This window comes from Silene latifolia, chromosome 9 (genome assembly GCF_048544455.1).
Source record: "Silene latifolia isolate original U9 population chromosome 9, ASM4854445v1, whole genome shotgun sequence".
Classification (NCBI taxonomy): Eukaryota; Viridiplantae; Streptophyta; class Magnoliopsida; order Caryophyllales; family Caryophyllaceae; genus Silene; species Silene latifolia.
This window is the reverse complement of record NC_133534.1, coordinates 30,312,761-30,384,849: the sequence shown is the minus strand read 5'-3', so window position 1 is coordinate 30,384,849 and position 72,089 is coordinate 30,312,761. Positions and strand designations below refer to the sequence as shown.

The 72,089-nt window shown below is 36.7% G+C and overlaps 1 protein-coding gene and 2 non-coding genes across 3 annotated transcripts; 1 reads left to right on the top strand and 2 right to left on the bottom strand.

Moving 5' to 3' along the window:
- Window positions 1-9,046: 9,046 nt before the first annotated feature.
- On the bottom strand, window positions 9,047-21,603 carry LOC141600802 (protein FAR1-RELATED SEQUENCE 7-like). The gene is made up of 6 exons (XM_074421052.1): window positions 21,579-21,603; window positions 20,417-20,480; window positions 20,181-20,319; window positions 19,499-19,918; window positions 18,812-19,337; window positions 9,047-9,519 (listed from the first exon to the last, which is right to left on the bottom strand). Exons 1-6 carry the CDS (start codon window positions 21,601-21,603, stop codon window positions 9,047-9,049), a joined length of 1,647 nt encoding a protein of 548 aa, XP_074277153.1.
- A 24,586-nt stretch (window positions 21,604-46,189) lies between these two features.
- LOC141603241 (small nucleolar RNA R71) lies at window positions 46,190-46,296 on the top strand. The gene has a single exon (XR_012525132.1). It is a non-coding gene; the product is annotated as a small nucleolar RNA R71 (small nucleolar RNA).
- A 4,686-nt stretch (window positions 46,297-50,982) lies between these two features.
- LOC141603991 (small nucleolar RNA R71) lies at window positions 50,983-51,089 on the bottom strand. The gene has a single exon (XR_012525821.1). It is a non-coding gene; the product is annotated as a small nucleolar RNA R71 (small nucleolar RNA).
- Between the last annotated feature and the right edge of the window lie 21,000 nt (window positions 51,090-72,089).

Here is a 72,089-nt window from a genome sequence, read left to right as displayed (position 1 = left end):
AGTAAATGACCTAATTATGCACTAAAAAGCATAGGAACGAGGCTAATTCAGGGACAAAATATGCTCAAATATGAGTCACATCAGAGTCAACAATTATTTCGACCGCAGAACAAATAGATGCAGGTTCAAAAGGGTCAGAGATCGGTTGTGGCATGGTCAACGAGCAATAACAAGGTCCTCCTACACAACCAGCTTGTCCCGGCTTGTTTCAGAATGAGGTTGTGGCTATGGATGTTGTAGAGGGAGCAGATAAGGTGCTTGTTGAAGCTCCCTCTTCTGAAATTAAGTTGCCTGAATCAGTTGACCTTTTATTCTACTGCAGAGCTAAATGAGGCATTTGGCGGCGGGGGGGGGAGTTCGAGGTGAGGATTTTGGAATGGGTGATACGGGAGGCCCTTCTGAACCAGCCGTTCCTACGGGTGGTCGTGAAATATATGTCCCCTGGGGTAACCTGGACCACCACTCCTTATTTCATTCAAGTGAGCACCTGCAGTGCATGGATGTGGTCCCTGAGAATCTTGGTTGTACCATTAATTGTGGAGTACCCATGCCCGAGCTGGACTTTATTACGGCAGATCTGCAGCGCAATAAGAATTAATTAACACTGTTTTTAGTGTGAGGAAAGACGTCCTGGACTACGTCATTAACATATCAGAATATTTTTTAAAAGGGTGAGTCCATTAACTTTGATGTTAAACATAGTAATACTGGGACCGTTCTGAACTAGTCTATAAGTCGTTGTATACATTTTTGCCTAATAAAGGGTTTTTTTGTAGGGAACAATTAGCAATATTTATCGAATTTTTTTCGTGTCCTGGGAAGACTAGTTAATCCTCGAACCTGGACAGGAAGTTATGTCTTTTGTTATTTATTGTTGGTGCTTACTAATCAATAAAATGATGTATGACCAAACTGCACCAGTTACATCCTCGCGTTGTTTCTTCGGGCTTAGTCACACCATACGTGTCGTATCCCCAATCAATTCCATTTTTATAGTTTTCACATTTATTGCAACATAAGTGTGTAACTTTAATAGCGCTTCCCTTTCTTTGAACAGAGTGCTGCCCTGGATATTTTGAACGCCAAGAAGAAGGGAATAGTTCTTGACAAAACAGATGACATCTTGTCTAGGTGGAATGCTTGGATTCAACCCTGTGTGTCTCCATTTCAACTTGATTCTGATATGGTAAGTGTAAATGTAAAAGTGTCATTCAATTGGAAGTGTCATTGAAATTGTAGATATGGTCAAATTGGAAAGTGTAAATGTGATTAAATAAAAAGTGTAAATGTTAACATATGGAAAGTGTAAATGTGATTAAATAGAAAGTGTAAATGTTATCATATAGAAAGTGTAAATGTGATTAAATAGAAAGTGTAAATGTGATTAAATAGAAGGTGTTATGTGATCATATGGAAAGTATAAATGTGATTAAATAGAAAGTGTAAATGTGATTAAATAGAAAGTGTTATGTGATCATATGGAAAGTATAAATGTGATTAAATAGAAAGTGTAAATGTGATTATATGGAAAGTGTAAATGTGATGATATGGATAGTGTAAATGTTATAATATGGTAAGTGTAAATGTGATTATATTCAAAGTGTAAATGTGATTAAATAGAGAGTGTCAATGTGATTATATGGAAAGTGTAAATGTGATTAAATAGAAAGTGTAAATGTGATGATATGGATAGTGTAAATGTGATTAAACAGAAAGTGTAAATGTGATGATATAGATAGTGTAAATGTGATATTATGGAAAGTGTAAATGTGATCATATGCAATGTGTAAATGTGAAATATTGTGAAATGTAAATGTTATAGCTTTGTTCTCACATGCTCTAGGTCTTCATCCCGGTTTTATCTGGCAATAATGATCGTTACAGCAGTGCTTGCATAAAATTTGCATCTGAGCAGATAGAGTATCTGGACAACCGTTCTTACGATGATGATTTTGAAAAGCTTCCATATTTTGGAATTGCGCGTATTGCGGTAATAACTATAAACAGTATTCATAAATTACCTTTAGTGTATATGTATTCTGGAAATGTAAATGTTGTATTTAAATTGACTATTATTTTTATACCTTTATAGTGTGATTTAATGGGCAAGTTTCTGGAGTCTAAAGGGATTGACAAAGGTTCAAAGGTCGGCGGGTTTAATTTTGTCAATGTAGAATTTAAATGGCAAGGTACGGGTTATTCGAGGTTTGACTGCGGGATTTACATGATGATACACATGTTTCTTTTCTGTGGGAAACCTTTTGACTGCGCCCTAGGGGAGAGGGACGTTATTAACCTCATCCAGGATGAAGTTGTCTCGATCCTGGTCCTGAGTGACCTTAACAAAGTGAGAGAAGACGTGCTGCAAAGGATATCCCAATTCAAGGAAACGTATGCTCATGTTTTGAATTCAGGCTCGAATGCTGCATAGAATTGGAATATGGATAATGAGGAAGATTATTTACAGTAAGCGGCCCCGTACCTCAAACCCACCCTCTAACCGTGAAGAAGCAAGCCCTGTGGTCATACCTGTAGTCTTACTTGCGGAAGGGAGCCCTGCAGTCATACCTGCAGCCGTGGAGTCTTCAGGAAGCCAACCCATATCAGCCGTAAGGAGCCGCCCACGAGGCGGAGGGGATGGTTTGGGATGCTCACTCGGTTGTGGGGCTGCTGGTACTCAGACTCCTATTGTCTCCACTTTCTTACGGAAGAATCAAACTTTGAAAATACGGAAGAATCAAACTCTTGTTGTCAGGGGTGTTAGATCGTATCGAAAGCATGCGGTGGACTATTGCTTCTTAGATGGCCACAACTTTGAAAATACGTTAGTATCTCTCAATTTGTTAAAATGTGCTCAATTAATTACGATATTGAATTTTTAATCAATTTTTATTTTTAATGGATTAATATACGTGGGTTTCACTACAGCGAATTAATATCTTGGTTCAGCAGGCATGCTGCACTACGCCGGTCAGACATCATGTCCATGCTTCCTAAGGTTGTAATGTCGCCAGTTGTGATTGAGTCCTGGGCTGTGTTGCTCAACCACGTGGATCGGCTGAATACTTACTTCCAAGGATGGCCTTCTTTGGGTTATGTCATATGGTACGCCCCCCAAAGCCTAAAAGTCATACATTAATTTCCTGGTTATTATGTAGTCTCAATCACTTCTTTGAACAGGAGTGTATCATGCAGCTGTTGGATATACCTGAACCAGGTTCACACTCTAATGCCATCAATGATCGGTTGTACCTAATTTGGGATACCTTCATCCAGGACTGTGATAAAACTTTCAACCTGAATGCTGATTTTTTTTCATACCCGTCCATATTGGTGGGCAGTTTGCATGCATATGTATAAATTTCAAAGCACAGACGGTCGATCTCCTTGACTACCAACCTCATCCCAATTGGGACCAGTCTGAAATGTGCAAAGTTACTCATCTAGTTGTAAGTCTGATAACAATAAATCACATTCGAATAGGATGAACAATATATTGTTTATTTAATTTTACGTGCTTTCATTGCAGGCATCAGTTATGAGCGATTATTTGGATTTCAGAACCATCGACAGGGGATACCACATTACTAGCCTTAAGCATCGACAAATCACTTTCAGGCGACAAATACCCCTTCCTAATATAACAGAATCTAGGATATTCTGTATGATGTATATGCTGATGTACGAGGGTGAACCTTTTGAGCATCTACACTTGGAGAAGAAGAGGAATCAACGATACTTGGTAGTCGAGTTGGTGGTGACCCTTGTACTAGCTGACATAAAAAAAACAGAGACGTTTTCATTGCGAAGGTGAGTGAGTTTATAGATGGAAAAGATGAATTATGGGGGAAGTTACAAAAGAAACGCAAAGTGAAGAATGTTTTAGAGAAAAAGTAAACCATTTGTGGACATGTTATCGTTTTTTTGGTTGTAACAAACTATTCGTATTTTGGTTGGCAATGTTGAAACTAATGTCTGTAATGTTATCGGTCTTTTATGGACATGTGAGTCAGTTGTTATGATAATTGACAATTAATTGAAATTGATTTTTAGTTTCATTCAAATGAAAGTGTTATTGAAAGCGTGAATGTGGTCAGATGGGAAGTGTAAATGTGATTAACTGGGAAGTGTGAATGTGTCATACAGATGAAAGTGTTATTGAATGTGTGAGGAAAGGTTAGATGTGATTACATCTCAAGTGTAAATGTGACGATATTCAAAGTGTAAATGTGTCATTCACATAAAAGTTCCATTGAAAGTTAAATGTGGTCAGATGGGAAAGTGTAAATGTGATTAAATGGGAACTGTAAATGTTATCACACTGAAAGTGTAAATGTGTCATACAAATGAAAGTTTCATTGAAAGTTAAATGTGGTCAGATGGGAAAGTGTAAATGTGATGAGATGGGAAGTGTAAATGAGATCATACTGAAAGGGTAAATGTGTCATACACATGAAAGTTTCATTGAAAGTTAAATGTGGTCAGATGGGAAAGTGTAAATGTAATGAGATAGGAAGTGTAAATGTTATCACACTGAATGTGTAAATGTGTCATAACACATGAAAGTTTCATTGAATGTGTAAGGAAGAGTTAGATTTTATTTAATCATAAGTGTAAATGTTACTTGAAATAACATTGTCAATTCAAATAAGTTCATGTAACACAATGTTTGGAAATTCAATAAAACAAAGACATTTTGGTCGTATGAGAGTGTAACTCTGATGCTTTGACTGGGTAACTTTATTACTCAAAATTACACCAAAAATAGTTGAAAGTAACGCTGCCATGAGACCAATTCCTAAACCCTCGTTCCAGTGATAACACATCAAAGTTTAAAGTTACACATTCAAAATACAAAAGCTACATTATCACTGTTGTGACGTCTATTATTCTTCTAATTCCAGTTCTTCCTCCTCCTCTCCTTCATCTTCTTCTTGGTCATACGACCCCTCGCACAATGGTGTGTGTGCTAAAAAGGGGTTAGGGCAGTTCTTCTTCTCGTGATTTATCATTCTCTTGCAATTCTTACACTTGCGTTTTGGTTTTCTAGCCAAGGCAAGTGCTTTTGTTTTGGTTGATAACATTCTTTTACCGCTACCCTTGTTTTTTGAATTCTTAGGTGTGAATATCGTCACTACCTCATTGGCCGTACAATGCAGAATTTTCTCCATTTGTTGATTTTTATTCAACACTTCCCCTAACGGTGATAGCATATCCTTAAATCCCCTAATTATAGCGGAGAAGCTTTCAACATCAGTCACACCTTTGCCTCGAAGGAGCCCTACAGTATGATGAACCTCCGACCACATTATTGACATTGCAATGTGTTCTCCATCGATTATTTCCATGTTGTCTGTCCCTTCACCATTACAATTGAACATCCTTAATCGGAGATACTCTTTCATCTATCTTTTTACATCATAATCGTCAGGTGTAGTCTTCATCCCATTTTCTGAAAAAATCCATATTATATGGCGACATAGGATGCCGGTTCTTTCAAACATTGTACAACTGCAGCTTGTTTTACATGTACCTGGGTCATCAGTTAAGGTTATCATGTAAGTGTGAATGTTACAAACAATGTAAGTGTAAATGTGTTTGTATTGAAGTATATGTAGAATATAAGTGTAAATGTTATTACATGTAAATGTCTAATGTAAATGTGAATTTAAATGACAACAAGTGATTATATGGAAATTTAAATGAGATTAAATAGAAAGTGTAAATGTGATTATATGGAAAGTGTAAATGCGATGATATTGATAGTGTAAATGTTATATTATGGAAAGTTTAAATGTGATCATATGCAAAGTGTAAGTTAAAAAGAAAGTGTAAATGTGATGATATGGATAGTGTAAATGTGATTAAACAGAAAGTGTAAATGTGATGATATAGATAGTGTAAATGTGATATTATGGAAAGTGTAAATGTGATCATATGCAATGTGTAAATGTGAAATATTGTGAAATGTAAATGTTATAGCTTTGTTCTCACATGCTCTAGGTCTTCATCCCGGTTTTATCTGGCAATAATGATCGTTACAGCAGTGCTTGCATAAAATTTGCATCTGAGCAGATAGAGTATCTGGACAACCGTTCTTACGATGATGATTTTGAAAAGCTTCCATATTTTGGAATTGCGCGTATTGCGGTAATAACTATAAACAGTATTCATAAATTACCTTTAGTGTATATGTATTCTGGAAATGTAAATGTTGTATTTAAATTGACTATTATTTTTATACCTTTATAGTATGATTTAATGGGCAAGTTTCTGGAGTCTAAAGGGATTGACAAAGGTTCAAAGGTCGGCGGGTTTAATTTTGTCAATGTAGAATATAAATGGCAAGGTACGGGTTATTCGAGGTTTGACTGCGGGATTTACATGATGATACACATGTTGCTTTTCTGTGGGAAACCTTTTGACTGCGCCCTAGGGGAGAGGGACGTTATTTACCTCATCCAGGATGAAGTTGTCTCGATCCTGGTCCTGAGTGACCTTAACAAAGTGAGAGAAGACGTGCTGCAAAGGATATCCCAATTCAAGGAAACGCATGCTCATGTTTTGAATTCAGGCTCGAATGCTGCATAGATTTGGAATATGGGTAATGAGGAAGATTATTTACAGTAAGCGGCCCCGTACCTCAAACCCACCCCCTAACCGTGAAGAAGCAATCCCTGTGGTCATACCTGTAGTCTTACTTGCGGAAGGGAGCCCTGCAGTCATACCTGCAGCCGTGAAGTTTTCAGGAAGCCAACCCATATCAGCCGTAAGGAGCCGCCCACGAGGCGGGGGGGATGGTCTGGGATGCTCACTCGGTTGTGGGGCTGCTGGTACTCAGACTCCTATTGTCTCCACTTTCTTACGGAAGAATCAAACTTTGAAAATACGGAAGAATCAAACTCTTGTTGTCAGGGGTGTTAGATCGTATCGAAAGCATGCGGTGGACCATTGCTTCTTAGATGGCCACAACTTTGAAAATACGTTAGTATCTCTCAATTTGTTAAAATGTGCTCAATTAATTACGATATTGAATTTTTAATCAATTTTTATTTTTAATGGATTAATATACGTGGGTTTCACTGCAGCGAATTAATATCTTGGTTCAGCAGGCATGCTGCACTACGCCGGTCAGACATCATGTCCATGCTTCCTAAGGTTGTAATGTCGCCAGTTGTGATTGAGTCCTGGGCTGTGTTGCTCAACCACGTGGATCGGCTGAATACTTACTTCCAAGGATGGCCTTCTTTGGGTTACGTCATATGGTACGCCCCCCAAAGCCTAAAACTCATACATTAATTTCCTAGTTATTATGTAGTCTCAATCACTTCTTTGAACAGGAGTGTATCATGCAGCTGTTGGATATACCTGAACCAGGTTCACACTCTAATGCCATCAATGATCGGTTGTACCTAATTTGGGATACCTTCATCCAGGACTGTGATAAAACTTTCAACCTGAATGCTGATTTTTTTTCATACCCGTCCACATTGGTGGGCAGTTTGCATGCATATGTATAAATTTCAAAGCACAGACGGTCGATCTCCTTGACTACCAACCTCATCCCAATTGGGACCAGTCTGAAATGTGCAAAGTTACTCATCTAGTTGTAAGTCTGATAACAATAAATCACATTCGAATAGGATGAACAATATATTGTTTATTTAATTTTACGTGCTTTCATTGCAGGCATCAGTTATGAGCGATTATTTGGATTCCAGAACCATCGACATGGGATACCACATTACTAGCCTTAAGCATCGACAAATTACTTTCAGGCGACAAATACCCCTTCCTAACATAACAGAATCTAGGATATTCTGTATGATGTATATGCTGATGTACGAGGGTGAACCTTTTGAGCATCTACACTTGGAGAAGAAGAGGAATCAACGATACTTGGTAGTCGAGTTGGTGGTGACCCTTGTACTAGCTGACATAAAAAAAACAGAGACGTTTTCATTGCGAAGGTGAGTGAGTTTATAGATGGAAAAGATAAATTATGGGGGAAGTTACAAAAGAAACGCAAAGTGAAGAATGTTTTAGAGAAAAAGTAAACCATTTGTGGACATGTTATCGTTTTTTTGGTTGTAACAAACTATTCGTATTTTGGTTGGCAATGTTGAAACTAATGTCTGTAATGTTATCGATCTTTTATGGACATGTGAGTCAGTTGTTATGATAATTGACAATCAATTGAAATTGATTTTTAGTTTCATTCAAATGAAAGTGTTATTGAAAGCGTGAATGTGGTCAGATGGGAAATGTAAATGTGATTAACTGGGAAGTGTGAATGTGTCATACAGATGAAAGTGTTATTGAATGTGTGAGGAAAGGTTAGATGTGATTACATCTCAAGTGTAAATGTGACGATATTCAAAGTGTAAATGTGTCATTCACATGAAAGTTCCATTGAAAGTTAAATGTGGTCAGATGGGAAAGTGTAAATGTGATTAAATGGGAACTGTAAATGTTATCACACTGAAAGTGTAAATGTGTCATACAAATGAAAGTTTCATTGAAAGTTAAATGTGGTCAGATGGGAAAGTGTAAATGTGATGAGATGGGAAGTGTAAATGGGATCATACTGAAAGGGTAAATGTGTCATACACATGAAAGTTTCATTGAAAGTTAAATGTGGTCAGATGGGAAAGTGTAAATGTAATGAGATAGGAAGTGTAAATGTTATCACACTGAATGTGTAAATGTGTCATAACACATGAAAGTTTCATTGAATGTGTAAGGAAGAGTTAGATTTTATTTAATCATAAGTGTAAATGTTACTTGAAATAACATTGTCAATTCAAATAAGTTCATGTAACACAATGTTTGGAAATTCAATAAAACAAAGACATTTTGGTCGTATGAGAGTGTAACTCTGATGCTTTGACTGGGTAACTTTATTACTCAAAATTACACCAAAAATAGTTGAAAGTAACGCTGCCATGAGACCAATTCCTAATCCCTCGTTCCAGTGATAACACATCAAAGTTTAAAGTTACACATTCAAAATACAAAAGTTACATTATCACTGTTGTGACGTCTATTATTCTTCTAATTCCAGTTCTTCCTCCTCCTCTCCTTCATCTTCTTCTTGGTCATACGACCCCTCGCACAATGGTGTGTGTGCTAAAAAGGGGTTAGGGCAGTTCTTCTTCCCGTGATTTATCATTCTCTTGCAATTCTTACACTTGCGTTTTGGTTTTCTAGCCAAGGCAAGTGCTTTTGTTTTGGTTAATAACATTCTTTTACCGCTACCCTTGTTTTTTGAATTCTTAGGTGTGAATATCGTCACTACCTCATTGGCCGTACAATGCAGAATTTTCTCCATTTGTTGATTTTTATTCAACACTTCCCCTAACGGTGATAGCATATCCTTAAATCCCCTAATTATAGCGGAGAAGCTTTCAACATCAGTCACACCTTTGCCTCGAAGGAGCCCTACAGTATGATGAACCTCCGACCACATTATTGACATTGCAATGTGTTCTCCATCGATTATTTCCATGTTGTCTGTCCCTTCACCATTACAATTGAAAATCCTTAATCGTAGATACTCTTTCATCTATCTTTTTACATCATAATCGTCAGGTGTAGTCTTCATCCCATTTTCTGAAAAAATCCATATTATATGGCGACATAGGATGCCGGTTCTTTCAAACATTGTACAACTGCAGCTTGTTTTACATGTACCTGGGTCATCAGTTAAGGTTATCATGTAAGTGTGAATGTTACAAACAATGTAAGTGTAAATGTGTTTGTATTAAAGTATATGTAGAATGTAAGTGTAAATGTTATTACATGTAAATGTCTAATGTAAATGTGAATTTAAATGACAACAAGTGATTATATGGAAATTTAAATGAGATTAAATAGAAAGTGTAAATGTGATTATATGGAAAGTGTAAATGTGATGATATTGATAGTGTAAATGTTATATTATGGAAAGTTTAAATGTGATCATATCCAAAGTGTAAATTAAATTACCTGGACTGTATGCAACTTCAAAATTCTTTCCCCTGGACGAATCTTTAACAGTAGTTACCTCAAGTGAAGGAAAAGTAGATTCATATACATACAAACATACTCTTATATGTCGAAATAATTTGTCATAAAATTAATTACGGATTTTATGCATGCAAACAATATAATAAAATAGAGAAGAAATCACCCTTACATTGTAATTTCGGTTCTTATGGGCACAAGTGAGTCCTCCTACTCACTTGTTCTTGAGCTCTCCAAATGGAAGAACAAGGATTCAAGAGTAGAATCCCTCCCAAAAGCATATACCCAAGGAATACATCTTAAAGACTAAAATAATATGATCTAGTATTAAAATTAGTCTTACTTCAAAATATGACACAAAATGTTTTTTGTACTCTCACATATTTCGGTTGAGAGAAGAGGAATTTTGTGATTTATTTCTCTAGAAATCTCATAAGATTGTAGAGAGCATTTGATGAATTTTCTTACACTAGAAAATTAGATGGGAAGATTGAATGAATAATCAAAGAGAAAAGCTCACTTCTCTTTTCATGTGGAGTGGCCAAAATTACCTTGGGTAGAATACCCAATGCATTTCATTATTGCTCTTCTCTAAAAGGTAGGTGTGCAAGGCTACTTATTAGATATGATAATTGTGTTTTCCACTCAAGATAAAAACACAATACATCTCTTACACTCCCTTACCATTTTCGGTTTTTAGACATAAAATGGAGAATCCATTTTATTTTTGTCATTTGTCAAATTTGTCATATGTGACATGTTACATGACATGTCACAATGTAATGTATTTTTAACATATTAAAAATCAACATACTCATAAAATATGTCATTTACAAAATCGACTAGTAATTCGTAATTACTTGTACCAAAAATGTTTCCAAATTATAAACTACAACATTCTGTATTTATAATAATTTATTCATTCCGATTCAATTGTTTCTGTAAACAATAATTTCATCCAAGTAATAAAATAATTCGATTACTTAGACCGTGTCTTATTTAATCACATTTACAATAAGATACGTAAATTATACTCACAAAATCATCCGTCAATTTTAAGCAATTTAATTAACTCGTATCGGTATACGATTAATTAAATAATCAATTAAGAGTATTTCCCTATAGGTATGACCTAAGGGGATCAATCGATCACCACCGTCGCACGACGCAAAATGTCAAACTCTAGTCAACCAATCATTACCGATATGTGTGGACCAGTTGACTTGTAAAATATTACATCCCACATGTATTCTTAAAATGAGATTTAATAATGATATTTAAATCATGTGATCGCACTATTGTTGAGGACACATTTCCCAACAATCTCCCACTTGTCCTCGACAAGTGTGCGTCACCAATTCTCTTGTCCTATTACTATCTCCCACTCAATGCAAGGTGTCTTTCAGGTCGTACTTGCAAGTGATCATATCGAGAGTGGTTTCCTCGATCTGGAGAATAACTGATTGACCGGATTTATCTATCATAGATACATTCCGAGCGTGGCCACGCATTTCCAGTTCATTACTCCTCGAGTGGCCCTGAGATATTGTTATAACCCTGACAAGGGGGTGGACAATTCCTATCGCACTTATTCCCTTCGACTAGCCACAACCATCATAACCCAAAATATGCCCATTTGACCCCATTTACGAAGGTCGTAGTAACACAAATCAAAGTTAATCTGAAACTGTGCCATCTTAGGTGAATAGTCTTTAGTCAAAAGAATCGACTCATTTGAATACTATAGCAGCTCTCGCCACGACCAGGCTATATAAATTTGCCAGAACTCTATAAGCGGTCATAAGGCCCGACAAAACGTTCCTAATAGTCTGCCTATGTGATCGACTAGTCATCTCACATGACTCTATGGCACTTGAACTTGCCATCAATCGCATCACACTTTAGTCACTTCGAGATGTCACCTCATACAAGTAACTATGGGCAAATACAATGTTAATCCGTGTTCACTTTAACGGGGTTCAATTGTCTCCACAACCCATTTGGATGTAACAAAGTATAATAAAAGAGTTTTAAAATAAAACTCGAACGACAAATACGATTATCACACATGAATAGTCAATGCTTGATTACTATTTCATGTTCTATAATCTAATTTGATCTTGTATGTAGTTGTTCATTTCAATTCAATTGAAATGACATGACTCATCATGTTTAGCCTTTGAGAAGGCTTTGATTAGTAGGTTTTATCAATTTCTTGTACCTTACTCAACCTTACTACATACTCGTTTTCCTTTGTAATGTATACATTTGCATTACAAAACTTTCTGAGTACGTGTCGAGATCCAATCAAGACATAAGCCCTCTAGCCTAAGAATAGCTCCCACTGTTTTCACGGTGTGCGGGACTCATCCTTCTTACACATCTCATGATCGCAAGTGTACTCAATTTCCGTTATAAATATCTCTCATTGTTCTTTATTGCCTAGAACGATTCTAGAAAATCTACTTCTTAATTAACATTGCCACAATGGTATCTTAACCATCCTAATGTGTTTTGATTATGGTTTTGTCGGAAACCATGCGCAATCTCAATTGTCAATTGTCACTTGTGTAACACCCTTACACAATATTGCATCATAAACACTTTGCTTTACTTCCTTAATGCTTCTGCATGCACTTAAGGGTAATCTTTATAGCTTACTTGGTAAAGATTACTTAAATTCGATTTTGAAAACAATTCATCATACTCAAAGTATATGAAGTGTTCTACATCATTTTCTATTTAATTGATTTGATAGCGGAAGCAAATGGAATCAATCAAATATGTTCAATTTAATTGAACTAGTCATGAATCTTATCAACATAAGACTTCTTATTGACGCTAATATCATGTGAATTTATCTTCATAAATCTGGATATTAAAGATGTATTGTAATACTCCAAAAGTCTTAAATCATTCCTAATGATCAATATGTCATCCACATATCGGACTAATTAAAAATTCCGTAACTCCCACTAAACTTCATGTATAAACACAACTTCTCGACTTATCGAGAAATGTTTTATCACATGATAAAAATGTTGATTCTAACTCATTGATGTCCTACTTAAGACCCTCTCTTAAGTTTCACATTATCTTAGGATTGCAAGAATCTACTAAACTCATGATATGTATTGAATACATTCCTTCTATTGAAGAAGTGGGTTTTAGATTCACTTGTTATGTATTTCATAACCTCATAATGAAACACAATCCCTAAGAAGATCCAAATAGACTTAAGCATTTCAATTAGTGCAAAACCCTTTGCAACCAATATTGCTTTGAAATCTCTCTTTATTAGTACAAAACAATTTGTCACTAATCAAGCCCTTTTGTTTCGGATTTTCATGGCTCTGAGCCTTGTATTGAGTTGTGACTTAAACACTCCTATGTAAGTCATATGTTCATTACTTTCTAGAAGTAATCAACTTGAATCAACCAATTTCTTTTGTAAGTTATAATCTCTTTACTTTCTTAAAAGTAGCATGAATTCATCATTTTTAACAAGTGACGAATTTAACCTCCTAGGTTTTTAAAGAAACAATATTTTACACAAAACGTCTCATGTAGCCAAGAAAGACCAGTTTCTTGCGACATAACATTCTCTGTGGCATTCATTGTGGCTCTTGAAAAATTTCTCCCACTCTGTCTTCCAAAAATAAACTTGTATTTTAGAAAGACAGTTTCATGAGCCGCAAACCCGTCGTGCTCGTGGTAATTGCAAGGGAAAAATGAGCATTTGTTTCTTGTGAAAAACTTACAACCATGGTACCCTTACCATTTCATATCTCATATGATTCGATTTAGTGGAAAAATAATTTAGACAAAATGATAAAATCCCCAAAAGGATCAAGTAACTCAAAGTAACTTGATTGAAAACCAAACCATATCGAATAGCGTTTGAATTCTTATCCAATCATACATTATCCCATAATGCGTGTTAAGAGAGATTAATTTGTGATACTATATCACAATTCATTTGGCTTATATCAAAGTCTTCACTTTGATAATCCCATCACGACTAAATCGTGATTCCTTGAACTCTTTGAAATTCTTCAAAGATTTCTCTATTTACCTTATTAAGTGAACATATTAGTGTCGACTTAAATCGTTGGTAAAAGATAATGATCAACCTATTTTGGATAGATGATTTACAACCTCGATCTCCTTTTCTACCAAAAGGCACGAGACATCTTGCTTTAAATACAAGATACGCATATACCATTAACAATCTAATGGTTTCAAGAGTACTCGATAACTCTTTGCGTTCATCATTCCAAAATTTAAGGTTTAATCTTGGGTTACCAATTTGAATCTTACATCATCTACATGATATATCATTCTAGTTTGGTTTAGAATATAATCACCTTGATCATGGGCTAGCCATACATCAAATCGTGGTGTATAGGGTCACATAAGTGAAAACCTCTTTTGTATATTAACAAGTTTATATTCTTATTTAGAGTTTATGCACTTAATAGTCAAAATTAAGTACAACTTTAAATCCAAAAACTAGATTGAGTATACAATTACTCTATCTCTCGATATTATTGTTGCTAGTCGTCATATTCTAATCATTCTATGTATCAAGTACAATGATGAAAACCTCCATTGGTTTCTAATATTGACGAAGTAGTACTAGCAAAATTTTATGTTTAATCAAATAAACATTTTAAAGAAGTAGGTTCAATTAGATGTCCCACAACTAACTTGTTGATACTTCAATAATTTGGGGTAGTTTCCTTTCTCGTGTCTAACATTTAATACAATGGAAACTTTATCGTTCGGGATTGATAGGTTTAGTATCGTCATTCTCAACAACTTTACCTTTAACATTACCTTGTATCAATTCCATTATAATCTTTACTTCTTGAACCTCGTCCTCATCTTAACGGTTTAAGAGAATGCTCCCACTCATTTCAATGAGTCTTTGCTTTGAGAAGCAAAATTGAATTCATGAAGATTACTCTTCATTTGTTCGTTTTAGTCTTAAAACTTTTATTGAAGTGGTTGCGTTATTTTGGTCAATTACGAATTCTGAAAATAAAATCACCAAAACAATTTATCGCTTCAAGGTACTTAATTCAATTAAGCATATGAAACATAGTCCATTGTAAGTAGAAGTGTTAGTCAAGAATCAAAAACCTGTTTGATAATGAATAACTTTAATCTATACTCTTTACAAGAGATCCTTAGCAATGGTTCGTTTGAGGTTTTAGAAGCAAATTCAAATTTTGTCTTTAGTTACGATGTTTTAATGGAGATTTGTATCAAAATCAAAATGATATCGTATATGAATTGTGGTAAAGAAATAGAACAATATAAAAATGGAATAGTGGAAAACTTAACATTTATCGTTATATTAATACTTGTAAACAAGTATAGCATTTACATAGTGACCTCTACCCAACTATGATAAATGATTCCAAGATCCAAATTCATATTAACTTGGGCACGGGGTAGCCGATGAAACCCTTATCAATATAACTCGGTGGATTAACTCTTTAATCGATTCTACTTTTAGAACTCTCGGTCGATAAAATTACTCTAATATTTATCTATAGCCCAAAACACATCAACAAGGGCACGGGGTAGCCGATGAAACCCTTATCAATTACTTTTGTTGAGTTCAATCCAAATTTCGAATAAATGTGTCCATTATCCAAACCCACATTAACTTAGGCACGGGGTAGCCGATGAAACCCTCATCAACATGAATTCGGTGGATTAACATTTATCACCCACTTCCCCTACGTAACAAGGTTTGTACCCCGGGGTAGCCGAGTGCACTCCCTCGCGAAATAGGTTTTCATGGTTTCTACTATTTGGAAAGGCTATGTCTCAATTGATTGTTTTAGCGAGAGGTCATGTCAATTTATTATCTATCACGTTTTAAGTGAACTAAAGCGGTGAACTACGATAATTCTAATTGACACGGTCGATGAACTCGATAAAATAACAATGCATGTTTAGTTATGGCGATTTAGCGATGCATGTGACATAAAATAAAATGCAAGCATAAAATAAATAAATCCTAGTATGGCCTTTCCTAAAATAGAAAAACTATTTAACTATTACATATTCGGAAACCAACTCCATTGGTCCCTTGAACTTCGGTTGTGGCACGCATCTCGAGGTAACATCGTCTTTATGTATCACCACTCTTGAAGAAATCCGTCTTTGGGAACTCCGGAATGAATAAAATTACATAACAAATTACATAATTTCCTATTATACATTTGTAACTAAAATAAAATAAATCTATTAAATTACAAAACGGTGATACGAGATCACAATAAAAAATTACAACCGAATCGATGTTCCCATACATTTCGGGAAATACCAATTAAAATCTAAGGCCATACTAAGTAAAATTACATAATTCAAAAATTACATAAATTAAAATTATGACAATCATAAAGAAAATGCAGCATTATAATATGTAAGAACATGCTCAATTTTATGCTAAATCGCCTTTAATTAGCCAATATCGTATATTACTCGGTTTTTACGGATTTGCGTGATTTCAACATTTTATAATCACAAAAATGCATAAACTCATATTTATGCATAAGTTAATTACCCTAACCTCTTAGGACTCAAAATATAGTCTTCACTAATAATTTGACCATAATTAACCCATATATACAAAATTGTTCATAAATGGACCAAAAATACAAAAATAAGCCATTAAACTTCAAATAAATCACAAAATTTCAAATAAATTCAAAATTTGAAATTTAAATTCATGAACATTCTGGAAAAATTCCATGACACTCACAATGTTCAAAATCTTAGGTTAAAAATTTCGAAAATTTTCCGGAAAAACAATGTTGCGGTTTATTGATTTTTAATAAAATAATCATAAAAATATGGAAAAATTATTTTCACTAACTTTTCATTTTTAGATCTGAAAAATATAATAAAATGCAACATTAGACGTTTTTCTTAAGTCATAGAGTATGTTTTATTAATTTTCAACTAATAATGTCACTATTTATGCTATTTTTCTTCAAAAATCCATAAATCATGCAAAAAGACTTCTTTATAGCCAATTATTTTACACACATCTTGTAAAATTGCATGTGACAACATATTAATTTTCTATGACCAGATTCGAAATTTAATTCATATTAACCTATTTTACACTTAAATCCGAATTTAATAATGAGAAATTCATTTTTCGAGCATAACAAGTCCAAAAATTATGAAAATTTACAGGTTATCTCAAAATAATATATGTAACAACATATCCAAAAACCAAGTGAAAACTCGAAGTATAGCTAATTTTAGACCAAAAATGACATTTTTACTTATAAAATCACATTTAAATGCCATTATTGTAAATTATGAACAATAAAAATCCGAAAAATTAACCAAAATATCCTAAAACATTTTAGGACCAGAAATATTAACATGCATGTAATAATTTCGTGATATATCATAATAACACAAATTTTACAAGTTTTATTTGTTATTCTTATAACTCGGAAAAACTTTTAACCAATTTGCATGCAAAAAACCGTGGCTCTTGATACCGATTGAAGGAAAAGTAGATTCATACACATACAAACATACTCTTATATGTCGAAATAATTTGTCATAAAATTAATTACGGATTTTATGCATGCAAACAATATAATAAAATAGAGAAGAAATCACCCTTACATTGTAATTTCGGTTCTTATGGGCACAAGTGAGTCCTCCTACTCACTTGTTCTTGAGCTCTCCAAATGGAAGAACAAGGATTCAAGAGTAGAATCCCTCCCAAAAGCATATACCCAAGGAATACATCTTAAAGACTAAAATAATATGATCTAGTATTAAAATTAGTCTTACTTAAAAATATGACACAAAATGTTTTTTGTACTCTCACATATTTCGGTTGAGAGAAGAGGAATTTTGTGATTTATTTCTCTAGAAATCTCATAAGATTGTAGAGAGCATTTGATGAATTTTCTTACACTAGAAAATTAGATGGGAAGATTGAATGAATAATCAAAGAGAAAAGCTCACTTCTCTTTTCATGTGGAGTGGCCAAAATTACCTTGGGTAGAATACCCAATGCATTTCATTATTGCTCTTCTCTAAAAGGTAGGTGTGCAAGGCTACTTATTAGATATGATAATTGTGTTTTCCACTCAAGATAAAAACACAATACATCTCTTACACTCCCTTACCATTTTCGGTTTTTAGACATAAAATGGAGAATCCATTTTATTTTTGTCATTTGTCAAATTTGTCATATGTGACATGTTACATGACATGTCACAATGTAATGTATTTTTAACATATTAAAAATCAACATACTCATAAAATATGTCATTTACAAAATCGACTAGTAATTCGTAATTACTTGTACCAAAAATGTTTCCAAATTATAAACTACAACATTCTGTATTTATAATAATTTATTCATTCCGATTCAATTGTTTCTGTAAACAATAATTTCATCCAAGTAATAAAATAATTCGATTACTTAGACCGTGTCTTATTTAATCACATTTACAATAAGATACGTAAATTATACTCACAAAATCATCCGTCAATTTTAAGCAATTTAATTAACTCGTATCGGTATACGATTAATTAAATAATCAATTAAGAGTATTTCCCTATAGGTATGACCTAAGGGGATCAACTGATCACCACCGTCGCACGACAGTAATGTCAAACTCTAGTCAGCCAATCATTACCGATATGTGTGGACCAGTTGACTTGTAAAATACTACATCCCACATGTATTCTTAAAATGAGATTTAATAATGATATTTAAATCATGTGATCGCACTATTGTTGAGGACACATTTCCCAACATCTAGCTCGTCTCTCTCAGTGAAACCTCCTATTCTACATGTATCAATTGAGTATATGGCCTCCTCCGTGAAGGTGTAGAAAGCTGAATAGGTGTACACCTTTGCACCATGACTCTCTAACGCTAGATGTGTTGACGTCTTCAGGGACGAGTGCTTATCAATGTTGTCAAGCTGCTTTTGTGTATGTCTTTGTTTGTCCATAGCGCTCTCAAAACGCATCCAAAACTTAACCAATGTTCCTGACTTATGCTCAAACCTCTTAAAAAAGCTATTTTCGCTCTCTGATCTTTGTGTCCTCCTCATAACAGACGCCATCTTCAAGTCTCTGCAATGTGCCATCACCCACTGTCCCCTTATAGCACACGTGTCCGCAAACCAATCATTGGTATCAATACCATGCTCTTGAATAATTTGCTCCCAGATAGCATCGAATTCTGCTGGTTCAAGCTCCTCATCCCATATAATGTCATTAAGTTTCCCCATGAAGTCAGAATAATCACTCCTAGAGGCACCAAACTTCATGGGCACTTTGTTCATTATATGACACATACAAAACCGATGCCGCGCTTTTTTGAAAACAAGAGGGACAGGTTTGATAATACCCAGGTCATGATCTGTAGTTATGTACTCGGGTTCCTTCCCCCCCCCCCCATTGTATGTAAAAACTGGCAAAAAACCCAATTAAATGACTCATAATCATCCCTTGCAATTAGAGCCCCACAAAACGTTACTGATCGTTGATGGTGATCCACACCAGTGAACGATGTGAAAACCATAGAATAATTATTTATCGAGTAAGTTCGGTCGAATGACATCGCATCACCAAATATCTTGTAGTTCTCTCTGGCAGTACTGTCCGCCCATATAGCCTTATGTAGGCTGCCATCATCGTCAATATCATAGTCAAAGTAGAAACCTATTCTTGTTTCAGTCATTTCCTTAAAATGGTCTACGAACAACTGACGATCACGTTCGTGAATGAAACATTTAACATCCCTATGGAAGTTATTAAAATCATTTAAGCTTGCTTCAATGTTTTCGAATACATTCACGTGTTCTTTGCAGATTTTGTAGGTCCTTGTTTCTCCTATCTTTATCTGTCAATTAATAACAAATATGACATATATAACGTGAATGGATTTATTGAATTAGTATTGACAGTGATGATATAATACTAACCCTTGAGTTCTAAACGATTATCATCATGAGATAATTTGTTATGTTGCGCGACAATTTCTAGAACTCTCTGTCCTTAAGTGAGATAAGCTCGTGATTGTGACCCTCATAGAATCGGTCAATTAATAGAACACCATTCTTCATATATAGTCTTATCCTCGATTTACACCCCACTCTAGTGACTCTGGTTCTCCTCTGTGAATTCTCTCCAACTAGTCCGTCACTCTGATCTTTATTTGCCGCCTTGTGAGCGAAACCTTCTCGATTCCAAACAACAAGCTTTGACTTTATCTCTCCGTCATGCCACTTTTGCGTTGTGTACCTACGCACATCAAACACACAAGCAATGACATATATCTTATAAAATGTTACCGCATCCTCAATCCCCCCCAAACTCCTGCCCGATGTACGGTGTAAACCTCTTTTCAACCTCCGTGCACAATTCCTGTTTGTCAGGCTGCACTCCATTTTTGTTTAGTGAATCTGTAAATAGGACATGTCAATACAGTTCACATAGTGTATATGTTAAATATGAAGTGTAAATGTTTTAAGATATAAAGTGTAGGTGTAAATGTCATCAGATAATGAAGTGTAAGTGTGAATGTTTTTAAACAATCTATTTATCTGAGAGTGTAAATGTAAAGAGAAGTAAAGTGTAAATGTCAAATGCAAGTGTAAATGTTTTCAGATATGAAGTGTAAGTGTGAATGTTTTTAACCAATCCATTTATCTGAGAGTGTAAATGTAAAGAGAAGCAAAGTGTAAATGTCAAATGAAAGTTTAAATGTTTTCAGATATGAAGTGTAAGTGTGATTGCTGGCAGAAGTGCAAGTGTAAATGTCCCAAAGTGTAAGTGTAAATGTCATAAAAAATGTTGTGTAAGTGTGATGTTCTAAAAGTGTAATGAGCAATATTAGTGTAAATGTCATTAGATGTGAAATGTAAATGAGCAATTATCAATTTTTTAAATATTTCATTAACAATGTAAGTGTAAATGATGGCAGATTTGAATTTTGATTGTGATGGCCTTTAATTTGCATAGTCTAATATGTACAATTTTGATTATGAAAAATAATCATAAGTGAAATCTGGAACAATCAAAACTGGAGCAATTTTAAAAATGCAATAGTGATATTATTTGTACAATCTTCATATGAAAATGGTGAATGTAAACTATAAATCAAATGCAAGTGCCAGTGTAAATGTAAATGTTACAATAAGGACAGTGTAAATGTGGTGGTCTGAAAGTGTAAATGTCAAACATAAGTGTAAATTTTGTCAGAATTGAAACTTGCATAGTCTAATACGTTCAAAACTAGAACAATCTAAATTCAGTTTCATATAAAAAATCGATACTCAAAACTGAAATCTAATCTTCATTTAAAACTCAGCATTAAATTTCAAAAGTGTAACTGTGAATTATTCTTTCAAAAGTAATGATAAGATACATTCAACTGAAAATATGAAAACGGTGACTGAAAATAATAAATAAAATGAAGAAATACCATGACATGCAGATTATACATTCAACTGAAAATATGAAAATGGTGACTGAAAACAATAAATAAAATGAAGAAATACCATTGATGCCATCTATTATCTGCATTTCTGTGATGATTTGCAGGTTTTAGAGAGAATTGTAGCTGAATTTTGAGCGTCGAATAGAGATACACAGCTTTAGAGAGAAGAATAGTAGATAGAAGGTGGATGAAGAAGTGTGTCAAGAAAAGGAATTAGGTTGGTTTTGATAGATAGTACAGAGGATATAGAGATTATCCCGGCAGTCCATTACTTGGGAAGAACAATAATCAGACAAATTGTTCCTCTTTCCTATCTAAGCTTTTCCCTTTTTTTTCCACCTATATTTTGTAAACAATCTCAACCTTAGATGTTGTCCATCTAAAGGTCCTTATAAGGACTTAAGGACTCAAAAGATGCAATGGACTCATAAGAACTCCTCTCTCTCTCTATCTCTCTCTCTCTCTCTCTCTCTCTCTCTCTCTCTATATATATATATATATATATATATATATATATTCGGGATCCTATAGGAACCATGGAGATAATGAGAACCATTAGAACCACTTAATAACCATTTGATCAAGCTTATTATTCATAATGAGATGAACAGTCAAAGAATTGACTTCCTATACGCGTTTGTCATTTTTTCATATTCCATTTCTCACTCATTTTTCTTTCTCTCTCTTCGACAATCATCTTCTCCGATCATGCTCTCCGATCATCTCCTCCGTTTTTCACAGTTCTCCGATTATCTTCGCCGATTCTCACGATTTTTCGATTATCTTCTCCGAAATTAGGGTTCAAGTTTTTCATCACCACTAACGTTTGTTCATACGCTATCCTTCAAATTAAGGTAACATGTTTCTCAAATTAATGGCGATTCCACTCTAATTTGTTCATACATGTATTTTTCTTCCGAGATTCATCAATTTCTGTCAAGCTATTAACCCTAATTTCTAGTAATTTCCCTAATTAAGGTCATTCATTGTTCTTCTATGACGAATTCTTAGATTTCTAGTCTTATTTTCGATTGTATGTTCGAGTTTTTGTTCTAGGTTTTCAAAATTGCAAAATTTAGACGATATATGGATAGTAAATTATCTATATTGCTACGTATTAGTGTAGCATGATAATCAGATTGTGTCACCAATTCACATTGAATTCATTTTGTAAAAAAATTGTACATTGTTCGAGTCTTTGTGCTGTAGCACCAAATTGTGTCCAGAGTCAAGACTATGCATTTGGTCGGACTATCGTTTTCGGTTACTTGTCGATAGGAGCACCTAGACCCAAAAAATATTTATGACTTCACAAACTACTCTACTATTAGTAAAGAGGTAAGCAAAGGTTGGATCCCAAGGGATGGGTATTGATGTAGGATTTTCTATTGCAAGTAGTGGTGTCTAAGGGTGTCACAATTTGGGTTGAGATAAGAAGATCACTAGTGTAACACCCCTAAATTCCGAGGAGCCTTAACCAGACCTTCCTTAGCATTTAAGGGCATTACCATCTCGGTTGCCCGAGGAAAGTAATCATCAAAAGTCGATAAAAGAACAATTATAGTTAAATTTACAAATGTTACAACCGACTAATAAAATAAAGATACAACTCGTCAGCTACACGCTATCACTATCAAAACTCGTGAGGACTCATCCCCGACAGGACTCCAGCTATCAACCACATCAACACCTGCCAAGACCGACTGCTCACCATAAGGGATCACGGCAGACACATAAACAAACAAAACAACCACACAAGGTCAGCAACTGAGACAAGACATAACGAAACCAACAAAAATTACCAACACAACACAAACACAACCAGTCACACACAATCACACCCACTCCAATCAATCTCCGTCACCGGTTGTCCACTGGAACAGTCCTGCCAGTGGGGGACCGCAGCCGTTGTCACCTATGCCCCGCTCATCATACCGAGCGATAACCCTGTCCCATTAATGTGCACATCCCCTCCCGTGGTGGGTTCCACGGAGGGCGAAACTAGGGCGTGAAGCCACTCCCGCAAGTGACTCCACTCAGCCGAGGACGCACCTCGAGAACCAGAGACAATCAATCACAGACAGCTGCAATACAACACCAACCAACAAACTGTATACACCAACCGATTACCGCATATACGCTACAACATAACAACAACACAACAACCACGACACAACAACCGACACACTAGACCATCCACAGGAACTGAGTAGGCGAACCTACCTTTAAGCGACTGCAACGATTCCATGCCCACACACGCAAGACCCAGCAATCAAGCAACACCTATACACACAATACAATCATCTATTACTACCATTATAATCCCAACTGAAACCTGAAGACACCACTACTACAAATCCAGGCAACTACAACGCCCCTTTAACAACGATTATTCACGAAAATCACAATAGACGTTGTAGAATGTATGGCGCGAATTTTACTAAAATCAATTACAACGGGTATGGTTATAAAAACTGTTGTTATTCGTTTTAACAACGGGTCACACATGAACAACCGCTGTTAATAATTTGGCGCAAAATTGGCGCAAAGTTAGTGAAAAGTAATCACAACGGTTATTTTTGAAACCCGTTGTTAAAACTTATTTAACAACGGGTTTTTTTTACAACCGTTGTTAAAACATATTTCACAACGGTTGTTGTTTAATAACCGTTGTCAATACCTTCCATACTCTAAACCACACAAACACAAGTCTGCTGCAGCCACAAAACACAAACCTTAATACATACACAAACACAAACCCAAAGCCAGAACCAAACACAAACACAAAACACACACTTTCTCATCGTCTCTTTCTCTCTTTCTCATCGTCGCTTTATCTTCTCGCCGTCATTGTTGATTTCATCGTCTCTTTACGTACGTTCTGTAATTATCGTGGTTTGTTTCATCGTCATTATTTTTTTTTTCTAATTATTTCAGTTCCATGTATGTGTTTTTATCGACCATTAGGTTCCGTTCAAAGATCTGCTAATTATTTCATTTCCATCTTCTTTGGCGTCCTTCAGTACGGATCGAGCATAGTAAGAGTCTTAAGGATGATATCATTCATTTTGTTGGAGTTTGGAGTTTGTTTTGAAAGATTAAGGAGAGGGTTAATTTATTTGGAGTTTGTTTTAGCAGTTAGGGTTTGGAGAATATATTGAGATAATGGAAATGCATGTTAGTTGAGATAATGCAATGTATTTATACTAAGCAATGTGTGGGTTGAGTTGTTTTTTAATTAATATATATGTTAGGAAGTTGTGCCATAATCAAGCATCATCATATCTCTCAATACCGCTTCAAATCTTATTGGACAAGAATGGCGGTAATAATAACTGGATCTTGATGATGACTGATCTATGGAGTTGAAAAAATGGAAGCAAATCAAACAAGCATAACTCAACACTTTCAAAATGATCATTTCATTTAATTTTAAACCAAATACATTACAGCAATTATCAGAAATCAAAAGATGTATAATAAGCCGGAACAACCCCGGTTAAGCGTAAAAAGCGCTTCTCAACCTGCCACCAATCACGCCACTCTGGTATACCGCTAACTTCCGGGTCATTGGCTTCATATTTTGCAATAACAGATTGAATATATGCAAGGACACGACTTGCATGTGGAGATAAGGTTGGAAGAGTACAACTCAACATATCTCTGGCTGCAGCCAAGTTGCGAGTACCAGGCCGACGAGGGTATGAAGATGATGATGATGATGATGATGATGAGGCTTTGTTGACAAGCCGGACTGCTTCACGCCTCTTAATCCAATAATTCCGTTGATGTTCAAGGGATGCTTTGATTAATGGGTGTTGATCGGCGGGAAGCCCGGCGAGAACCTTCCCATCATCTTCAATCGTTTGTGTAAGCCATTCTTCGTTGTTGATAAAATTAGGGTTCATTGCCATGTTGTTTCAATTAATGAATGTTAGATACTAAAGGATGCTTTAATATTTATAGCTAGTCACATTTATAAGTTTTTTCAAAACCATTGGTAATTAATTTAAGGGATATTCTGCATGCATCGGAATTCTAACGGGCCGTAATTATACATGCATCTAGTAATATTTAATTTAATTTTTATTTTATTTTTTAAGAACAAACAACAACGGTTATTTACAAACAACCCGTTGTCTTTAGTTATAACAACGGTTTTGTATATTACAACCCGTTGTTATAACTTTCCCCCCAAAATTGAGTCACACTTTCCACAACGGGTTTTTATACTTAAAACCGTTGTTAATATTTTTAACAACGGTTGCCTTAAGAAAACCAACCGTTGTTAAAACCTTTTACAACGGACGCTTTAACAACGTCCGCTTTTTTATATAACAACGGTTTTTAACCGTTGTTATAGCCTGTATCTGTAGTAGTGCACAGATGATGATGACGACATACCTACATGAGGAAAACATGGCAAAGGATCGCTACCCGACTCAAGCTACTCACTCCTAAGGCATAAGGACCATCAAGGGCTTCCATGGTGGACATATGGTGAAGGGAAGAGAAAAGGGCGACATTTAGGTTTAGGAGAAAGAGGCGGAAATGATTTGCGGATTTAACAAAACATGATTATAAACCCTCGCTGAAAAGACACTACTCGATCGAGTGGCCCACCTACTCGATCGAGTGGCCCCTACTCGATCGAGTATCCGAGCTACTCGATCGAGTAGCCTCTACTCTATCGAGTACCACCCCTAACTCACAACACATGATAACTTTGGTACGCACTTCTAAGGACTACTACTGTTCCTAAAGTCGGTTAACCCTGGTCAACGGGTCTCTAAAAAGGGCGGGTATCACAGTCTCCCCCCCCCCCCCCCTTTAAAAAAACTTTGTCCTCGAAGTTCAACTACGTATCTCAAAGCACAAGATACGGGAACAAAACGACATCACTACTCTTCCGCCATAGGTCACTACTCCCCGGAAATACTATCCCCCCCACGTCATCATCATCAACTGTCTAACACTCCATGTAGATCGACTCCTACAAGCTATTACTTGAAATACTAACCTCACCACATGGACCAACACAACCAACGAGAACTCTGCTGCTCACAAATCTTAACCACGTACTATGAGATTACACGTTCACTAATAACAATCATCAACACGAAACATGTCACCTTAACACCACTATGTTACTCAACGATACAATTCTATTCTATTTACTCAGCAACCAAAGAAAACAATTATAGTTTCGTGCAAGAAATATAACCGAAATAATAGAAAAAATTATTAACAAACAACCAAAAGATTGCAATGTCGGCCTTTTTATTTAGCGACATTACTCTTCCCCTCTAAAAGGAACTTCGTCCCCGAAGTTCACCACCAAATTACTGCACATACTATTTAAAACTTACTTCTTGTCATAAAACCAACACATATGATTCATTATGGACGTTACTCATTACTCATACAACCATTAATTCATGAAGGCATATGCACTATATTCGAGTGATTATTCCTAGACACGAATGCATGTATACATCAATTGTACATTTATATAGGAAATACACCACTCCGATGAATTATAATTAGCAGACATCTCGGATGTAAAATGAATGCAATAAGAAACAACTACTACTCCACTAGTCGTTATGAATACGCATCCAAAACCCAAACACGACTTTCATTCATATGAAATAAACGGTTAAAACATGTTACTAATCATCAACAACCATATTAAACATCAAAACATGTAATAATATAACCATTAAAACAATTTTATTTAACGAAAAGTTCCTGTAACAGTGGTACTCGATCAAGTATATATGGTACTCGATCGAGTGCCCGCTGCTCGATCGAGTGTCTTGGCTACTCGATCGAGTAGGCCTGAGATCAGAATACCCCAACCTTGTCACACCTGCAGCTACTCGACCGAGTATGGGGTACTCTGTCGAGTCGCCACAGGTCAAAATCTTAGAAATTCCTGTCATAACACCATATATATATATATATATATATATATATATATATATATATATATATATATATATATATATATATATATAGAGAGAGAGAGAGAGAGTCGGGATCCAGTGAGAACTCTTAAATATTTGAGGATTGAGTAATGTATAAAATATCACTCGTTCTTCTAAACAATATCACTCGCTAATAAGGTAAAAAAAAAAACATAATCAGCGTCGATCAAAAGAATAACGCGTTACTTTTTTTTTACTCTACACTCTCTCTCTAAAACTGAATCAAAACTGAAGCAAACAAGCTTTCTCTTTCTAAACTTGAATCAAAAACGACGCAAACGAGGATATATTGGCGAATCACTCAGAATTACGAAGGAATACCGATCATTTTTCAATATAATTCCGTTTTGAGCAGAATTCAGGTACAATTTTTTCCTTAATGCTCTCGATTTTAATAGATTCTTTACATTTGATTATAATACTCTGCTCGAAAGAATAAGAACGTAAAGATTGAAAAATGTTTAGCGATTTTAACAAATTCGTTACATTTGATTATAATAGGTGTAATTTAGGCATTTTAGTTTGCAGTATTAATTGTGTTCGTATTGTATTAGCATATGATTGTGATGTGAAAAGGTGATTATAAACCATAGTGATTTATGTATTTGACTACTTGTGGCTAGAAATGGAGCGATAAATTGAGTAATTATTTCTTGAAGGTATGTTGTTGATTAAGAAGTTGTGAATCAAATTAGAAATCTAGAATTACAAGTTTTGGTTTCATGAATGAAATTGTTTGTCTCTGAATGAGTTTTAGAGGAAAAAGGAATTGGAAGGAAAGAGTTATCTGATACGGTTGCTGCTATCTAGTGTATAATTCCGTTATATAATGAAAATCTTTCACTGTGTCGACTGTCGACTGTCAAGTAACTACAGAGTATCACAAGTACGTGAATTAATGTGTAAACCTCTGATAAGCGAACTAGTAAAACTTCTGTTACTACAATTGGCTACGGAATGCCTAATATTTGACATGTATCAGTTTCAGAATTATGTCTGTTCTGATTATGTCTAAATTCACATTGGATTCTTGAATTCGGGACGTCGCTTCTGATTGTTCATATTAGTACAATCAATCTTGTATGTTTGAAATTAATCCTGTGAATTAGCTATGCCACTGAGATTCAATTACGAGTATCTGACCGGGTGTTGAATCAGGTGTAGGATTCAGTATGAGAAGCTAATTGTCGAGTGTTCCCTGATATATTATTTATCATTTCTAAGTTTGCGACTGGATGTTTGTAGACTGCTCTCTTTGTTATTACGGAGTATTTGGTTCTTGATTTACCTCTAATCTAATCCTTGACTAAATGTTCATCCTCTCAGCTGCTATCTTCTACTTTATCCGATTGATCTAACCACATAGGGCCTTATGGGTTGCATTCTCCATTTATTGTTTGCTTCTAAGTGCAATGTGGAACTGAAGTGTTACTATTGCAGTAATATGTGATGAGAAAACGGAGTGCAACCTAATCATCCTTTTCTTGGCCAATTTGGAGCATGTTGGAGATACAGGATAATCCAAACAGTATATGAACCGATCCGGCAGGTTCATCATATCAGTCATTCACAAGAGGTATATTTTATGCACTAAATAGGGGTGAAAATGGGTCGGGCTATGCCGCCAGTCAGTGTGCTATTTAATGTGCCACACTCAGTTTCTGTCAAAAATCACGCCTTATACAAAATAATAGCACTATTTCACAAGTGCTTTAAATGATTCTCCAATTTTATGATACTATGAAACAATACCAGAACCATTAAAATAAAATACCACACGTCCTTATAAACAATATCACAGTTTTGTTATTAATGTGTTAAACTTACTACTGACATTATGTTTTTGTTCTTTGTTTTTTTTTTGCTGATTTTTTCACGTGCGGATGTTGATAAAGAGCTTGTGTGCATGTTGAGAAAGTCTATATTACATCATCAACTTAGCAAAATCATCTATTTTTTACTCATTATACACACATATACAAATTGTTTTATACTTCGATGTAATTCCAAATGGCAACAAATTTGTATTCTTTCTCCATTTTTGGTTAACAATATCATAAAACTTAAGAATCAATAATATAGTGTTACCAAGATTTGCCTTTTGTATTTTGCAATATCACAAATTATTGTAAACAGTATCACACTTCAATTGAAACAATATCACTATTCTTCTGAGACAATATCATCACATCACGCTTAATTGTAGACAATACCCCACATGTGCTTATAAATAATATCAGTTTGTATACAAAACAATATCACGGTTTAAATTATGTGCTACTGTGAAACAATATCACAACCAGGTAAATAAAATACCACAAGTCATTAGAAACAATATCACACTGTGTAAAACAATATCACACTATATACAAACAATATCATCACATCACGCTTAATTATAGACAATACCCCTTGTGTGATATTGTTATACAATATCACATGTACTTATAAACAATATCACTCTATATACAAAACAATATCACGGTTAAAAGTATTTTAAAAGGAGTCTCCAATTTTGTGCTACTGTGAAACAATACCACAAGTCATTAGGAACAATATCACACTGTATGTAAAACAATATCACACTATATACAAAACAATATTGAAGTAAAAAATATTTTTAAATCCCTATCCACTTTTGTTATATGAGAAACAATATCACAACCATTACAGTAAAATATCACATGATATTTGAAACAATCACACTTTACCAAACTTTACCAAGAAATCTCATCTTTGTGGGGTTCGAACCCACGTCTTGTGCAATAGCACTGCTCTCCCATTTGAGCTAAAAGATGACATATTAACATCGACATTACTGACGGGTTAAGAGAAAGTAGTATATGGCACAAGCTAGGAGAATCCAAATGCTAGTTTAGAGCAAATTAGCAGTACTAGTGTCATTGTCGACGAAAAAAATGAGCAAACCTGACATGTACTCACAACCATTAATACAACACCTAATGACCTTGACCAAAAATTTCCGAGAAGCGAATAGTAAAGCAATAGACAAACTTAAGAAAATCGGATATTTTAACTTTAGAACAAATTTTTCATTGTTGGGGATCACCAATATTCCGCTACCAACCCCCCTCACTCCAAGCCTCCAATATTGCCATAGGACGATTTATCTATCAAAACCTAGCAAATCTATAAAAAAAACAGATTTAGCAGCACATTCTTCTGCCTTGAGTAGTTGGAAGTGGATTGTTGTTTGTTCATTGGAAGTGTATTGAGTTTTCCAGCAGTTAAAAGCAGGCAAAGAAACTTGGCTGGGGTGTTTTTGGTTGCGCGAAATTTAGCAGCACATTCTTCTGCCTTGAGTAGTTATTCCCCTTTATGTGCTTCAATCATTTCCCTCTTCTCTTCTGCTAATTTGTGAACTTCTGCCACCTTGTTTTTCATCTTTTCAGCATATTCTGCCTTCCTTTTCTCCAGTTTTTCCTGTGTTTATTACCGTTTGAGCAAATATTATAATGGGATACTTCAAAGTTTAAACTAATCTCAATTTAGGACGCATAAGAGAATTCTGCAAAGTTTCATATGAGACATGTCTCATTATAACATTATTACAAGGCTGGTCAATACACGAATTAAATGGGGTGATTACTTTTCGATTTAGTAGCTTATACTTATTCACAACTATGGAAAGCATCAAGGGTATCACACCTCCATTTTTCTGAGCTCAGCTTCTATAGAAGCTTTCTTGCTGGTTTCCCAAAACTCTATATCAGACAGTTTCTTGCATGCTATATTAAAATCAAATGGGACATTTGGGATGGATCTAGTTAACGAAAAGGCTTAAAAAGGAATTGTTTTGTACCTCAGTCGTAGCGGATGTAGAAGCCTTAGGTATCACATAACTGATGTTTTTTTCCTGAAATCTCTGCAAGAATATTAATATATTGATCAAGTTGAAATCTAGCACCAAGGGAAGAGAAATAGGCGTAAGGCCAGTTCGGTATGTGTTCTTAATTTACAGTTTTTACCTTCCTCTATTGCGTCCTTCACGCTATTAATTCTAAGAAGAGTTCTCGTAACATCTTCTTCAACAGCAGAACGAGAAGGCAATGGTAGACTTAATATTTCGGCACAATGTCACTGACCGTGACACACAGCTAGCTGATGTATGTACCTAGGCTATAAGCAGGCATTAGTTCAAGTTACTTATTTCCAACTTGGACAATTGCGATTTTCAGGCTCCAAATTCAGAAAATGTCCAATATTCCAAGAAGACCATGTTCAACTAAATAGCATAGAGAATTACTAACCCCTAATTCTATTAAAAATGGTAGAAAGTGAAGACATGAACATACCTGGATCATCAAATCAGGATTTTTAAATGAAATCGAAAGAAATAATATCTCTGTAGAGTTCTAGAAGATCCAAATTGCTTCGAATAGTGCCTTGAAACATGATTGGATCCTGAGGAATGATGCCTAGCCCCGACCTTAAATCTTGAAGTCCAATCCTTGAGATGTCGGTGCTATCAATCAAGATTCGGCCTGTAGTAGGTTCAACTATTCAAAACAATGCTTGTATGAGAGTCGATTTGCCACTTCCAGTTCAAGACTGATGAATAATCTGTCCTACACATGAATTACGATTTACTCACTCTATGATTAACGACCAACATATTGAAGAACTAGACAAGTTTCTGTAGTTGATAAAAGAAGTGAACACACAAACCCTAGAAAATTACAAAGCACAATCAAAACAAGTAAATCACTTGAAAAAATGAGGGAAAATCAAAATCAGTAAACAATCCACTAAAACGAAACATATGAAACACAGTAAATGACTACTAATTACAAATATATGTAGGAAAAACAACAATTACATGAAAATAAAGCTGAAATTAAAAATTAAAGAGAAAGTAGATGTACCTGACATCGCGATTATTAATGAAAGACTATGATTGTTGATGAGAAATAGAAGAACGACAAACCTCGAACTGAGATTCAACGCGAAACCTAGAAATGACGCGACAAATCGTAAGAAATTTGGGCATTTGTTGGAGAAAATGCAAAAGAAGATAGAAGGTAGAGAGAGAAAGGATTTGTGCGAGAATGAAATAATTTCGTGAGAATAAGAGTATATATTGACGCGCTGAATTGACAATTTTACCCCTAATGAGCCGCGCACAATTATGAACGTTTGATCTTTTGGATCTGACTGCCTACAATGATCCGCAATCCTCAAATATTTAACTAATACTCACATGATCTCATTCCTATATATATATATATATATATATATATATATATATATATATATATATATATATATATATATATATAAAAACGTCACATAATCGCGAGTCGAGATGACAACCCGACCCCCAAAATCCTGCAAATAAGTTCAAACTAAGCAAATTCGGCCTTATGGCCATCCATACAAACCAAAGTAAAAGTTCCAACTACGAACGACTACCATCATCCAACATCATCAACCATAAACAAAGAGAAAGAAAAGGAGTATCACTTCTGCTGCTGCTGCTGCTCATCCATCATCTCATCTCCACCACCATCTCCTCTCGAGGTGCCTGCTCCCGATGACCCAAGACCCGCATCAACCCCCGCCCCATCTCCAGAACTCACATACCATGGGGTCAAACAACCAAAATCAAAGGACTGTGGTGTTCCCCAGGCTGACTGATCCACCCCGTAAGAGTGAAAAACCCCATTGTAGTCCCCAACTCCGCTTCACCACACTGGATGTGGTCCCTCGGTCCTAATCCCCTGAGCATACGTCATTTCATGCATGTTCCGGAGTGTCAAAGTAGATGACACTCTCTCTGCCAAGTAGCTCGAACGCATCTCGGGGGTATCGAGGTAGGGGTAACTAGGAAAAGGGTGCTGCTGTGGTGCTACTGGCCGTGGCCTGGTCCCAGGTATCCTCTCCCTCACACGACGAGGTCCTCTCCCCAACCTGGGCCTATCCTCCACTACCGTCACGTTCTCCCCCTTCTTCGGCTCGGGCATCACCTGAAGGATCGTATCATCAATGAGGTATGGCTGCAACTGTCGAGGTACCTCATCATCCTCCTCCTCCTCATCGGAGTCAACAACTATCACCACCGGGTCTAACGGCTCTGTCGGTGAGAGGTGCTCAGGAGCTGGGTTCCTCATCCAGCTCATAACCCCACACTCTCGAAGCTAGGCTACCATCGGCTAAAGTTCTCAACCATTTCAGGTCGAGGTAGTAGTCTCTGTCCATGGTAGGCACCGGTGTAGATAGGGGAACATACTCAGAAGAAGCCTCAAAGGAGGCTAGCTCTTCAGCTAGCCGAGTGGAAATAGTACCAAAACTCAAGTACCGAGTGGTTGAAGTAGCCATCAAGGCAAGGCTAGCACAGACCATGGCAGGAGCATTGAAGACCACCTTCACGGTCCGCTCCGGGTTAAGATAAGACATCAAAAGCAACAGTTCATGATTGTTCAGCTTACTCATATACGGCCTCTCATAAAGAAGGTTCGAAATAGAACAACGGAAGATACTCAAAGTAACATGTTGAACATCATTAATCAACATGTTGCTGGAGGTGGGAGCTGACTTTCCGAAAAGACACGGCATAAGGTGGCAGACACCGCACTCAGATGGAATCTCACTGATGGAATCCTTGGGGGGCTTGGCCAACCCAAGATGAGAAGCAAAGAGGTCCATAGACAACACAAAACTCGTGTTCATAAGACGGAACTCAACGGATTGTGCAGCTGGCTCGTATGTAAACGAGTCAGAAAAGGATAGGAATGCTTCCTCAAACGATACAACCCCATGAAACCCAAGGTCTCAAAGATATGACGGACATCTGTCTCAATTCCCAAGTCATCGAGAAGTGTGGTATCCACACAACGGGTGGGTCTCATCTTGCGTTTCTGTAACGCCACGAATCTCTCCCTTTGTTTAAAGTCCACAAATACTACTGAAGGATACTCGGGTACAGACGGTACAATCGGTCCGCTACCCTCCCCAATTTCGGGCTGTGAAGCCCTCCCCTTCTTACTCTAACGGGTCCCTACGTTTAGTCTCGGCATCTGTTTCAGCATACAATTTAAAGATACTTGCATAGGCCTTTAAAACATGTAATTTACACAAATTGAACAATGAATAATCATCTATGTACACACTTTCACCAAAAAATTCCCAAATTGATATATAAACTCAGTTTATAGTATTTCAGACGATCTCCATAGCTGTGAAAATTTTAGCATGAATGAATATGATTTACTCGACCACTTCAACTGTCATGACATGGCTCAAACGCTATTCCATATATATACTTGATAACATGTGAAACATTCATATATGTTCATAGAAAGGCAACTTAATACATGCCATCACCAACCTTCAACATTATGAGCAAACCTCTCAATTAAACTAGTCAGACGGTCTCTACAGCTGTAACGATTTTGACACATTCATCAACAACTAACATCACCATTACTATATTAAAAGTTTAAATCTTGCATATACATTCATATCCAACACAAAGTCTCAATTATAGGAAACAAATTTCAATTTGGGGCACTTTTAGGACGGAGTTTTAAGGCAAGTTTTAAGGTGAAAATCACAAAATCCAACTTCCAACATGATTTTGCAAACCCTAGAAAAATTCGTCCCCAATTTTGCAATTTCTATTCTATTTTCAGCACAATTAACATCAACAATCATGAAAGGGAAGCATGTGAATCATATTACAACAATTACAAGCAATTTTTTTTCGTCCATATGAATCGAAATTTCAGATTATTCTATCATTCTAATAGATTCAAAGTTATAAAAACATGTAAATAGGGAAGAAATTCATACCTTGATCAGATAGGAGGTGAAAGAACGAAATTAAACAAAGAAAATCACCTAAATTAATCACCACAAACACAAGAATATAAGAGTTTTGAGAGGTTTAGGGGCTTAGGGTTTTGAATAAGGAAGAAAGAATAAGAAGAATGAGGAAAAACAAAGATTTTATGAAACCCGTAAAGGCCACTGTACTGTAGCCTACTCGATCGAGTGCCTAGGGTACTCGATCGAGTACCCTCTACTCGATCGAGTAGGTGCTATTTCGTCGAGTATCCGCAGAAAATTCCCACATTTCAACGTCATAGCTTCCTAACTATATCGAGTGAGGTCTAATCGGTCTAGTAAGCACTTGGACTCGGTCAAGTAAGGTTGAGTACTCGGTCAGAATTATAAGACTAACTGAAGATTCCTAAAACAATATCACGTGTCGATTCCAAACCAAGTCCGGGAATCGTCACTGGTTATCGTACTCCCTCATATATCACCATTACTACTCAAATATATCATACCGTCTCATCAGATAAGATTATTATCACATTACGCTACAACAAACTTCACGCAACAGGGTTTACCTGTTACCGAGCCATCCATATACGCAATTATGTCATTGTTTTATGTCTAAACTCGTCTTACCACATTGCTAACAACTTATACTGACGTTAATTAAAACATACAATTAACGATGAATTTTCCACATATCATCCAAGTGTATTACTATCATGCTCAAGCTTCGACATAACCAAATTATTCTACGCAAATTAATCACCACACAGCGGAAACTTTCAATCATTAAGCATGGCATATACGCATCACTATATGCTATTTCTAGTACTATAATTCAACACTTCTCTAACTATCATCATTATAGCTACGGTAAGGCTTATAAACTCATATAGGATCACCATCACTAACAACCTGAAGCAAACACCAACATGACCACTTTCCATACTACCGCATACATGCCTACACTTTTCATGCATTTCTATTAAATAAAACCTTTTACGTTTCTCATTATCATCACATATACTCACCAATTCTACCAAAACATCACCATACACGATCCGGATGCAACTATCATGCTTATATCAACTTCAACAAAGACTCAACCATAGATAGTTCCAACGTAATCAACATACACATTAAGTACATACACACGGACTCCACATTCCCATACCCAGTGACTGGCTTAAGTACAATAGGGCCAGGATTTTGAAATGAGGGCGCCTACTCACCTAAAATCTAGCATCAGCTGGAGCTCCCATTACACATACACCAGGTTCATTTTATTAGACTCATTATGTTCTTAGGTTCATTTGTTACAGGTTCCAATATCGTCGCTCTGATACCACTTTGTAACACCCCCAAATACCGAGGAACTTAACCAGACCTTCCTTAGCAGTTAAGGGCATTACCATCTCGGTTGCCCGAGGAAAATAATCATCAAAAGTCGATAAAAGAACAATTATAGTTAAATTTACAAATGTTACAACCGACTAACAAAATAAAGATACAACTCGTCAGCTACACGCTATCACTATCAGAACTCGTGAGGGCTCATCCCCGCCAGGACTCCAGCTATCAACCACATCAACACCTGGCAAGACCGACTGCTCACCATAAGGGATCACGGCAGACACATAAACAAACAAAACAACCACACAAGGTCAATAACTGAGACAAGACATAACGAAACCAACAACAATTACCAACACAAGACAAACACAACCAGTCACACACAATCACACCCACTCCAATAAATCTCCGTCACCGACTGTCCACTGGACCAGCCCTGCCAGTGGGGGACCGCAGCCGCTCCCACCTAAGCCCCGCTCATCATACCGAGCGATAACCCTGTCCCATTAATGTGCACATCCCCTACCGTGGCGGGTTCCACGGAGGGCAAATCTAGGGCGTGAAGCCACTTCCGTAAGTGACTCCACTCAGCCGAGGACGCACCTCGAGAACCAGAGACAATCAATCACAGACAGCTGCAATACAACAACAACCAACAAACTATATACACCAACCGATTACCGCATATACGCTACAACATAACTACAACACAACAACCACGACACAACAACCGACACACTAGACCATCCACAAGAACTGAGTAGGAGAACCTACCTTTAAGCGACTACAACGATTCCATGACCACACACGCAAGACCCAGCAATCAAGCAACACCTATACACACAATACAATCATCTATTACTACCATTATAATCCCAACTGAAACCACAAGACACAAATGATGATGACGACATACCTACATGAGGAAAACTTGGCAAAGGATCGCTATCCGACTCAAGCTACGCACTCCTAAGGCATAAGGACCTTCAAGGGCTTCCATGGAGGACATATGGTGAAGGGAAGAGAAAAGGGCGACATTTAGGTTTAGGAGAAAGAGGCGGAAATGATTTGCGGATTTAACAAAAAACGATTATAAACCCTCGCTGAAAAGACGCTACTCGATCGAGTGGCCCCTACTCGATCGAGTATCCAAGCTACTCGATCGAGTAGCCTCTACTCTATCGAGTACCACCCCTAACTCACAACACAGGATAACTTTGGTACGCACTTCTAAGGACTACTACTGTTCCTAAGGTCGGTCAACGTTGGTCAACGGGTCTCTAAAAAGGGCGGGTATTACAACTAGACTAAATAGCAATGTAAATAAACAAGCAAGATGATCGAAATCAGATGTAAACAATTGATTAAAAACACTAGGGTGTCATGGGTTCATAGGGGATTCATGGGAATTTATCATACAAATATATTCTCCAATTTTAAGCAAGCAATTATTTTTGTGATAGGATCTAGTTGGTTTATATCTTACAATCCTAGGAAGGTTTGGGTCCCGGAGCCGAATCGATTAGATTGTACAAGACCTACAAGTTGATTTAATCCTCCCTACTCAACTATATGCATGGTCTAATGAGACTCGAGTTGGTTTATGTCTTGCAAGTCTCATTGAAAAGGTAAGTGATGGGTAAAAAATGCAAGGATTCATAGGCTCGCATTTCATCAAACATAACATGTGCATAAGTTGAGATCACAACAAGCAAGCAAATAAATTATGTGAACATATTAGATTAAGCATGAATCATCCCCCATGTTGGTTTCCCCTAATTCCCCATTAACCGTCGCTAAGGAAACTACTCACTCATTATTAAGTTTAACATGCTAACAAGGTTGTCTAACATATTAACAAAGCTAGAAAAACATGATGAATGAATGAAAATGATTAACAATAATTAAAACAAGGGTTAAGAGAATTATACCTAATGATGATTCCAATATAATAAGCAAAGAATAATAGAAGTACTTGATGATTGATGGAAGGTTGTCAATCTACTAAATATACCCAAATAATCTTCAATTACCCAAAATAAATGATGAACAATAGAGAAATTAAGGAAATGAGATTTGTGTTAATGCTTAATTAAAAGTTGATTACAAAATTAAGATGAGATTAAGATTGCATAAGTAGGATATAAATAATATTAAGGATTGATCCTAATCTAATTAGTACAATGCGGTATTTATAGTGAGGATTAGGTAAATAAAGTAAGATTACTAAGGGCTTAAATGACGATTAAGACCCTTAAGAAAAGTTGAGGAAATGCTCCTCTCGAAGGAAGATGCTAGTCTCCTTTTTGCTAGTCTTTCAGAAATATGCGCATCCCGAGTGGAACAAGGAAGAGACGTGTTGTACTGGGCAGGAATCCGAGCGGCCAAGGGGTCTGGACAAGCAGATTGTGGTGGTGCAGAACGAGTGGACAGGGTGGTGGGACGTTCAGATTGTGGAGGTCTTGGACGAGCGTCCCGAGGCTGCGACGGCGGATTGTAGCCCAGCAAGCTTCTTCCTCTTTTCTTCTTTTCTTCTTCCAACAATCTTCAAGGATCTTGTCGGAGATGCAAGGATCTTCTTCATCATTACCCATCTACTACATTATTTACATAGGCCCACTTTGATGCTTGGTCATTAGATTCGATCAACTTAGCTCCATTTTGCCAGAAAATGCAAGGTTTGCACTCTTCTCCTACCAAGGAAACAAAACCTCAAAGAATATGCAAAACAAAGGACTAAAGATAGTAAATGACCTAATTATGAACTAAAAAGCATAAGAACGAGGCTAATTCGGGGACTAAATATGCTACAATATTGGTCACATCAAATATCCCCAAACCGAACCTTTGTTCTTCCCGAGAAAAGTGGTGACAAAACTAGGACCCTTATTTAAACTAACCTACTAATATAACTGATATGAGACAATTAGCAGGTCTCACTCCGCCCCTTCAACTCACAACAAGACAACCATGAGGTAGGATGCCTTCTTGCAAGGCAAGCTGGGGCTTGCCAAAATGGCGACACATACAAGCATTAAAGCACACAAAATTAAGTAATGGATGCATCTACAAAATAATAGCCACTTTCCTCATCTAAGTGGCGGAAATTATCTACAAGGGAAGCAATCTAAGGGTACACATTCCATCATAGATACGGTTTCTTCAAACTACTAAGCCTAGAAGGATACCAATAAATCACCTCCAAGTTGTGTCAAGCTAGGGTACCTTTGTCCTCAATCGTTAAATGCTTTTGTCCAGAGTAGACTCTCTATGGTGTTAGAAACACTGGAGGATCGCGGAATTCCCCTTCTTGCCTAGACAAGAAGAAGGGTCGTCCCCTCTCTACCATGCACAAAAGTGGATTCCATGGAAAAGGGATAAATAGTATTTGAGTTTCATATGGGAGTTTGCTTTTTGTCGTTGTTTTTCCCCCTAATTTCTTGTGGCATTTGACATTTTAAGAACACTTTCTTGCCATTTCTTTGATGGTTCGCATTTCAAAACTTTATAATTTTTCAACTTTTTGCATTTCTTTTTGAACATTTTCAAAGTCACCTCATTTGTAGGAAGGGTGCTTATATTTGAAGCATTAGGATTCTATTTAGGTTACTCCTCTTTTCTTTTGATGCAATTGCAAACTTTTTCACTTTTCATTTCTTTTCTTGAACTCAAATTTTGAACAATTTTTGTGCCCATTCCCTTTGATGACAAAAATGTGGTAGAACATGGATGATGGATGCATGGTTTCAAGGGTCGCCTTGGAATAAACGGCAGCCAAGGAGTTATCACACCACAAGATACTTTTAACTAGGCCTTAATCCATGGGTCAAAGGATACTAGTGTGACACATCGTAGGGTGTTTTACAAGTATTCTAACAAACAAAGTCTTAAGAAGAAAAAGCATCTACAAGGGCCTATATACACTTGTCAAGTTTCCCAAATAGACGGTTTCGCAAAATTTTTTCTAACATGCAAACTACATGCCATGATGCAACTAACATTTATACATCCTAATGCATATGCTTCTACCAACTAATATGCTAAATAATCTAAATGCAATCCTAAATTCACATTGTTTATACCGCATCAATCAAAATAAAGCCACATAGTCATTAACATAAAGAGGAAAAAGGAGATTGGAAGATCATACCATGCGGTCTTCTATATCGTCATGTCTCGGATGTGGCGTATTTAATCAATGTGAACAAGGATGAACAAACACAATATATACAAACAATATAAAGAAGACTACACTACAAAGGAATTGAACATGTTTTTGGATTTTTCAATTTTTCAATTTTTTTGTATCTTGTTTTAATGAAATTAAAGAACATATTTTTGTATTTTTCAAAAAATTTCGATTTTTATCATTTTTGTTTTAAAAGGTCAAGTTAGAATTTCCCATCCCCACACTAGTATGGGCATTGTCCTCAATGGCCAATACGATAGGAAATTATGCAATTTACTTGAATATGCATGATTTCTAAGCTAAATGCAAATGATATATAAACAAGAGTGAATGCAAACTAAGATATGCTATATGATGCATGGTTTTTGTTATGGTGAAGAGCATAATTTAGATTAGCTCCCAATGCATATTCATAAACTTCCCCAAACCAAAATAGACACTATTTCTAATGTCAAAAATTGGGGGAGTTCATGCATAAAAAATGCAATGCATGAAACTAAAATTTGTCATTTTAGATTTTGAAAGTTGGGAACAATAAAATGAACACCTTAAGTCCTCTAATGTTGCTAGGACACCACAAAATGATCAAGATAAAATAAAAACAAGAGAAGTAGACAAACCATAAAGGAGGTGTAAGAATGTAGGAGCCTCGAAAAGTTTGCTAGTCCTCACCCATCGTGTCATCATCATCATCATCATCAACTTCCTCACTCGAGGCATCATCAACCTCCATGGATGTAGAGTCATGTCCACTCTTACTTTTACTCTATTGTTCTTCCTCCCTTTCCTCTTCTTCTTGAACTTCTTCATCTTCACCTTCTTGCTCATCACTCTCATCAACAACTATCTCCTCTTCACCCAGTCTACCACCTCTAGAAGTGCTAGGAAAGAATACCTCCTTATCCACCCAAATAGGCAAAGGACAAGATGGATCGAGAAGTCCTTGCCTAGCAAGATGTAGGAGGGGCGGATATTGTGCCTTATAAGCATCAATTCTATCATTATAAGCTTGTTTATGCATTTCCCTCATCAATAGAGTCAAGTAATCGTTTCCCGCCTTGGAATTTTTGGGGTTGAACTCGTGGTATTCAAATGGATAAGGTGGGGTGATAATGGAGGAGGAGGGCTTGGCAACTTCTTCCCCTTGGTGTTGAATGATGTATTCGGCTTCTTCGGAGAGTGGGAGAAGGTAATTCGGTCTATGAACATTCAAGCGGCAAATTTTGATAGGCAATGTGAAGGATCTAGCTTCATTTGTCAACCACCCAAATTTGTTGTCAAGAGTGTCGTTCTTGACCCATTTGAACTTTAGAATCATGGTGGGCAAATCCCAGTTAAAGTGCTTAGCCAAATAGGTAACTATTCCTCCATTGGTAATAAAGGCCGTGCCTTCTTTGCCACAATCAACATTAAGCCATCTATCAATTAAAAGTCATAAAGCATTGTATGGCTTGGTAAACTCTCTCCCAATGTTCAAAGCCGACTCAAGAAGAAAAAGATCAAGTTTGGTAAGATGATTTGTGCCTTTCCTAGCTATCAAAGTATTCCCAATGACCTTATGCCATACTCTAATGTCTGGATGATGGACTAAGAGAGCACGACAATCATGATAAGATACGAATTTCTTTCCGGAAATGCCCATTCAAAGAGGAGCGGGGTCATACTTGGTAGGATTCTTTGTAAAAGTCGCATTATCACTAAGGCCAAATATCTTACCCATTTCGTCATAAGATAAGCATCTATCAACATTTTCAAGACAAAACTCAATCATGGTTCGGGTCTCCACCTTTGTTACTTTCAAAGAGCTCAAAAACTCTATGGTGAGGGAGGAGTATGTCAATTCTTGCATTGCAAACAATTTACTCAACCCCATAGACTCAAAAAAGGTCTTAGTTTGCTCAAGAACACCCAATTTTGATAATGCATCTTCACAAATTAACTTAGTAGGCATGATGGTTTTCTTAGCAAAGAGAATAAATTTCTTCCTATGGGAGTCGGAAGTGAAAATTACCTCCGGATAATCGGCTAATTGTTCAATGACCGGAGTAGTAGAAGTAGTAGCTTTCATAGGAGGATTTTGTTCTTGAATCTCCAACCTTGTATTATGGACAACCAATGCCTTTGATGCTTATTTGGCTTGAAGAGCTTGTTGCCTCTTAGAAAGTGTCTTCTTTTGGGGTGCCTTGCTTCCACCTTTTGTTCTTGCCATACTCATTTCCTTAGTAATGCCCAAATCGATTTAGGATAGATGAAGGTTGCCTTGTATCCTAAAAATCGACTCAAAACTTGAAGATTTTGGTGTTTGAATAACTTGTTGTTGCAAAAGGAGTGATTTAATTTTGATTTTGAGGAATTTTGGATTTGATTTGGTTGGTTTTGGCTGAGAAATTTGATTTTTGTTGATGGAGAGGATGAGGGTTTTGGGGTTTTGGGTAGTGTTTGTGTTTGAAATAATGAAAATGAGTTGGAAGGATGGTTTAAAAGACCCGTTGGTTTTTGGATGGCAGGGGGAGACGAGCGGTTTCAGTATCGGGACGCTCGGATTCTTCAATTTCTGGGTTCAGAAAAATACGCCATGGGACGAGCGGATTGCAGGAAAGACGAGCGGATTCCTGAGCTGAGACGAGCGTCTTTGGCTTAGGATGCTCTGATTCCTTTCTAGTGAAAAATCCCAAATTTTAGCAGTAAAAAGACGAGCGTCTTTCCTCTTGGATGACCGTCCTGGGTGAGACTAGCGGATTCCTTGCTGGGACGCTCGGATTCACAGTCAGATCCAAAAATATTTTCTACAGCTTCACAAGACGAGCGTCTTATGCCTTGGACGCTCGGTTTCTTTCAAGACAAGCCGATTATCCCTCGGAACGCTCGGATTCTTCCTCGACCACACGGATTCAGGTCCATCCGTGGGTGTTTCATAACCCGTGTCATTTCATTCTTCAATTCTTGTGTTCTTCATTGTAGGGGCACTACAAAGGCATGAATAGCCTAGGCAATTGCTATCCCCACACTAAGGCAAAACACTACACATCAATAAACTCATAAGTCACTCCCTCACTTCTCTCAAAATGATGAAAATCTTGATCAAGGCATAAAAATGTAAATCCAAAAATGACAAAAATGCAATACAATAATTGAAATGCAAGTTAGGGAGTTAGAATATTTACAAATGGTGGTTTAGGGAGGACTCCACCAAACTCTAATCCAATAATGAGATGTCAAGGGGGCATGTTCAAGGTGTTGTTGATGTTACTCAACACCTTGAAGAAGTAGTCGAAAGCTTGTTCATTGTCATGATAAAGATCTTCAATAGACCTTTGCATTTGTTAGTCTCCATGATGGTCTTGGGCCATAACATTACCAATATAGGGATTGAATATCCCTTCAAACTCATCATCCCAAAGACCGCATACTTCGTCCACTTGATCACTAAAAATGTCTTGAGTTGATGAAGACAACTCTCCTTCTTTCTTTTCTTGGCCAATGAGGCCTTATTCTTCACTTGTCATGGGTGAGCTTTTCAAGCTCTCAATATTGCAATTTCCTTGCTCTTTTGATGGAGCATCATCCACTTTCTTTTTCCATTGAAATTCCAACTTCTTCCTATCATCTTTCTGGCTATCATGATCAACCATAAAACATGGCTCATGCAATCGTGGAGATCTCATAGTCTTGTCAAGATTGAAAGTGATGGTTTCATCTCCCACTTCAAGGGTGAGCTCTCCATGTTTTACATCGATCACCGATCCCGCGGTGTACAAGAAAGGTCTTCCTAAAATAATAGGAATGTTGGTGTCTTCTTCTATGTCGACAATAACAAAATCCACCGGGATGAAGAATTTGCCAATTTTTACGGGAACATCTTCCCATACCCCCTAAAGGTGTCTTTGTTGATCTATCCGCCATTTGAAGCGTGATGTTAGTACATTTGAGTTCTCCCATTCCTAGCCTCTTGCTTACCGAATATGGCATAACACTTAAACTTGCCCCAAGGTCACATACAGCTTTGTTGATTGTAGTGTCACCAATAGTGCATGGAATGGAGAAACTTCTCAGATCCTTGAGCTTTGGAGGTGAACTTCCTTGACGAATAGCACTACTTACTTTAGTAAAAGCAATAGTCTCAAGCTTCCGGATTGATTTCTTCTTTGTAAGGATATCTTTCATATACTTCGCGTAGGCCGGAAGATGATTGATTAATTCCGTAATGGAATTGAGACTTCTAAATTCTTCACAATCTCCATGAATTTTCCAAGTTGGTCATCAAACTTAGGCTTAGCTTGACGACTTGGGAATGGAAGTATAATCACAACAGGCTCCTTTTCTTTGGCCTTCTCTTCATCCTTCTTTGAAACTTCTTGAATGGTGGGTTCTTCTTCTTTAGAGTTTTCAACAACTCTTTCCTTGTCACTAGCATTCACAACATCTTCATCAACGGGCTTCGTCGGCCCTTCATACCTTGTACCACTCCTGAAATGGATGGCACTCACCGATTCTTGTCTTGGGGGATTAGCTTGAGTTGGTAATTGCCCCTTTTGTCTTTGTGAACTTGAAGATGCTAATTGAGATATTTGAGTCTCCAACATCTTTGTGTGAGCTAGTATGTTGTTAATGGTGATGTCTTTTGCTTGGCTATCCTTTTGCATTTGAGTGAAAAACTCTTGTTGGTTCTTTTGCATTTGGAGGACCTCTTTTTGAACATCAAAACCTTGGTCATTTGATTGAGTGTATGGAGTTTGATTTTGGAAACCTTGGTTTTGGTTGTAAAAGGGTCTTTGATTTTGGTTTCTCATTGAAGGTGGGGTGTATGCTGGTTGAGGGTTTTGAACATTTTGGCTTTTGTACGAGATATTTGGATGGAATTTGGTGTTTTCATTTTAATAGTTGGAATAAGGGGTACCACTCTTGTATGCTTGAAAAGCATTCACTTGCTCACTTGTTCCCCTACATTCACTTTGGTCATGTCCCAAAGTTCCACAATTCTCACATATTCCACTTGGAATTGATGAAGATGCCACCATGGCATTAACATGTTGCTTAGGTGATTTGGAGGCTTCTTCAAGTTTAGCCATAGCCTTCTCAAACTTCAAATTAATGGTATTAATATGAGCACTAAATTGAGCACCCAATTGAGTAATGGAGTCCACTTCATGCTTTCCTCCTCTAGTAGCCTTCCGAGGTCTACTATATTGTGAGTTATGGACCGCCATTTCCTCAATCTTGTTCCATGTTTGATTATCGTCAACTTCGGTGAACATAATATTTGATCCTATGTTGAGAATGTTTCGGGAGTCTTCATAAAGACCATTCCAAAATTGTTGTACCAAGAACCCCTCGCTAAGTCCATGATGAGGACATGAGAGACAAATTCCTTTGAATCGCTCCCAAGCTTCATACAAAGATTCTTCGTCCCTTTGTTTAAACCCCGTGATTTGGGCACTTAGCATGTTAGTCTTTTCCGGAGGGTAGTACTTTTTGTAGAAAGCAAGAGCCAATTTCTTCCAAGAGTCAATACCAAGAGTAGCCTTATCAAGGCTCTTTAACAATTGTTTCGCGGTACCAATCAAAGAAAAAGGAAATAAGACCCATCGAATTTGGTCATGAGTAACTCCGGTTTGTGAAATTGCATTACAATAGTTACAAAAAGTCACCATATGAGAATGAGGGTCTTCACTAGGCATCCCCCCAAATTGACTTCTTTCGACTAATTGGATAAATGCGGATTTTGCAATGAAATTACCGGTCAAGTGTTGTGGTGTGGGAGTACCATTGGGTAGGTTCTCCTCGGTTAGTATAGAATGTGATGAAAATTTAGGCATTGTGGGTTGATTTTGTGGTGGGTTTTGTGTTGGGATCTCCTCTCCTTCTCTTGCAAATGGGTTGATGAACTTAATATTGTTTGGTTGAATATCCACAATCTAACCAATACCTCTCAAAGTATTTCTAGCAAGTCTTCTATTGGTTGTCAAAGTTCTTTCAATTTCGTGATCAATGGGTAACAAGTTACCTTGTGATCTTCTAGACATGCAAAATATCAAACAACTTGAAAACAATTAGAACGAACCTTGAAGAGTTTTACTTCCCCAAGGCAAATAAAGACACAACTAAGAACAATCAAAGAAAATCAAATCAATTTAACACCGTCCCCGGCAATGGCGCCATTTTTGGTCGGACTATCGTTTTCGGTTACTTGTCGTTAGGAGCACCTAGACCAAAACAATATTTATAACTTCACAAACTACTCTACTATTAGTAAAGAGGTAAGTAAAGGTCGGATCCCAAGGGACGGGTATTGATGTAGGATTTTCGATTGCAAGTAGTGGTGGCTAAGGGTGTCACAATTTGGGTTGAGATAAGAAGATCACTAGACTAAATAACAATGTAAATAAACAAGCAAGATGATCGAAATGAGATGTAAACAATTGATTAAAAGCACTAGGGTGTCATGCGTTCATAGGGGATTCATGGGAATTGATCATACAAACATATTCTCAAATTATAAGCAAGCAATTATTATTGTGATAGGATCGAGTTGGTTTATATCTTACAATCCTAGGAAGGTTTGGGTCCCGGAGCCGAATCGATTAGATTGTACAACACCTACATGTCGACTTAATCCTCCTTACTCAACTATATGCATGGTCTGATGAGACTCGAGTTGGTTTATGTCTTACAAGTCTCATTGAAAAGGTAAGTGATGGGTAAAAAGCGCAAGGATTCATAGGCTCGCATTTCATCAAACATAACATGTGCATAAGTTGAGACCACACCAAGCAAGCAAATAAATTATGTGAACATATTAGATTAAACATGAATCATCCCCCATGTTGGTTTCCCCTAATTCCCCATTAACCCTAGCTAAGGAAACTACTCACTCATTATCAAGTTTAACATGCTAACAAGGTTGTCAAACATATTAACAAAGCAAAACATGATGAATGAATGTTAATGATTAACAATAATTAAAATAAGGGTTAAGAGAATTATACCTAATGATGATTCCAAAATAATAAGCAAAGAAAAATAGAAGTACTTGATGATTGATGGAAGGTTGTCAATCTCCCATTAATACCCAAATAATCTTCAATTACCCAAAATAAATGATGAACAATAGAGAAATTAAGGAAATGATATTTGTATTAATGCTTAATTAAAGGTTGATTACAAAATTAAGATGAGATTAAGATTGCATAAGAAGGATATAAATAATATTAAGGATTGGTCCTAATCTAATTAGTACAATGGGGTATTTATAGTGAGGATTAGGTACATAAATTAGGGTTACTTAGGGCTTAAATGACGATTAAGACCCTTAAGAAAACTTGAGGAAATGCTCCTCTCGAAGGAAGAAGGAATATGCGCATCTCGAGTGGAACAAGGAAGAGACGTGTTGTACTGGGCAGAAATCCGAGAAGCCAAGGGGTCGGGACGAGCGGATTGTGGTGGTGCAGGACGAGCGGACAGGGTGGTGGGATGCTCGGATTGTGGAGGTCTTCGACGAGCGTCCTTAGACTGCGACGGGCGGATTGTAGTCCAGCAAGCTTCTTCCTCTTTTCTTCTTTTCTTCTTCCAACAATCCTCAAGGATCTTGTCGAAGATGCAAGGATCTTCTTCATCATTGCCCATCTACTACATTATTTACATAGGCCTTCTAGTCTTGTCTTCACTTTGATGCTTGGTCATTAGATTCAATCAATTTAGCTCCATTTTGCCATGAAAATGCATGGTTTGCACTCATCTCCTACCAAGGAAACAAAACCTCAAATAATATGCAAAACAAAGGACTAAAGATAGTAAATGACCCAATTATGCACTAAAAAGCATAGGAACGAGGCTAATTCGACGACTAAATATGCTCAAATATTGGTCACATCATCATTGAACTTGATGCGTGTCCTAAATATGATGTTTTACACCATATTTTACACGCATTTCAGAGCTCATTTGTGTAGTTTATGCTATTATTTTCCCTATTTCCGTCTACTTTCGTGTTTTTGTGTAATATTGCAGAAATGTGAAGAATCTAGCAGAAATCGAGCCGAATCCGTCCCCGAGTACTTGGCATATTATTTGACATGAAGTATTTACTCAAGAAATGAACTTGGCGCGCATTTCAAGGCCTGGAAATAGATTTATGGAGAAATTAGAAGCGGATTACCACCTACAGTGGTCTATAGACTGACCTACATGGTCTATAGACTGTCGAATCTTGAAATGCGCAGAAAGAGGAGCAGTCGATCGACTGGTCTCAGTGGTTGATCGACCACCCCACGATCTGACGCGCAAGATAAAATTAGAATTCCGAAGCCCATTGTAATTAGGTTTTGGGAATAAAAGTTATGTGACACTTCTATATAACGTAACTCCTTCCTACTGCTAGGGGGATAGAATTAATTAGGGTTCAATACACAGAGAAGTTGAACTTTTGATTATTTCATTAGTTTAGATTAATTTTCCGTCAATAAATTTTTCTTTTGCATTGGGTTTGATCTTTACTCTTCAATTCTTCTTTACGGTATTCTCTGTTCCTTTGTTCAATTTCGTTGCCCTAATTTTTTCGTAGTTTAGAATTGCTAGTTTAGATTTCCCAAAGCCAAATTATCATTTCATGTTAGTTATTTATTTAGTTAATTTAATTATGAATTCGTTTGCTTTATTTGTTATTTTTGTTTCTGTTTTTATTTCCAGTATGAGTAGCTAAACCCTTCGTGCTAAGATGTAGGGGACCTGTAATGTAGGCGGCGTAGATTTCGTAGACCTGAGTCGCGTCATGGTCGATCGACTGCCTTACCTGGTCGATCGACCGGCTCACGTGAGATCAGCTCCGTCTTAATTAATTTAATTGCTATATTTGACGAATCGAGTGCACGCGACTAGTTGAATGCTTAGGAATTGACCGACCCGATAGATCGAAAGATAGGGTAGGGAAATAGACTACTTAATTAAGACGACTAAATTAATAAGATCGAGAGATAAGTTAATTTAGACTTTTAAATCACTTTTCAGGGCGAGAGTCAGTACTAGTGATATTAGGGACCTGTAGCTAGATCAAAAGATGCTACCTGTTAAGAATGGACCGAGAGGACTTCTTATTTTCCCGCATTACGTGATTATTTCGGACTTACTTAGGATACTGCAGTCGAAACTACAGTGAACCGACCATCTTAGCATCCTTTTAATATTTGATTTCATCCAGTTTTTTAAATCACTCATTTATTTACTTTAGTTTAGTTTTAATATTATTGCCTTTAGTTATAGAACTATTCAAATCAAACCCCCTCACAACTGTTACTTTAGATTGAGATTAGAACTATTAATTGCATCGCCTTTCTGTGGTACGACCCTGACTGCCACTAGCTTCTGTTAGTAGTATTTAGGTTATAAATATTATTTTTGATACTAAACGACGGTATCAAATTTTGGCGCCGTTGCCGGGGAGGCAACTGTTTAACTTGTAGTTGTTCTTATTTTAGTCCTTTTTCTTGGTTTAAGGGACATCTGTTCCTTAAACTATTCTCATATTCTACTTGTAGTTTCTTCTTATGCGCAGGTCACAGCGTGGTGAATTACGACCGTTAGATCCTGAGATCGAAAGGACTTTGCGCGAGTTGAGACGATCATCTAGAGTATTGCCGACAGAGGAAGAGCTGAGTACTATGTCCAGTTACTACGAGAACGAGTTATTTGAGGAGGATCCACCTTTGTCTCCTATTTATACTTCTTCAGCTGAGACCATTACATCTCCAGATATGGCTGAAGAAGCAAGTATAGCCAGTCACTCCGAGCCAAAAGCTGAGAATCTCTATAAGGGATTCGCGTTGCCAGCTGGGACGGATAGAAAATTCGAACCGAAACCGGCCTAAATTAACTTGGTTGAGAGACACCAATTTGGGGGAGCTGCAAATGAAGATGCAGCTAAACATATGGAGATATTCATTGACTACTATTGTTCTATACCCCCACCAGCAGGTGTGACCCAGGACCAGGTAAAAGAGACAATGTTCATATTCTCGCTTCGTGATGCTGCTAGGGAGTGGTACCGAGATCTGGATCGAGCTGCCAATGGTATTACTGATTGGAATTCGCTGGCCCTAGCATTTTATAATAAATATTTCTCTGCATCGAAGACCAATGCGATTAGAGCTCAGATCACAAGCTTTAAACAGGGTCCTGATGAAGATTTTCATGAGGCATGGGTCCGTTTCAAGAGGTTGGTGCGATCTATTCCGCACCATGGGTTCGAACAATGGTGCCTGTGTAATCAATTCTATAATGGGCTTTATGATGATCAGAGGGCTATCCTGGATGCTGCAGCTAATGGCAGATTCCAGGAGAATGTTGGGGAAACTAAGGGGTGGAATATTATTGAAGATATGGCCACCCATAAAGCTGAGCATGGGAATTCTAGAGGAAATCAGAGAAGTTCAGCTGAATCTCCTGTTGTAGCTGCAATAGAGGCTCTTACTGCAAAATTTGACAAGCTAGATTTTGGAGGATCCCAAAAAGGTGGGATGTATAAAGTTACTGCAGTTTCAGACGGTCCCTTTACATGCAAAAGATATGGAGGAGAGGGACATGTTTCGGAATTTTGTACCAGTTCGAATGAAACATGTGCTGCCTTTCAACACTTTAGGCAGACTGGTACTTATCCCGATCCCTCCAATGTTCACCCCAATTTGATGTGGAATAACCAGAATGTTCTTAATCCGAGACCGCAGCAGCAGCAAAACTATCTGCCCCCTCATAAGCAGCAACAGTATCAAAAGCCTCCCTATGTGCCTCAACAGCAGCAATTTCAAGATTCTGATATTTCTGAATTGAAAAACATGGTTCAGAGTTTGTCAGGTTTGCTACAAAAGGAGTCTCTAGCTAGAGAGACTTCTACAACAATGTTGGAGAGTCAAATTGCCCAATTGGCAAGCAAAAGTGGAACTAGAGCTCCGGGGCATTTACCGTCGCAGCCAGATCAAAAAGAGACTCTAAATGCAATTACTTTGAGGAGTTGGTCTACCTTGATGGGCCCGCTATGGTCGAAGATGTTACTAGAAAAGATGGGGCGGAACCCAGTAAGAAAAAGGCTGGAATGAACAATAGCAAGAAAAAGACGATCAGCAGGTACGTTAGTCGATCGACTGACATACCTGGTCAATCGACCAGCTCGAGTAACAGTGAAGCTTCTGGTGCTGCAGAAGTCAGTCGATCGACTGACTTAAATGGTCGATCGACTGAAGGTGTTGCTGATTGTGAACCTTTTAGTCCTCCAATGCCAGATAACTTGTGGGACTACTTATTTCGGGGTACGACGACTCCGAAATTGTCGAGGCAAGATCCAAATGCTGATGGGTCAGTTCCGGTTCCAACGTATGACCCTACGACGGTTAATGGTTCATTCCTGAGACGGTCTGAAGAAGGTTCTAGCTACAATAAGGACAATGTAGTGGATTTTCAGCCTAAGTCCACTGATGTTGGTATGAGAAACCTAGAGGAGAGGGCTAAGTTGCTTCTTACAGCCCCGTACCCAGAGAGATTGGTGCCGACAAAGGAACAGGTATCGTTTAACAAGTTTGAAAATGTTATTCGTAGTTTAAATGTGCAATTCCCTTTTTAGAACTAGTTAATCAAGTGCCTGCTTACATGAAATTTATGAAGCAACTGTTGTCTAAAAAGAAGTCACTTTATACTGTGCAATCTGTCGCACTAACTGAGGAGTCACGTTCCTATTTGACTCACACTGCTCCACATAAGTTAGCTGACCCTGGTGGCTTTTCTGTTCCATCTAATATTGGCACCTTTTCTATTGAGAAGGCATTGTGTGACCTAGGGGCCAGTATTAGCGTTATGCCTTTGAGTCTTGCTAAGAAATTGAAATTGACTAAGTTTGCAATCACAAACATGACAGTACAGATGGCTGATCGTTCTGCAGTCCAGCCCATAGAAGTCTTAGAGGATATTCCTGTGCAAATAGGAAAGTTCTTTTTACCAGTTGACTTCGTTGTGCTAGATATACCCGAGGATGCTCACATCCCTATAATTTTGTGTAGACCATTTCTTCACACTGCTGGTGCAGTTATAGATGTTGGCTCAGGGACATTAACCTTTAAGGTGGGGAAACAGTCCATTGTTTTTGCCCAGACCTATAAGAAAAAGGCTGCCATGTACCCAGTAACTTGCAATGCAGCTAAATCTTATGTTGTGTTGCCTGATATGCCTGCCCCTATGCCTATTTCTGCTATAACACCTCCGCCCTAGTTTGGGAGCAAATTGGAGGAAAATCCTTCTGTTTTGACTGTTGTAGGAAATGGTTTGGGGAAGGAAGAGTCGTTCATTGCTCCAGCTGTGAAGGAGCCAATCGTTCAAAGAGGCGGTCTAGGGTGTCTGAGCTATGCAACTGATGAGGAGCCTGATGAGGATCCAGTCAAGGTGACGGAGTCCGATTTGGATTTTGATGAGTCATACGAGGTCAGTGATTGGGAAGATGTTAGAGATGTTGATCCGTTGAGTTCTGCGGATATTGGAGTCATTAGGAGTGCAGCTGAGGAGATAAGTATTGTAGAGGCTACCTCTTGTAGCCAGAAGCCGAGCAAGTGGGCCATTCCGTGGCCATTCTTGATCAACTATTAGTTGATTAAGACTTGTTCAAAAAATTTTATTGCTTTTGTTAGACTTTTTATTGCTTTGGTGTGCACGAGACTTCACTTTAATAAGTTTTATTAGGATTTAAAGACTTTCGACTGTTACTTTGGGTTTTGCGCAATTTTGGGCGCGTTATTATGTGTATTTGCAAGTTCATAGACTATATTAGCTCAATTTATTGAGCTAATTCTAAGAGATCAGAAACTTACAGCAGGTATCTCAGTCGATCGACTGAGGTGTGTGGTCGATCGACTGTGTAATGACTCCAAGGGCTTCTGTTCTTGTTATCCTGGTCGATCGACTGTCTAGTATGGTCGATCGACCGCCTTCGCTGCTGTACTTGTTCACGACCATTCCCCTGCTGTGTTTGGTCGATTTCCGGAGTTGAGAGAGTATTTTCTCCACTTTATTCTCCGATTCATTTCTGTTTTCTTATTTTGCACATAATTTTGCGTTTCGTAAATTGCTTTCTCGGAATTACGCGCGGTACTTTTGTTTCTTTTCAGGTACCTATGGTAGCACTGCTGGCTACTGAAAACTCCTAGCTCACGCTGGTTTGGGGAGGTTTCCTTTTGCGCGCTTAAAGTCTTGTGAGTTTTCGAGTTTTACATCATGTCTTGTTTAGTTATAATAACGCAAATTCCCGTTTCCCTTTTATTTCATTACATGATTTTGCACAATGGGGATATTGTGTGATTTGGTTTGGGGAAGGGTTTTGCATTGCATTCACATGTTTTATTACATTTCTGTTTCACGTTTATTGCATTTCAGTTTGTATTTGTTATTTCATTTCTCTTATATATACAGAAAATTCAAAAAAAAAAATTGAAAAATTTCAAGATTTCAAAAAATGCATGTTTATTTTAGCATATAGGTTGAGTCGGAACGGTAGTATTTCAATGATGACATTGCATTTTCAGCTGTTTTATGCCTAAGCCTTGCTAATTGACATGTTATTAGTAGAATCACATATGCATATCTACGAGTTTTCGCTAATTTATTCGCTGAATCTTGAGACTTGACTTAGATTTTTGGCAAACTACATCATTTTCTGAGTTTTAGAGCTTTATAACTGGTGTCATCCATGACCAGTTTATCTAGGAATTTGAATAGTACTCCTTATGAGACATGTTACATCAATATGCATAAATATGAACTTGGTCTACTTAATACCTGTATGCATTCGGGTTTGTGGTTTGTTGACACATGTGGTAGAGGTCCCCTTTTCTCATTTTACCCATAAACCTCACATAGCCAAGTTGCCTTCCTGTCCCATAAGCTACATACTATATTTAGCCTACCTTATCTGAGCTAGTATTGGTAGTTGTGGGAATGTGTTTATTGAATTTTGGCTATATTGCTCTTTATGAGAAGGTTGGTGGAAAGGAGGAAAGAAAGAAAGAAAAAAACAGAATTGAAAATGAAAAAAAAAATAGAAAGCAAAGTTCGACCTTTGGTCGGTCGACTGGACTCATGGGTCGATCGACCGTGAACTGCAGAAAAGAAAGAAAAAAAAAATCAAAATCGCATAATTCAAAGTTTTTATTAAATGGCGATTTTTGCTCCCATGTTGTATTTGTATCTTATGGGGAGTTTACTAATTGTGGAAATTGTGAGATTTGTGCTTCTAATTGGCACCGTTTTGTATCGATTGATCTTGAGTTTGAAGTTGGGATGTTCCCGTAATTTTGATCTGTAGTTACTAGCTTGGATTTAACTCCTCGTATCCAAATTTATTTTAGCCCCTTCTTACCCATTACCTCACATATCCATATTTACCTCGGCATGTGTCATGGTCATTTTTTTGGTTGGAATGCATATGTACGGTTGTAGAGATTATTTTCATATTAGACTGCCGGCATGTTTTATAAGTCGTAGTTAGGTGAGAGTCATTACAAAATTACTTCTTTCTATCTTTACATATATTCACCTGTGCTTATGTGTGATATGAGCGACCCGTGAGAGTCCAATATGATAAAGTCTATATAGTTGACAGTTCAACAGTTTTTAACGACTTCATAACTTGTTTGCATGATTCATATTGCTAATTGATTGTTAGTTCTAGCATTAAACTGGTTTAGGCTTTATAGTTGCATTTCGCTCTGAGATTGAACTCGTTCCACTAGGTTTTAAGACCGAGTCTAGTTCTTGCTTGGGAACAAGCAAGGATTTGGTTTGGGGAAGTTTGATGCGTGTCCTAAATATGATGTTTTACACCCTATTTAACACGCATTTCAGAGCTCATTTGTGTAGTTTATGCTATTATTTTCCCTGTTTCCTTCTACTTTCGTGTTTTTGTGTAATATTGCAAAAATGTGAAGAATCCAGCGGAAATCGAGCCGAATCCGTCCCCAAGTACTTGGCATATTATTTGACATGAAGTATTTACTCAAGAAATGAACTTGGCGCGCATTTCAAGGCCTGAAAAAAGATTTATGGAGATATTAGAAGCGGATTACCAGCTACAATGGTCTATAGACTGACCTACATGATCTATAGACTGTCAGAATGCTGAACAGAAGTCTGCAGGAAAGAGGAGCAGTCGATCGACTGGTTTTAGTGGTCGATCGACCACCCCACGATCTGACGCGCAAGATAAAATTAAAATTCCGAAGCCCATTGTAATTAGGTTTTGGGAATAAAAGTTATGTGACACTTCTATATAACGTAACTCCTTCCTACTGCTAGGGGGATCGAATTAATTAGGGTTCAATACACAGAGAAGTTAAACTTTTGATTATTTCATTAGTTTAGATTAATTTTCCGTCAATAAAGTTTTCTTTTGCATTGGGTTTGATCTTTTCTCTTCAATTCTTCTTTACGGTATTCTCTCTTACTTTGTTCAATTTCGTTGCTCTAATTCTTCCGTAGTTTAGAATTGCTAGTTTAAATTTCCGAAAGCCAAATTATCATTTCATGTTAGTTATTTATTTAGTTAATTTAATTATGGATTCGTTTGCTTTATTTGTTAATTTTGTTTCTGTTTTTATTTCCAGTATGAGTAGCTAAACCCTTCGTGCTAAGATGTAGGGAACCTGTAATGTAGGCGGCGTAGATTTCGTAGACCTGAGTTGCGTCATGGTCGATCGACTGCCTTACCTGGTCGATCGACCGGCTCACGTGAGGTCAGCTCCTTCTTAATTAATTTAATTGCTATATTTGACGAATCGAGTACACACGACTAGTTGAATGCTTAGGAATTGACAGACCCGATAGATCGAAAGATAGGGGAGGGAAATAGACTACTTAATTAAGACGACTAAATTAATAAGATCGAGAGATAAGTTAATTTAGACTTTTAAATCACTTTTCAGGGCGAGAGTCAGTACTAGTGATATTAGGGACCCGTAGCTAGATCGAAAGATGCTACCTGTTAAGAATGGACCGAGAGGACTTCTTATTTTTCCGTCTTACGTGATTATTTCAGACTTACTTAGGATACTGCCGTCGAAACTACAGTGAACCGACCATCTTAGCATCCTTTTAATATTTGATTTCATCCAGTTTCTTAAATCACTCATTTATTTACTTTAGTTTAGTTTTAATTTGATTGCCTTTAGTTATAGAACTATTCAAATCAAACCCCCTCACAACTGTTACTTTAGATTGAGATTAGACAACTATTTATTGCATCGCCTCTCTGTGGTTCGACCCTGACTGCCACTAGCTTCTGTTAGTTGTATTTAGGTTATAAATATTATTTTTGATACTAAACGATGGTATCAGAACTCATTTGCATAGAAATTTTCAGTTTATATATGTGCTTATAGTTTACTGAGTTCTGCATTTTTGTTCTGATTATACTAGAAAGATCACTAAACTCCATGAAATAAGGTTATCTGTGCATAAAATAAGGTTATATGTGCATTAAAAACTTCCTCAGTTGCATCAGTTGGTTTTATCCTGATACTAATTACTGTTGGTTAAGGACTGTAATTTTAATTTAAACCCGTTTCGATAATTATGGAGGGTTTTAGGGTCGGATCGGCAAGATGTTTATTCAAATGTCGCTTATTTTGTGTATTCTAATCAATGTTTCGTCATTAACTAAGTTGGACCTTGCCGATTTGCGGCTTTTTCTGTTTGCTTTTCGAGTTTAACCAATGCATGTTTAGTTGTACATTTACAGATTCTCATTACTTAAAAATTATTCCCTTTACCAATATGCATATACAGAAAAATATGGAAAATTGGTCCAAAGGCTGGCTAGTCAATAATGTGAACGTAGATAGAGAACTCTTCATTAAGGTCTACGTTAAAGCAAAAATAAATGCTATGGGTTGGTTTGGTCAACATAAACAAGTTGAGTTCAATGGTCGTTGCAACCCATCCCAATATGATGTTTTAACTGATCCACATCTCATTTCAAAAATCTTCCACCTTCTTGATAGCTGTTCGGATAAGGCCAACATGGCCGCTGTTTGTAAACTTTGGGCAAAGCTGTTTCTTTTTTATCCGAATTCACCTCGCTTTCTGTTAGCGTACCTGCAAACTTTACGCGTCAGTGATGTCAATGGAGTTGGGATAATTCGTAGGAATGGTAGACTAATTTCCCAAAGATACAAGTGCTTTATGACGGATAATAAGGCAGCCAAATTTATCTGCATGTTCACCAACAAAAAAATGTATTGCATCGCGCCCATCTCAATCCAGTCAATGATATTCAAATGAAAGAAGTAAATGAGATGTTGCGGGATATGCCAACCCTAACACATGAAGCAGCAAAAGAAATTAGAGCACCCTTACTAGATCGTTGAACTTTCTATCATGTTAAAGTAGTAGATTTGATCTAGGTATAGCACAAGTGGTAGTTCGTACAACTTTTTGGCCAATGTACTGTGTTGGTACTTAGGGCTTCGACCTTTAGGGTTTAAACGTTCCTTTTGTCAGGCTTTAGGGACGGGAAAGGGTTCAAGCTTTTGTAATAACTATGTAATTTTCGTTTGAGATTTTCGATAACATAAGTTGTTATGTAATGTTGGTTGACAATTTGGATAAAAGAAGTTATGTAATGTTGTTTTGACATTTTGGATAATATTTTGGTTTTACATTTTTTTGCAAATGTTCTTTTGTTTTCTTGTTTCAATTAGTCTTGATCAACTTGTGTTATGTTCTTACTGTATATTCATCAACTTGTGTTATGTTCTTACCTCTACTTTTCAACAATTCATTGTCTCAAAATGTAACAGAATTGACTGCAAAATGTTCAAATATGTCGTCATCATAAACATGTGACTTGTAGAACAATTTGCATTTATCTTTTAAATGTCTTAAAATATCATTTAATTCATTGACAGATATGAGGCAAAAGTCAATTGCAGTCAAGAAGAAAAAACCACTAGTGAAAGGAGGTAGGTCAGTCAAAGATTATTTCCCGCCAAAATCAACAACTGCAAGCATAAATGACATTGAGCAAACTAATTAGAGTAAGAAAATATGCATAATTTTGTCGTTATTTTTTACTTTGATCCCTTATCCAAAAATAATGGTAGGCTGCAATAGGCTTACCACTGCATGAAGTAGCCTTGTAGATGCATTGAAAAGCGATATATGTGCATTAAACAATCTAAAACATGCATGAACTATGTAAAATCTTGTTGCCATATCAAAATATGCTAAGTAACAGTAATGTTGCCAGCCTAACACAACCCTAAACCATAAACCCTCCCTTTTTAGGGTTTAGGGTTTACGATTCAGGTTTTGTAGTTGGAATTCGGAGATTAGGGATTAGGGTTTACGGTTTACGATTCAGGGTTTTGTATTTAGGATACATAGACTAGGGATTAGGGATTAGGGTTTAGGGTTTACGGATTAGGGTTTACGGTTTAGGGTTGTCTATTTAACCCCTGTACTGATAATAAGGGAAAGGGTTTCGGGTTGGATTAGGCGGATCCGCGGTAGAGGTGTAACACCCCCATACACCGAGGTGCCTTACCAAGACCACCTAATGCATGAAATTGCTACCATCTCGGTTATCCGAGGCAATGTATATCAAAAAGACCATAAAAGAACGTACTTTATTATATAAGTTTAAAGCGATACATAACCAAAATCCAAAACTGTTAAAAGAGATACAACCGTTCCAAATTCCTAAACAACCTAAAAGAAATGTAAAGTTCGATAACACAGCGGAAGACTCTATAAGACTCAAGGTGACTCAATCCCAGCTATCCCTCACGCATCCATCTCATACTTGCTCTATAACTGCTCACCATCTCCGAATGGATCACCACAGTTTTTAAAACAATTAAACGGGGTCAGTTACTGATTACACAATATAAGATAAAGTAATATGAACTATACATACAATCACCCAACTCGCTACATCTCCAATCACCTGACTAGCCTGGAGGTCTAGTCCTACCATATTACGGCCGCAACTAGTAATCCTCACCGCTAGTAGGGGACCACATCCGTTCCCAACTAAGCCCCGCAAATCAATACCGAGCGCAAACCCATGTTTCTTAATGTGAACATTCCCTTTGTGGTGGGTTCCACAAAAGGGCGAATCAAGGGTGTGAAGCCACTCCCTCAAGTGACTCTACTGAGCCGAGGACGCACCTCGCGAACCACAGACAAACACAACGAACCATCGATATATCAATAATTACCAATTACTAATTTCAATATGATATAGATCAACAACATTAAATAACTATCAATAATCAACCAATCATCTAATAAAATGTAACCAATAACTGAGCAGGGAAACCCTACCTGGAAAAGCAATCACCAATATCGTCACAATCAGTGAATCAGAAATGTTCCTCTACGAAATCACCTACTACCAATCACACAATCATACAATTACCATCTAACAATCAAAATACTCCCAAAACCCACAAAATACCTAATTAGGGTTTTAACCAAAATCAATGAAATTACATAAAAATCATACTAGAAGCTTACCCACAACGCGACGGTCTCAACGGTGTAAGGAACTTAGAAATCCGACGACACAAGCCTTGGGGTTTGATAGCAATGCGAAAGAGAGAAGTAACGTACTTTGTTGTAATCTTTATGAAAGTTACAATAGAGTAAAAAGTGAAAAGAACTGACTGATTAAGTTTATACATCTTTCACGCATTGCTAACAAAACCAGTCAAAACAACCCGTAAAACTGACTTACTCGATCGAGTAAGTCACTTACTCGATCGAGTGCCCCCTACTCGATCGAGTGACCCTTACTCAATCGAGTACCCATCAGACAATACACTGTTTCGTAACCAAAACTCACTTACTTGACAGGGTAACCCTTTCTATATAGAAAACCCAACAGCTCATAAAACCGTAGTATTACAAGCTGTCCGCCTAGTCCAACACTAAACCCTTTCCTGACCTGTTTTAGGATACCCGAAACCCTTGTTTAAATCCCGTCTCCCAAAAAAGGGTTCACTCTTCCCCTCTAGGGTGTCTTTTGGTTTTCTCTCGTTCGAATGACAATCGTAAGGGAAAGGGTTTAGGGTTGGATTAGGCAGATCCGCGGTAGCGGTCCACCTAATCTAACCCTAAACCATTTCTCCGTCTCATTTTAGGATACCCGGGCCCCTAGTTTAAATCTTGTCCCCTAAACAAGGGTTCACTCTTCCCCTCTAGGGTGTCTTTTGTTTTTTTTCCCGTTCGAATGACAATTGTAAGGGAAAGGGTTTAGGGTTGGATTAGGTAGATCCGCGGTAGCGATACGCCTAATCCAACCCTAAACCGTTTCCCGTCCCGTTTTAGGATAACGAGGCCCCTATTTTAAATCCCGTCCTCCCAAAAAAGGTTCACTCTTCCCCTATAGGGTGTCTTTTGGTTTTCTCCCGTTCGAATGACAATTGTAAGGGAAAGAGTTTAGGGTTGGATTAGGCGGATCCACGTAGCAGTCCGCCTAATCCAACCCTAAACACTTTCCTGTCCTGTTTTAGGATACCCGGACCTCTAGTTTAAATCTCGTCCCCCAAAAAAGGGTTCACTCTTCCCCTCTAGGGTGTCTTTTGGTTTTTTCCCATTCGAATGACAATTGTAAAGGAAAGGGTTTAGGGTTGGATTAGGCGGATCCGCGGTAGCGGTCCGCCTAATCTAACCCTAAACCCATTCCCATCGCGTTTTAGGACACCCGGGCCCCTAGATTAAATCTTGTCCCCCAAAAAAGGGTTCACTCTTCCCCTCTAGAGTATCTTTTGGTTTTCTCCCATTCGAATGACAATTGAAAGGGAAAAGGTTTAGGGTTGGATTAGCCTAATCCAACTCTAAACCATTTCCCGTTTTGTTTTAGGATACCCGGTCATTGTTGTTTGTTCCAATAATAGACTTATGCATGAAGTAGCCCTATAAATGCATCAGAAAATAATCTATGTGCATTAACCATGCCTGTATAAGCATGAAATAAGTTGCCTTACTGATGCTAATAATTGTTGGGTTCGGGGTGCAATAGACTTATGAATGCATGGAGTAGACTTGTAGATGCATCAAAAAACAATCTATGTGCATTAAGCAATTCTGTATATGTATGATATAAGCTGATCTTCCTTTCTGATTCTACTTACTTTTACAGATGATCCTCACCATCAAAGTACTACAACAGAAAGAGAACAAATTCCTCCGCGTCGACTGTGTCCTCGTCACCAACCCAAGGTTCACGAGGAAGTGCCAGCAGATTTACCTTCTAGCAACAACAAAAGGAAGGATAGTGAAATAAGTGAAGGGCCAAGCCAAACTTAAAAAAAAAAAAGAAACCGTACTAACAAGTATAAGCCCCTCCTAACTCGGATGAGTCCTTCATTGATCACTAGTTGTTTGATCAAGTTGAACCCATCTGAGAAGCAAATTGAAGCCATAAAAAACATGGGGTTTGGAGGTTTGTTGCAGCTTCAGTCAGAAGAAATCAATGGCCATTTGGCCAGATGGATCATGGAGTCGTTTAATCCATTCGACTGGTCATTAATGAACAACAATTTTCTTCTCACGGATGAATATGTCCACGTTGCAACTGGACTTCCTATAGGACTGATTGACATTCTTTAAGTTGGAATGTACTCTAAAGAAAAGATGATGGAGAAGCGGAATGGTGGAGACAATTTCAAGAGGAATATCTTCATCTATATCGTCAACGTTCTCTTGAAGGGGGTAGTTGGTGATCATCCCAGCCCTCGGATATTAAGCTGCCTTTCTAACCTATTAGATGTACCTCAAATGAATTGGTGCAAATTTGGACGGTCCCATATGATAGAGAACGTCATTTCGTGGAAGAAGGCTGTGGCTAAATCCCCTAACACTTATTTTAAGGGACCGAATCTTATTTTTCAAATTATCTACTCGGATAGAGTTGTTTTCATAATGAGAATGGTGCCTCGATCATTTCCCTTGTTAGGCAATTGGACTGATGAGAGGATCAGAGAAAGGGTTAAGTTGGAGAAACATAAGACCGACGGCGTTGGAAAGGGATCTATGGAACCCATATTTTCGTATGTTGCACCTGAACCTGAACCTGAACCTCAACCTTAACCTCAACCTCAATCTCAACCTTAACCGGTTGATGATAAGAAAGAATCCATCAAGTTTTTGGCGGGCACAACCATTTGACTTATAGACATTTATGGTGAGTTTAGCAAAGCAGTTAGAAATGCTAAGTGTAAGGTTCCTGATTTCCCGGCTGTCACCCAAATGTCGAATTTGCCAGATTCTTTATTGAAGGATTTTCCCTTTCATAGCAGAGTAGAGAAGAAGGTGAAATGGAAGGTGCTGAATGTGAAAGGGAGGGTGCTACGTAGGGTGCTGATGATGACTCTTTGCGTGTTCATGAAAGTTTTGATCAAGTGGAGAAAGAGGAAATGATGGAGGAGGATAAAGTGGAGGAGGAGAAGGAAAAAGATCAGCATGAAATGAAGGAGAGAAATGAGTTGATAACGACAGTGGAGGAGAAGTTGAAGAAGGACGAGAGTAAAGTGGAGGAGGAGTTGAAGATGGATGAGGTTAACATGAGTTGTTTAGATGATGCGTTTCTAGGCGATCCCTCTGTTACGGCTGAATTAGAAGGACTCCTTAATGATGCATACACTCATGTTGGCAAGGCCTTTAATTCACATCATAAAAATTTGTTGAAGGAAAAAATGGAAAAGGAAAAGAGGGAAAAGGAGCTTGTGGAAGGACCATCTTTCAACCTTTTTAGTGGTGATGATGCACCATATATCTCGTTTTAAGAATACATGTGGGATGTAATATTTTTACAGTCAACTAGTCCACACATATCGGTAATGATTGGCTGACTAGAGTTTAACATTACTGTCGTGCGACGGTGGTGATCAGTTGATCCCCTTAGGTCATACCTAAAGGGTAACACTCTTAATTGAATATTTAATTGGTCGTATGACGATACGAGTCAATTAAATTACTTAAAATTGACGGATGATTTTGGGAGTAATATTTACGTGTCTCATTGTAATTTGATTAATTAAGATACGGTCTAAGTAATCGAATTGTTTTATTACTTAGATGAAATTATCGTTTACGGAAACAATTGAACTGAATGAATAATTTATTATAAATACAAGATGTTGTAATTTATAATTGGTAAAATGTTTTGGTACAAGTAATTGTGAATTACTAAGTCGATTTTGTACATGACGTATTTTATTAATACGTTGATTTTTAATACGTTAAAAATACATGACAATTTTACATGACTTGTGACATGTGACAAATTGACAAATTGACAAAGATAAAATGGAATCCATTTTATCTCATATGGACCGAAATATGGAGGTAGTATGGTGTTTAAATTATGTTTAATAATTTGAGTGGAAACAACATAATTACACTACCAACACCTAGCCTTGCATGCCTATTTCTTGATTAGAGAATTAAGCCCATGCATTGGCTCCCCAATCCCTCCTCCACCGGTTTTTGGAAGACCAAAATAGAGAGTTTTTTTTTCTCTATCATTTTTTCATTCATTCACATTTTTCATAATTTCTAGTGTAAGAAATCAAAAACTCTCTAAGAAAAACTAGAGAAATAAAAACTCCAATATCATCCTCTCTTGGCCGAAATACAAGAGATAAAAACATTAGTTTTGGGTCAATTTTATTAAGATTAATATTATTCTAGTATAAATAATATTAGTCTTTTAGGAGGTTATCTTGGGTATAATTCCTTGGGAGAGATTCTATCCTTGAATCTTTGTTCATCCATTTTAGGAGAGCTCAAGAACAAGTAAGAAGGAGATCTTACTTGTGCCCTTTGATCCGAAATTTCCAATGTAAGGAAAACGATTTCTTCTTTACTTCTATTTATGTTTGCATGCATAAGATCTAGAATTTATTTCATGACTAAATAAATTGATTCATATATGAATATGTAAATTAATGAGATTAATAATTTTTAACAGAGTCGGGGTTGTAGACTGGTTTAACTGTTTCACATGCAAGCACATCAACAACACCGTCTATTCCTGTGTTTCGTCCTTTATCGCCAATATCGCCAATTCTGATCTCGTCCCAACCATCCCAACCATCACCTGTAGTTATCTCCTCTCAAGTATCATTGGATGAATCTCCAATTGAGCCCTCTTCTCCCCTAATAGAAGAGACTGCACCCTCAGATTATGCCATTGAGACTCGGCAAGCTAAGTTGAGGGTGGCTGTTAAGAGGCGTCTAGACTTACCTGCTGAGACTCTGCAAACTAAGAGGGTGCTCCCTAAGAGGTGTGTTGAGTTAGCGGAATGTTTACCGGTCCCCTTTCTTTATAATAAACGTGGACCTGGTTCGTGAGTTGAGTTAGTCGGAAAGAGTGGTTGGAGACTATGCATTTTCCTCTGAATTAGTAGAAGAGTACGTATTACTCTCCTATATTTTTTTTATTTTATTCAGCATATATGTGTTATATTTTCTCTGTATAACACTAAGGTTTCATGATTTTATTACTGTATAGGGAGGTTTTGTTTAGCCATGTGGGCAAGACTCTCACACGAAGTCATATTAAGAGTTTGATACTTGGTGGTCGAGTTTATAGAGATGTCATTTCTCTATGGTGTGATTATTTGAATGGACAAAACAAATTCAGAGATCGTAAATCCTCTTCCCGTCTATTTTCGAAAGATACAACTGACGTAAGTTTTCCATATTAATTTTATTCTCTAATTGTATGTTCATCAAATAGGTCTTTGGTCAGTTATTTAGGATACCCTTGAAGGGATTCTCTAATCTCATTATAGACATATCCAATATGTAAGTGAAAAGTTTAGTCATAAAACTTGACCAAGATCTTATGCATGCAAAACGAAATTACAAAGGATAAGAAGAAAACGGTTTTCTTACAATGACGGCTGAAAATGGATTATACTAATTTGGTCTCCTACCAAATTAGTCTTCTTAAGTATATCCAAATGCCCCAAAACTTAGATCCAATAGTAGAATCTACTCCTTAAAGATTGTACCAAGAAAATCACCCTTAAAACCTATACTAATCTTGTTACTAGAAATTAGTATAAGTATCCTCAAATTACTAATATGATTTTATTACTACTACTAGTAATATGATCTTAATATTAGTGATTTTGTGAGATTTGTTGTTCTTTAACAAATAGAGAGAAAATACACCATGTATTTATTTTATTTTATAAATGAATGAATATAATCTAAGAAGAGAGAATAAAATAAAAAAACTCTTCTTCTGGAGCATGGAGGGTCGGGTAGAATCAAGGGAAGAGTGCCCAATTGTGGCATATGATTTCCCTCAAATTAGTCTTCACAAGAACCCTATAGTAGGCTAGGTCTAGGCAAACATAATCATTATGTTTAAACTCTTAATAAGAGCAACTAACCCACCATCTCCTCTTTTCTCCTTATATTCACCGCACCCTCATAAAATAAGGGTCCATTTTAAGTTTGTCAATTGTTAATATGTGTAGTGTGACATATTTGTACAAGTTACTATACATGTCATATAATAATGCTTTTTTTAACTTATTAAAAAATCATTATATATAAACAAAAAAGGAATCACTTACAAAAATTAACTAGTAGTTCACAATTACAAGTACTTAAAATGGGTCAAAGAATTATTAGTCACAACAACTTGTAATTATATTAAACCATTAATTCTTATTTCAATTGTTTAATAAACAATAAATAAATCTAAGTAATAAAACAATTCAATTACTTAGACCGAATCTTATTTAATCGAATTACAATAAGATACGTAACTTTACTCATAAATCATTTGTCAATTTAAAGGAATTAATTAACTCGTATCAGTATACGATTAATTAAATAATCAATTAAGAATGTTTCCCTAGAGGTAGGACCTTAAGGGATCAACTAATCACCACCATTATACGACAGTAATGTCAAACTCTAGTCAGCCAATCATTACCGATTAATGTGGATCAATTGACAATAAAATGTTACAATGCCTTATGTATTCTTAATATGATATTTAAACATGTGATCGCATTATTGTCGAGGACACATACTCCAACAATCTCCCACTTGTCCGCGACAAGTGTGTGTCACCAATTCTCTTGTTCTATTACTATCTCCCACTCAATGCAAGGTGTCTTGCAGGTCGTACTTGCATTTGATCATATCATGAGCGGTTTCCTCGATCTGTAGAATAACTGTCTGACCGAAATTATCTACCATAGATACCTTCCAAGCGTGGCCACGCATTTCCAGTTCATTGCTCCTCGAGTGGCCTTAAGATATAAGATAACCCTGACGGGGATCGGCAATTCCTTTTGCACTCTTTCCTTCGAATGACCACAGCTCATCATGACCCAAAACATGCCCTTTAGACCCCAATTATGAAGGTCGCAGAACATAAATCAAAGTCACTCTGAAACTGTGCCATCTTAGGCGAACAGTCATTAGTCAAAGAATCGACTCATAAGAATACCATAGTAGCTCTCACCACGACCAGGCTATAAAAATTGCCATAATTCTATAAGCGGTCATGAGCCCGACAGAGTGTCCCATACAGTTTGCCTATGTGATCGACTAGTCATCTCTCATGACTCTATGGCACTTGAACTTGCCATCAATCGCATCACACTCTAGTTACTTTGAGACGTCACCTCATATAAGCAACTAGGGCCCAATACTATGTTAATCTAGTTCACTTTAATAGGGTTCAACGTTGTCCTTACAACCTATTTGGATATAACAAAGTAATAAAAGAGTTTTAATAAAACACAAACGATGAATGCATTATCACATATGTAAAATTCATACCATATCAATTACTACATAATCTATAATCCATACTCAATATTGAATACAACTATGCATCTCAACTCAATTAAAATGGCATGACTTATCATGCTTAGCCTATGAAAAGGCCTTGGTTAGCAAGTTTTAGCAACACTTTGCACTTTCCCTAACCTTGTACCATTTCCCTTTGTATAATCTTTATCATAACAACCTTTTTAGTACATGTCCAAATCCAATCTAGAGACAGGTTCCTTAGCCTTAGAATCACTTCCACTATCCTCACAGTGTGCAGGGATAGGACCTTTGGTTGTTGGAATGAACTATCGTGGTTCCTCCAATTCATAAAACTGAATCCTAATAACAACCCTTCTTACTTGCATTTTTCATAATTGCAAGTGCACTCAATTTTCGTTGTAAATCTCTCATTGTTCTACTGCCTAGAGCATTTTATCTAGCAGATATCTTCCTTAATTAATATAGCCAAGATGGTTCTCTAACCATCCTAGTTTGATTAGAATATGGTTATCGTGTAACTACTTGCACATAAATCCATATCAATTCAAATCACTTATCTTCATTTCTTTAGTGGTCCAAGAGAACTAACCAATGAACTATATGGCTATATTGAGACTTCTCTCAAAAATTCGATTTGTAACTTTTCATCATACTCCAAGTATACGAAATTTAAGAATTGTGATGCATCTAAGCGTAATGAATTAATCCCGCAACGGAAGCAAGTGGATTCAATTTCTACATGTTCAATACCTTTGAACTTGACTAGACTCTTATCAATATAAGAATATTCATTTAACGCTAATATCCTCTCAGAACTATCTTTATAGGTCTGAATACCTTAGAGATGTATTATTCTTCTCCTAAGTCTTCCATCATTCACAATGATCAATATGTCCCTTTCATATAACACTAATAACACCACATTACTCCCACTAAACTCCATGTTATAAGTAAAACTACTCGATAAATCGAGAAATTTTTATCACATGATCAAAACATACAATTCAACTCTTTGACATCTACTTAAGACTTCCTCTTAAGTTCGCATCCTACTTTAGGATAGTTGTGATTTACAAAACTCATGCCAGTTGATTTTAAAATCCAACTATATCAAATCATATCCGATTACAATGAAGCGTTGTTGTTACGTGCAAAACCCTTTGCCACCAACTAACCAAGCTAAATAAACATTTTCCTGTTTATGCTTGCTTCTTACTTTTGCGGAGTTGGAACTAGATAAAGCATCATAATAAGTTACAGGTTTGTTACTTTCAAAAACAACATGGCTCCTGTCCACTTAGAATTCGAAGAAATAATTACTGATTTTGACCAAGAAGGAATCTTCCTATGTCTTCTTGACAGTTTGTGGCTTTTGAACATTTTATCCCACTCTGTCTATAAGAGATTATCCTCTTTTCTGTAATAGACAGTATTATGAGCCACAAACCCTTTGTTCTCGTGATCATGTAGGAAGAGAGACCACATGTTTTCTTTCGAAACAAGCTACAACTTAGGTACCATGCCTAATCATATCATATATGAATTGTACTTGATTGCTTTAACTATGTTATGTTTTAGTGGAATAAATAAATACTAGACAAATTTAATAACAGAAACTAGCTCCAACAATAATGTAAAGATTCAATCATATCATAATGAAAGTGTACTTGTGATACCATATCACACTCCTTTTGGTGCATATGAAAATCTTCACTTTATTGTTCCCTATATTAACAAAGTACTAATACTTTGGTCATAATCTCTAGGTTTTGATACTTTTAAACATTCATTGAACTTATTCAAAGAATTTCTCTTCTTACCTCATTAAGTGGATACCAAGTATCTACCTAGTTCGATGATAAAAGAGATGAAGAAGTAATAACCCTTTTTGATTGAAATTGTATTCGACCATACACTTTAAAGTATAAATAGGGCGAATATCTTGCTTTATTCATAATTATTTTCTAGAAAGAAGTCATGAATTAATCTTGTTTTGAATACAAGACTCGCACACATACCAAGAGATTCCCAATCAGATGGTTGTGACACTAGTCAAAACTAGTTTCTAAATGCGATTTTCAATCAAGAATTGAGAAATGATTGGGGTCACCAACTTGAGTTATATATATATATATATATATATATATATATATATATATATATATATATATATATATATATATATATATATATATATATATATGACATTTATTTTTTTAGTTTGAATATAATTACCTTGATTTGTATGGTCTCACCATAAACTTAATCGTGGTATGTAAGAGTTTAACGCTTGTTTTAATTACATAATGGTAAAACCCTTTACCTGTTATGCAAAACTACAAATTAAATACTTATTTAGACATATTATACATCATAACAATTATTGAGGTATATATCTAAATACAAAACTAAAATGATTATACTACAACATTCATATGTTCACTGATGAAATGGCAACTATCCTAGTTCCATTCATGCAAATTTTTTGAACTTATTCTTGCTAGTCATCACATGATAATGCCAAATATGATGATGAAATCCACTAATTTGTATCAAATACTCATGATGTGGTATTTGGAAAGAAGGTTATGCCAATGTCATACATATTTATGAAGGACTATGTTGGTGTCACACAACCAACTTCTGTAATCTTTACTTATTTAGGAATTTGTCTCTACTTTTAGTGTCTAACACTTTCTCTTTCAGGCCTAGTTCTATCCTTAACAATTAAGGTAGATACTTTACTTCTTATTGCTCCTACTCACTTCAAGAATTTCTACTTGAAGAAGACTTATCTTCATATAAATTCCTAGTTAATCCTTCACAAGGATGAACTTTAAGTGGTATATGGTCAATCAAAATTTCTCACAAATTAATTTACCAATTTTACATTGTCATGTGCTTAACACCTTAAGTGTTTTGATGACAAGTGTTTAGTTTGAGCAATAAGACTTTTGAACCATGTATGCATAGAAGACATTATCAAAACATATTTTGACTAATTATTACTTCTATTCACATTTCTTCATAAAAAATCTTAGGTATGTAAGGATTTTAAGATGTTAATCTTATATTTGCATAGGATGATTCCTATCGAGTTCTATGGAATAGAACGATTCCTATGGATCTAGTCAACAACCTATGATACGGTTCATTTTAGAAAGAGATTCTATTTGTCGTAAGTGATAGTGGTTTAGCGGAGACTCGTGTTACAATCGAATTGATATCATAGTATATGTTTAGGAGCGATAATAAAGAACAATATAAAACAACGAAATAGTGGGAAAATCAAACATTCATTGTTAAATATAAAACATTTAAGAATGTTTTAGTATTTATTTATATAGTGACCTCTACCCAACTATTATAAATGACCCCGAGATCCATGTTCATACTAACTCGGGCACGGTGAGCCAATTCATCCCTAATTAATATAACTCGGTGGATTAACCCTTTAATCGATTCTACTTCTAGAATTCTCGGTTGATAAAATTACTCTAATATTTATCTTTAGCCTGGAACACATGCGACTACGGTCATAAATACTTCCGTTGAGCTCAATCCAAATTTCGATGTAGTAACAATTTACCACCCACTTAGCCAACGTAACAAGTTTAGCACCCCGGTGAGCCGAGCCTACTTCCTTAAGAAATTGGGGCTCATGGTTCTACTATTTGGTAAGGCTAATTCTCAATTATTATTTAGTGAGAGGTCTTGTCAATTTATTATCTATCTCGTTTAAGTGAACTAAAGCGGTGAACTTGCGATAATTATAATTGACACGGTCGATGACTCGATAAAAAAGATATCCATGTGTTGTTATGGCGATTTGGCTATGCATGCAAACATATAAAACAAATGCAAAGCAAAAACAATAAAATCCTAGTATGGCCTTCCTAAAATAATAAATCAAAAAAACTATTTACAAATTCGGAAACCAACTCCTTTGGTCCCTTGAACTTCATTTGGCACGCACTCCAAGGCAACACCGTCTTTGTTGGATCGCCTTCTCGAATGGCACCGTCTTCAAGGAACTCCGGAATAAATAAATTACATAGCTTTTCTACTTTATACAATATAAAATAAAAACAAAACTAAATAAAATAAAATAAAAGTGATACGAGATCACATTAATTATAACCGAATCGATATCCCCATTCATTTCGGGAAATACCAATTAAAAACGAAGGCCATACTAAGTGCAAATTACATAATTCAAAATTACGTAAAATAAAATATGACAATCATACTAAAAATACAGCATTAATATATGTATGAAACATGCCATGTGATGTGCCAAATGGCCCTATTTAAGCAAATATCGGATATATGGTCCAGTTTTATGTGTTATTGTGACAATTAACCTATTAAAATCACAAAATATTACATAAATCACATCTAT

Coding starts and splice junctions, on each gene's coding strand:
- LOC141600802 (XM_074421052.1), bottom strand. CDS start 21,603: ATGCAGATAATAGATGGCATCAATG. Junction 20,481..21,578: donor GATAATAGATGGCATCAATG/GTATTTCTTCAT, acceptor TCCTATTTACAG/ATTCACTAAACAAAAATGGA. Junction 19,919..20,180: donor ATTCACAGAGGAGAACCAGA/GTCACTAGAGTG, acceptor ATTAATTGACAG/ATAAAGATAGGAGAAACAAG.